Source organism: Peromyscus eremicus, chromosome X, assembly GCF_949786415.1.
Source record: "Peromyscus eremicus chromosome X, PerEre_H2_v1, whole genome shotgun sequence".
NCBI lineage: Eukaryota > Metazoa > Chordata > Mammalia > Rodentia > Cricetidae > Peromyscus > Peromyscus eremicus.
In genome coordinates, this window is record NC_081439.1 from 1,365,887 (window position 1) to 1,435,692 (window position 69,806).

The 69,806-nt window shown below is 45.5% G+C and overlaps 3 protein-coding genes across 10 annotated transcripts in view; all 3 read right to left on the bottom strand.

The window, feature by feature from the left end:
- Positions 1-13,206: 13,206 nt before the first annotated feature.
- On the bottom strand, positions 13,207-31,014 carry Usp11 (ubiquitin specific peptidase 11). The gene is made up of 21 exons (XM_059250667.1): positions 30,784-31,014; positions 22,770-22,879; positions 22,473-22,603; positions 22,192-22,309; positions 21,704-21,849; positions 21,505-21,566; positions 21,283-21,382; positions 20,727-20,900; positions 20,482-20,640; positions 19,946-20,170; positions 19,744-19,827; positions 19,556-19,650; positions 17,746-17,952; positions 15,722-15,771; positions 15,255-15,527; positions 15,100-15,170; positions 14,732-14,844; positions 14,287-14,436; positions 14,083-14,198; positions 13,804-13,892; positions 13,207-13,720 (listed from the first exon to the last, which is right to left on the bottom strand). Exons 1-21 carry the CDS (start codon positions 30,933-30,935, stop codon positions 13,586-13,588), a joined length of 2,760 nt encoding a protein of 919 aa, XP_059106650.1. The 5' UTR covers positions 30,936-31,014; the 3' UTR covers positions 13,207-13,585.
- A 4,865-nt stretch (positions 31,015-35,879) lies between these two features.
- Positions 35,880-46,949, bottom strand: Cdk16 (cyclin dependent kinase 16). 4 transcript variants are annotated; one of them, XM_059250331.1, is made up of 16 exons: positions 46,535-46,949; positions 41,035-41,242; positions 40,378-40,511; positions 40,167-40,292; positions 40,026-40,082; positions 39,820-39,934; positions 39,100-39,194; positions 38,941-39,003; positions 38,565-38,688; positions 38,226-38,346; positions 38,052-38,149; positions 37,857-37,962; positions 37,733-37,775; positions 37,489-37,579; positions 36,258-36,335; positions 35,880-36,174 (listed from the first exon to the last, which is right to left on the bottom strand). In XM_059250331.1, the coding sequence occupies exons 2-16, from the start codon at positions 41,234-41,236 to the stop codon at positions 36,137-36,139; spliced, it is 1,491 nt and encodes a 496-aa protein (XP_059106314.1). In that variant the 5' UTR covers positions 41,237-41,242; positions 46,535-46,949; the 3' UTR covers positions 35,880-36,136. The 4 variants fall into 4 exon arrangements, with proteins under 4 accessions (XP_059106314.1, XP_059106315.1, XP_059106313.1 ...); XM_059250332.1 differs by lacking the exon at positions 46,535-46,949 and adding an exon at positions 46,101-46,470; XM_059250330.1 differs by lacking the exon at positions 46,535-46,949 and adding an exon at positions 41,422-41,725 and having other exon boundaries at positions 37,733-37,766.
- Positions 46,950-51,608: 4,659 nt separating this feature from the next.
- The window catches only part of Uba1 (ubiquitin like modifier activating enzyme 1), a 21,888-nt gene continuing 3,690 nt past the window's right edge, over positions 51,609-69,806 (bottom strand). For all 5 annotated transcript variants that reach the window (XM_059250352.1, XM_059250351.1, XM_059250350.1 and 2 more), the window contains 25 exons: positions 64,993-65,109; positions 64,799-64,857; positions 64,544-64,712; positions 64,315-64,449; positions 63,261-63,367; positions 62,945-63,035; positions 62,706-62,838; positions 62,134-62,231; positions 61,709-61,855; positions 61,411-61,587; positions 61,195-61,299; positions 61,030-61,110; positions 60,638-60,793; positions 58,128-58,293; positions 57,802-57,998; positions 55,877-55,941; positions 55,453-55,648; positions 54,780-54,854; positions 54,471-54,660; positions 53,418-53,506; positions 53,088-53,180; positions 52,772-52,963; positions 52,300-52,401; positions 52,096-52,196; positions 51,609-51,935 (listed from right to left, as the gene is read on the bottom strand). In XM_059250352.1, coding sequence (XP_059106335.1) covers positions 51,800-51,935; positions 52,096-52,196; positions 52,300-52,401; positions 52,772-52,963; positions 53,088-53,180; positions 53,418-53,506; positions 54,471-54,660; positions 54,780-54,854; positions 55,453-55,648; positions 55,877-55,941; positions 57,802-57,998; positions 58,128-58,293; positions 60,638-60,793; positions 61,030-61,110; positions 61,195-61,299; positions 61,411-61,587; positions 61,709-61,855; positions 62,134-62,231; positions 62,706-62,838; positions 62,945-63,035; positions 63,261-63,367; positions 64,315-64,449; positions 64,544-64,712; positions 64,799-64,857; positions 64,993-65,109 — 3,177 coding nt within the window. In that variant the 3' untranslated portion in view covers positions 51,609-51,799. The remainder of the gene's footprint in view (positions 51,936-52,095; positions 52,197-52,299; positions 52,402-52,771; positions 52,964-53,087; positions 53,181-53,417; positions 53,507-54,470; positions 54,661-54,779; positions 54,855-55,452; positions 55,649-55,876; positions 55,942-57,801; positions 57,999-58,127; positions 58,294-60,637; positions 60,794-61,029; positions 61,111-61,194; positions 61,300-61,410; positions 61,588-61,708; positions 61,856-62,133; positions 62,232-62,705; positions 62,839-62,944; positions 63,036-63,260; positions 63,368-64,314; positions 64,450-64,543; positions 64,713-64,798; positions 64,858-64,992; positions 65,110-69,806) is intronic.

Here is a 69,806-nt window from a genome sequence, read left to right on the forward strand (position 1 = left end):
GCACAATCAACAGAGATTCCAATAGAGACTGCCAGCCATCACGTGTCCAGCTCTTACTGTTTCTTACTGCTCAATAATGCATCCATTGTTACTATATTCTTCCTAGAATGCTAAAATACACACAATACTAAGCAATCTGACAATGCATTTCTATGAAGTTTAGGTTACACTGCGGTTTCATTTGTGCTTTTGTAACCATGAAAACTCAGAGCAGCAAGATGTTTGTGTTGAGAGCATCATCATTCGACATGTTTCTTCTACAGCTGCAGACCAAGGCCAGAAAGGAAAATCAGGAATAGGCGGCAGGCCACATCTGAGTAGACTGTCCCCTTAAGCAAGATGATGTGGAAGACACTGCTGGAAAATGTTAACTGCAGGTGAAGGAGGCAGACTGTGTGACATTTGAGAATGAGGTCTATCATACATCAAGCACTATTTTGATAACATCACTGAGCTCTGGAAATTGGATCATTTCTTTATCTCTAATGCTGGCATCTAGTAATGCTCTAAATATTCAAAGCACTTTGGGAGGCTACGTTCTCAATAAAGATGAATAATAAAACTATTGACTCTTTGAAGTTGTACTCCAGGACTGACGGTATAGCTCACTGGTAGAGTACTTGCCTGGCATATGTGAAGCTCTGAGTTTGATCCTTAGTACTAAAAATAAAATAAAACAAAAAGTAGACAAACTAGGAGTGCTGTGTGCCTGTAATTCTAATACTGGGGAGGTGGAGGTAGGAAGATCAGGAGTTCAATGTCATCCTTAGTTGTATAGAAAATCTGATGCCAGCCTAGGCTATATGAAACACTGTCTCAAAAAAGTAAATAGGTTGGCATAGTAACCTTTAATCTTTAATCCCAGCACTCTGGAGTCAGATACAGGCAGATCTCTGGGCATTCTAGGACAGCCTAGTCTACACAATGAGACAAGGAACAAAATTTGTCAGGAAGGCAAGAATATTGAAAGTTCAAAGCTACTGAAGGCTATAGTTCAAAGCTAATCTGGAGAATTTAGCAAGACTCATCTCAAATAAAAAAACAAAAACAAAAACAAAACTAAAATGGCTGGGAATGCCACGCATGATGGCTTAAACCTGTAAACCCAGCACATGGGAGACTGAGGTACACAGAGTGCCACAAGTTCCAGGCCACCCTGAGCTACAGAATGAAGGCCTGTCTGAAAAAAGAAAAGGGAACTGGGAAATAGCTCAGTGGTAGAAGGTTTGCATAGTGTGTGAAAGGTTACAGGTTCAATCCCAGGGTCACAACTATTTATTTTCAAAAAATTAAAATTGGGACTGTCATGTAGCTAAGCTGGTAGAGGGCTTACCTAGTATAAAACTGCATGTGGTATCCCATACCTGTAATTCAAGCACTTGGAGGGTGGAGACATGAGGATAAGAAAGTCATCATTCAGCCGGGTGGTGGTCACACATGCCTTTAATCCCAGCACTCGGGAGGCAGAGCCAGACAGATCTCTGTGAGTTCAAGGCCAGCCTGGGCTACAGAGTGAGTTCCAGGGAAGGTGCAAAGCTACACAGAGAAACCCTGTCTCAAAAAAGAAAAGAAAGAAAAAAGAAAAAAAAGACAGGCCTAGGCTACATGAGACTTTCTCAAAAATAAATAAATAAATGTTATGCTTATAGCTGGGCTTGGTAGCACACACTTGTAATCCTGGCACTTTTGAGCATGAGGATCATGAGTTCAAGGCCAATCTGTCCCAGAAAGCCAAAAAAGGAGGAAGAGTCTGATGGGTGCCATATCAGGGACCATGTTGGTAGGCCAATGATGTACAGGCTGTAAAAGAACTCATCTAGACAGAAGTAGCATGTATTAGCTACATGTATAATGGGCAAGGCAGATAGAAACTATCGGCCGGGCAGTAGTGGCGCACGCCTTTAATCCCAGCACTTGGGAGGCAGAGGCAGACGGATCTCTGTGAGTTCGAGGCCAGCCTGGTCTACAGAGGGAGATCCAGGACAGACACCAAAACTACACAGAGAAACCCTGTCTCGAAAAACCAAAAACCAAAAAGAAAGAAAGAAAGAAAGAAAGAAAGAAAGAAAGAAAGAAAGAAAGAAAGAAAGAAAGAAAGAAAGAAACTATGTAGGGGCTGCTGCTTACCATGGGGGGGCTTATATAGGCAATATGGAGCATTATGTTGTGGAGCCCTGGAATAATTGCAGTTGGGTCTTACTGTGGTTAGCAACAGCCTAGCCTTGGGAAAGGGTGGTCTTGTCCTGAGAGTAAAGAATCAAAAAAGGGGCCGGGTGGTGGTGGCACATGCCTTTAATCCCAGCTCTCTGGGAGGCAGAGGCAGGAGGATCTCTGTGAGTTCGAGGCCAGCCTGGGCTACAGAGTGAGTTCCAGAACAGGCTCCAAAGCTACACAGAGAAACCCTGTCTTGAAAAACCAAAAAAAAAAAATAAATAAAAAAATAAAATAAAATAAAAAAGGGCTCAGCACAATCACTCATACTAAACTGATATCCATATTTTGCAACTGGAGCTTGTTATTAACTATTTCTGGTGAGATAATGGTCCTGTTCTGTTTGGAGGCAGCAGCGACCTTGCTCTGAGTCCAGCCGGCTGTTCAGAAAAAGCAGCCTTGTTGTGAGGTTACAACAGCTCAATGCAGCCATTCATCTCACATGGTATTCACACTGGGGAGGTAGTGCAATGATAGAGTGCTTCTCTAGCATGAGCAAAGCCCTGTGTTAAGTTCCCAGCAACACACACACACACACACACACACACACACACACACTGCACTTTCAAAACAGACTTAGAGCTGATTTCTTGAAGATATTTACAAAATTCTAACTTAAAAAAAATCAACAACTGTCACACATATGTAGAGGGCCTAGGTCGGTCCCATTCAGGCTTCCGGGCTGTTGGTCCAGAGTCTGTGAGCTCCTATGAGCCCAGGTTAGTTGTTTCTGTGGGTTCTCTTGTAATGACCTTGACCCCACCCCACCCCCTGGCTCATCCAATCCTTCCTCCCACTCTTCAACAGGATTCCTGCGGGCGGTGGTGGCTCACGCCTTTAATCCCAGCACTCCGGAGGCAGAGCCAGGCGGATCTCTGTGAGTTCGAGGCCAGCCTGGGCCACCAAGTGAGTTCCAGGAAAGGCACAAAGCTACACAGAGAAACCTTGTCTCGAAAAACAAAAAACAAAACAAAACAAAAAACAAAACAAAACAAAAAACAGGATTCCTGAGCTCAGCCCAGTGCTCAGCTGTGGATCTCTGCATCTCTTTCCATCAGTCAGCTGTGTAGCTTGATCTACCTGTGGTGGGAGCCGGGCCTGGCCCTAACGCTTTGGCTGGCTTCCAGGAACCTATTCTAATACTGGGTTTCCTTGTCCAGCCTTAATACAAGGGGAGGAACTTAGTCCTACCTCAACCTGATATATCATGCTTTGTTGATATCCATGGGAGGCCTGCACCTATCTGAACAGAAACAGAGGAGGAGTGGATTGGGGTTCAGGGAGGAGAGGGAGGGAGAGGGAATGAGAGGAGAGGAGGGAGGGTAAACTGCGATTGGGATGTAAAATAAATGAATAAATTTAATAATAAAAAATCAACAACAACCAGTGTGGTTACTCATACCTGTAATAACAACACTCTGAAGGCCAGCCTGGGCTACATGGTGAGTTCCGGGCCAGCACACCTGGATTCAATCCCAGCATTGCAAAAACTGGGCACAAAGTGGCAAAAGGATCAGAAGTTCAAGATTATTCTCCTCCACTACTTAATAAGTTTGAAGCCAGCCTGGGATACAAGAGACCCCAGCCTGGGATACAAGAGACCTTGTCAAAAAGTGAAAAAAAAAAAAGAAGTAAAGGAAGGAGTGAAGGGAAGGAGGAAGGAAGGGAAGAGGGAGAAAAGGAAGGGAGGGAGGGAAGGAGGGAGGATCACAGCATTGAGAAAAATTAAAACTGTCTATGCTTCCATCAAAAAGGTCCCTGAAATTAGCAACAGCTGTGGACTCTGCTCACACTCCCCATGTGTTCCCATCTCCCCTATGATGAGGGCATGAAATGTAATTAGCTACAAGTAATTTATGCACTGGACATATTTCCCTGTCATCTGTCTAATTCAGTAAATCCAACAAAAGTAATCCACTTGATAGTAGATGATATCCTCCTCCGATAATGTGGTCTCCTGGCTAATCACCAACAAGCTTTATTAAAACTGTATTTTAATGCCTAATTTGTAATATCTTTTTTTACTTAAAAATTTTATATACAATATATTTTGATCATATTCTTTCCCCTCCCCAACTCGTCCCAGATTCTCCCCACCTCCCTTTCTACTCAACTTCGTGTTTCCCTCCTTCTCAAAAACAAAACAAAGGTCAAAACAAACAAACCAATAAGACAAAAAAAAGTGCAAAACAAAAAAAAAGGCCCAAACTGGGGGCTCAAACTGCACACCTTTATTCCTAGCACTTGGGAAGCAGAGGCAGAAGGATCTCTGAGTCCAAGGCCAGCCTGGTCTACAGAGCGAATTCCAGGACAGTCAGGGCTACGAAGAGAAAACCTGGCTCAAAAATATAAAATAATGAAAAATGAACCAAAACATTGAGTCTGTTTTGTGTTGGCATGGGGTATGCCCTGGAGTGTGGTTGATATACCCAGTGAGATTCACTTACCTGTTCCCAGGAAGTGCCAATTGCAAATACCTTCTCAGTTAGGGGTGAGACTTTGTGTCTACTTTCCCTTCTCAGTGCTGGGATTTTGTGCGACTATGTGCTGTGCTGTCGCAGTCTTTGTAAATTCATATGTATATCAGTCCTACTGTGTCTGGGTGACATTGCTTTCTTGGAGTCATCCACCACCTCTGGCTCTTACAATCTTTCCACTCCTCTCTTTCAAAGATTTCTAAGCTTTGAGGGGAGGGGTTTGATAAAGACCATTTAGGACTCTCTCTCTCTGTGTACATTGTCCAGTTATGGGTCTTTGAGTTAATTACCATCTACTTCAAGAAGCTTCTCTGATGAGGGTCAAGTGATGCTCTGATGTATGAGGACAGCAATATGAGTCATTTTATTGCTATGTTCCTTTAGCAGTTTTTCCCTAGGCCCATTACCTACCTATCTAGTCTAGCAGGTTAAGGTACGGACGGACGGATGGGTTCCATCTCATGGAGCAGGCCTTAAATCCAATCAAAGAGTGGTGGTTACTCCCGTAACATTTGTATCACTATTGCACCAGTAGATCTTGCAGGCAGGTCACAGCTGTAGGTCAAAGGATTTGTAGCTGTGTGATACTGATGATTACTTTTCTTCTCCAGGTAGTATGCAAAGTACCTTCTAGCATCATGAATGCTAGTCAGTAGAGGTGATGCTACTAGTTGGGCACCAGCTTTATTTCTATATGTTCAATTACATGAGTATTGTCTTCAGCAATAGAGACTTAACTGTTAGGTTGTGGAGGGTAACTAATACCCTAGGCAATAGCCTGTGATGTTTGAGGGACCCTTTGGCCAATGACTCAACAAGATGTAACCTATTCCTTGCACTGGAGGTTTTATTTGGTGGTATAAGATGTCTCTTGAGCCATTGTCTCCCCCATTATATGGTGACTTATATAGACACTGCAATATCTTTATTATAAACTCTCTTCACTCACCAAACACACAAAATAATCTTTATCTTTTTTTTGTTTATGCTGTTTATTAAGACACAGTCTGCTATGCCCAGCTGGTCTCACTCATGAGATCCTCCTGCTCATGCCTCACAGTTTCAGAGATTACAGCATGTACTTATATTAGCTGGGGCTATTTTTTTTAAGATTTTATTATTTTTTTATTATGTATACAGCATATATGACAGCAAGCCAGAAGAGGGCACCAGATCTCATTACAGATGGTTGTGAGCCACCATGTGGTTGCTGGGAATTGAACTCAGGACCTCTGGAAGAGCAGTCAGTGCTCTTAACTGCTGAGCCATCTCTCCAGCCCAGCTGGGGCTATTTTGTTTGTTATTGTTGTTTGTTATTTGGGTGGGTTTTTTGAGACAGGGTGTCAAAAATGTCAAACTCACAATGTAACTGAAAATGACCTGATTTTAAGAAATAAATAAATTGTTATGGATGATGGCATAAGTTGTACACCTTTAATTCTAGAACTTGGGAGGCAGAGGCAGGCAGATCTCTTTGAATTCAAAGCCTGTCTAGTCTACAAATGTAGTTACAGGCCAGCCAGGGCTACACAGTTGAGACCCTGTCTCAAAAAAAACAACAACCAAAACAAAAATGAAAACTTGATAAAAATTTTAAAAGAACTCCTGATCTTCCTGCATTCATCCCTCAACCGTTGGGAGCACAGGTGTGCATCACCCGGCCTAGTGATTTAGCTATTTTTGTGAATAAAAATATTATATTCAAACACTAGCTGTTTCCACAATGGTACAATCTGAAACTTTTAGTGTCTCTGTTTTAAAAACTGAGAGGTGGCCAGTTGTGGTGGTGCATACTAGTAGCAAATGATGAAAAGGAAGGAGGATTGCCAGTTCAAAGTCAACCTGAGAACTCTTGAAAGGTGGCAGGGGGAGGTGCAGGCAGCCAGACTTGGTAAGGCAAGCTGTAATCCTAGCTACTCAGGAGACTGAGACAGGATGATTGAAAGTTCAAGGCAGACTATAGAGTAATTCAAGGTTAGCCTGGTCAACTTAGTGGGCCTCAAAATAAAACATTTTAAAATGATTGGGATAGAGCCCTAGAGAGTGTTTGCCTAGTATGCATGAGACCTTGGGTTCAATATATCAATTTTTCAAATTTTACTTTACATGTATGAGTATTTTCCTGTATGTATGTATGTTCACTGATTGTATATTTGATGCCTTTGGAATCCAGAAGGCTGACTTGGATTCCTTAGAACTGGAGTCACAGGTGGTTGTGAGTGACCATATGGGTATGAACCTGGATCATCTGCAAGAGTATTCAGTATTTATAACTTCTAAGCAATCTCTCCAGCTTCCAGTACATCAGCTTTTAAAAGTGAGAGTTGCTGGACATGGTGGCGCACGCCTTTAATCCCTGCACTCAGGAGGCAGAGGCAGGCAGTCTCCCTAGTTCTAGACTAGCCTGGTCTACAGAGTGAGTTCCAGGACAGCCAGGGCTACACAGAGAAACCCAGTCTCAATGAATGAATGAATGAATGAATGAATGAATGAATGAGAGGCAGGAGCTGGGATGTAGCTTAGTGAAACAGTTTATGCCTAGCATGCAGGAGGCCATAGGTTTCATCCCAACGCTAAGAGTGGGGTTGAGGAGGTGGGGAGAACAGAGGGGAGGGCTCTTTGGTTTCATTATGGGAGTCTCCAGAAATGCTCAGCACAGGCAATATGAATGACTACACTGTAGCAGCTAATGAACAAGTCCAGTCTCTTCTTCAGCAACAGAATAATAACCTCCATTGTCTTGATTGTGGGTTAAGACAAAGATACAAGAACAGCTAGCCGAAATTTGGAGGAGTGATGCTAGAGAAAACAGCTTTGTCTACTTTCCAACTTAATGCCAGCAGCACTAACTAGTAAGTCAGCCATCTCTACTACACTGCTACATCCATGCCTTGCCATACCATGATGAAGAACCATTCTCAAAGCAGAGTGGCATCAATCACATAGAGTAGGTTGGAAAGCAGTAAAGCTAATGAATGAGATGACCTAAAATAATTAAGTGACCTCTAGAAAGTTGCCCTACCAACATGGCTCACCCTTCAAGTAACAGGAATACATTTATTTTCTTTCATTTAAGTTTTTTAAAGCTTATACATATTATTAACAGAAGTTGAAAACATTTTCTTTTTCTATAAACACCAAACTTGCTCTAATGCACATTTTAGAAGACAGGAGTGGAAAGAATGTAGCTTTGGAAGGAACATCTTGTTAAAGATATCACTTACTTGCTAACTGCTCTTGGGCAAAATTCAGAATAGCTTCATCATCACATAACTGGACAAGATAACACCACATCCCTGAGTATTATCATGAAGAATCACGAGAAGCCGTCTGTAATTTCCGAACTCCTATAAACATCATTTTTTATGATATTAGTACAAATATTTTTAAAATAATTATTAAAGTATTTTGGTTGCCAGGGTAGATGCAAGCCAGATTTGATTTTCAAATACATATTTTAGCTGGGTACAGTAACATACTACTGGAACCCCAGCACGCTTTGACAAGCTAAGGAAAGAGGATCTCTGGCTTCAGGCCAGCCTGGGCTATAAGGAGAATTTGTCTCAAAAACAAAAAAGGATGAAGGTGAGCTGGGGCCATAATATTAGCTCAGTGATGGAGTACATGTATAGCAAGTACAATGCACTAGGTTTGATCCCTAGTACTGAAAACTATCCTTTTTTTTTTTTTTCTTCGAGACAGGGTTTCTCTGTGTAGCTTTGGAACATGTCCTGGATCTCACTCTGTAGACCAGGCTGGCCTTGAATTCACAGAGATCTGCCTGCCTCTGCCTCCCAAGTGCTAGGATTAAAGGTGTGTGCCACCACTGCCCGGCCCCAGTACTGAAAACTACCCTTCTGAACAGTTTGTAGCCAGCACTTGGGACAGTGAGGGAGGAAGATCACTGATGCAAGCTTGAGGCTAGCATGGGCTACACAGTGAGACCTTTTGAGAAAACTTACTTCAAAAACACAAAATAGCCGGGCAGTGGTGGCACACGCCTTTAATCCCAGCACTCGGGAGGCAGAGCCAGGCGGATCTCTGTGAGTTCGAGGCCAGCCTGGACTACCAAGTGAGTTCCAGGAAAGGCACAAAGCTAAACAGAGAAACCCTGTCTCGAAAAACCAAAAAAAAAAAAAAAACACAAAATAAGAATATTTAGCTGGGCAGTGGTGGCGCACGCCTTTAATCCCAGCACTTGGGAGGCAGAGCCAGAGCCAGGCCAATCTCTGTGAGTTCGAGGCCAGCCTGGACTACAGAGTGAGTCCCAGGATAGGCTCCAAAGCTACATAGAGAAACCCTGTCTCGAACTCCCCCCCCCCAGATAAAGAAAGAAAGAAAGAAAGAAAGAAAGAAAGAAAGAAAGAAAGAAAGAAAGAAAGAAAGAAAAAATAAAATAAAGATTTATCAGGTCACAAAAAAGCTATAAACATTTCACAAGTACATTATCTTTTTTCAACTTAAAGAAATTTAAGCCAGGCACAGTGATTGACACCTGTATTCCCAGCTTCAGAAGACTAAGTCAGTATGGAATACATATTGAGTATCAGGTCAGCCAGAGCTACATAGAAAGACTCTGTCTCAAAAAAAACTAAGAAAGAATTTTTAAAAGTGTGATAGTGCTAAAAAGTAGTAAACTGAGCCAGGCATCATAGCACACACCTTTAATCCCAGTACTTGGGATGCAGAGGCAGTCTAGGGGTAGGGGTGGAGGAGTAAACTGATGAACTGATAAATATAGGCAAGGTCTCACTGCATAGCTCTGGCTGTCCTGGAACTCACTATGTAGACCAGGTGGGCCTCAAACTCACAGAGATCCTCCTGCCTCTGCCTCTTGAATGCTGAGTTAAAAGCATGTGCCACAAACACCTAGACCTAATTTTCTCTCTCTCTCTCTCTCTCTCTCTCTCTCTCTCTCTCTCTCTCTCTCTCTCTCTCTCTCTCTGTGTGTGTGTGTGTGTGTGTGTGTGTGTGTGTGTGTGTGTGTGTGTGTGTACATACATGCAGGTGCCAGAAGCATTCAGATTTCCCTGGACATGGAGTCACTGATGATTGTGAGCTGCCTGAAATGGGTGCAGTGAATTGAACTCTAGTCCCCTGGAAGAGCAATACATGCTATTAACTGCTGAACTATCTCTCCAGCCCTGAGACAGGGTCTCTATATGTAGCCCTGGCTTTACTAGAACTCACTATACAGCCCAGAGTGGTCTTGAACTTGAGACAATGCTCCTGTCTCGGCCTTCTAAGTGCAGGAACTACAGGTCTGAAGCACAGCACTACGCCTGGCTCACAGAGAAGGATTCTAGGAGACAGCTCAGTGCTTGCATCATGTGGGTAGCAGCAGTGTTGATGTCACCAGTCAAACAGAACACACTAATAATTACAGTCACCACAGAGAGAACTCAGAAAGTTCTCACCTCAGTCCCAAACGAAGCACTTTTTGGACCCACTTAACAAATCTTAACAGTAATACCTGAAAAGATTACATTCTTGCTAAGAAAATATAATTCTCAAGACCTGCATATTCAATGTAATCCTTATGGGAATCCCAGTGTCATTCTTCACACATATAGATAAAACAATCTTAAAATTCATATAGAACCACAAAAGACTCTGAGTGGCCAAATAACCCTGAGGGGAGAAAAAAAAAAAAAACAAAGCTGAAAACGCTACACTGCCTTATCTCAAAATAGCTGTAAAGGCACAGCACATCAAAAGTGTACTGTGTAGAGTGTAGTATTGGCATAAAAATACTTACTGAGCAGTGAAGCAAGAGAGCCTGGGAAGAAGTCCTCATCCTTACAGACAAGTAAATTTTTGACAAAAGTGTCAAGAACAGGCAATGGGAAAGGACAGTCGCTTCAATAAATGATGCTGGGAAAGTGGATAGAGACATGAGGGAAAATGATACTCATTTCATACCATATACAAGAATCAACTCAAACCAGGCACAGTGCCACCCACACACTTGTAATCTCAGCATTTGGGAGGTGCAGGCAAGAGGAGCTAACATTCAACCTCAGCTACATAGTGAGCTCTAAGCCAGCCTGCACTACATTTGATCCTGTCTCAAAAAAAAAAAAAAAAATCAGACCAGACCAGACCAGGCACCGTTATCTCAATATTTGGGAGGTAAAGGCAAGAGGATATTAACCTATCATAGTGGTACACACCTTTAATTCCAGCACTCAGGAGGCAGAGGCAGGCAGATCTCTGTGACAAGGCCAGCCTGGTCTACTTAGTTCCAGGACAATCAAGGATATGTAGAGAGATGTTCCCTATATATCAAAAACAAAACAAACACCACCCCCAAACAACAACAAAACAACAACCAAACAGACCAAGGCTAGCCTGTAATGTGAGACCCTGTCTCCAAATAAACAAATAAAACATGTTTAGCTGATAAAGCTCAGCAGATAAACTCACCTGCACCAAGACTGAGTTCAATCCCTGGGACCCACATGGTTGGAGAGAATTGATTCTCAAACATTGTCCTCTGACCTCCACTTGTGCCATGCCCCCCCACACACACATACACACACACATACACACACACATGCACACACATACACACGCGCACGCGCACACACTGCACACAAAATAAAATAATATTAAAAAATCAACAGATTCAGAACTAATAAAGATATTAACTAGTAGAGAACATCACTGTATAATAATAATAATGATGTGATATAATATTCTTGACCTTTGATTGTGGCATAGAGCTAAAACTCTGGGGTTCCAGGTATGTGCTACCATGGCCAATGTTACATTTTATTCCTTTCTTTCCTTTTCCTCAGTGACAGTGTGGGAGGAGTCCACTGTTCATAAAAAGCCCTTTCAAGCATACTTGAGTTTATAGTAATGAGGTGGCCCTTGGCATGTCCCCAAATAGCTTCAGAATAGGGGCTCATTGCTATAGGAAATAACCTAGTGGTTAGAAAACTGGAACTTTAGGACTAGCATGGTGGTGCATGACCAGAACCCCAGCAGGAAGATCAGGAGTTCAAAGTCATTCTTAGCTACATAATAAGTTTGAGATTATATGAGATTATAATAAGTTTGGGATATATGAGATTCTCTCAACACCCCCTCACTCACCTCTAAAAAAGCAACCAAGACTTTCAGTCCCCACCACCCTAGGTAGGGGAGAGGGCTGGAGATTAAGTTAATCACCGATAGCCAGTGATTTAGGCAATTATGTCTATTTACCTATGTAAAGGAATTTCTGTAAGCACCCCTATATTAGGCTTAGAGAGCTTCTGGTCAGTAAGCATATGCATAAAGGGTCTGGAAGGTGCCCACTCCCCATATCTCACCCTCTACATGTCTTCCACTTAGCTGTTCCTGAGTTGTATGTCTCCTTTCTTTTACTTTTTTGCCAGGCCACCACAAACAGTGGGAATAGCTCTTTGGGTGCCACTAATCAGTATTCCCTCCCTCACTAGGGCTAGGTAGCTTAGTTATATCCAGATGTCACACATTTATCCTGTCTATTCCACCCACAGATGTTCCCAGAGGTGATGATTGGCTCCCCTGGGCAGCATCCTATGAGGGATGTTCAGTATTCACATTAATCTTTTGACTATTCAGTCATGTCCTTTGGCAAATAATCCCACTGTACTTTTCTCTGGGGAGATAGGAGGGCAAGTTCCTAGTGGGGGTTGTGGTCCTGGTGGGACAGGGGACCAATCCCAGAGATAATAGAAACAGCTGGCCGATCTGGCCCAGGTATACTACCTTCATATTTCTTCTAAGGACAGTCTTCTCAGAGGGTAGTATTAGAACCTGAGTGGTGGTCAGTGAGTATCTTTATGCCCCCAAACAATGTTTGCCCACAGCTATGCCTGTCACTTCCACATGTGTCCTCAGTATATTATCTGTAGTACATTTCAGATCCCTCAAAAGATCTTCAGTTCAAGAATCTAGACTAATATACAGATAAGCTGATAGAAAAAGCCATTCCTTTACTTCTGTACCTGTTTTCCCGAAACTAGAGATGACTCTTTAGCAAGAGTCTACTATGAGGGCAGGAGTTGATATTTGTAAAACACCTTGGAGCCAGATGTGGTAATGCATGCTTGTAATCCTAGTGTTCAGGAGGCAGACAGGAAGACTGCTTCAAGTTCAAGGCCAGCCTGGTCAATATAGCAAGTTCCAAGCTAGCCATATAATCCCTACAGCAAGTATTTTAAAAGCTTTTGAAAGGCAGCACCTATGGCACAGGTGATTGATAACCACTCAAAACTGCCAGGTGTTGTAGCCACGCCTTTAATCCCAGTACTCGGGAGGCAGAGGCAGGTCAATCTCTGAGTAGAAAGAAGGCCAGCCTGGTCTACCCAGGGAGTTCCAGGACAGCCAAAGCTACATTGACAGACCCTGTCTCAAAAACAACAAACCCACTCAGAACAACATCAACCACATACCACACCTGATCTTCAATAAGTACGCAGAACAAAGACCTATGTACGTAGGGAAGAAAACAGTAAGTACATAGAGAAAAAAAACAATAACACTGTTAAGCGTGGGACAGACTGGAGCTTTTATGTATATTTAACACAGCAGAAGGAATATGGTGTCAATAAGAAAATACACTCTGTGTTCATGTGAACCCCTTATCAGCTACTAAGAACACTTTGGGGTAAGGAAAAGATGGGAAGGGGCAGCATAAATAAGACTAAGAGGGGAAGTCACTGCTGTACGGGCACACACAGGAAGGGGCACACTGCAAGGGGCACAGGGCCTCTTCTTTCTGAGAGAGTAATACAGCGGTACAAGAAAACAGTAGCCACAGACTAAGCCTGCAATGCCTGGGGGCAATGAACACAGGTAAGGGTTGGGGGAGACATGAGGGAGTGGTGAAAGGGGCTTCCTTCTCTGTGGTAGTTCCAGCGCCCCTAGTTAACATCCATGATTTCAGGGTTGGGTGTAGAATCAGAGGCCCGAGAAGCCGGGGTGTCAGATGAAGCAGTCTGGGACTGGCGTCGACCCACATCTTGGCGTTGGTAGAACAAGACATAGGCTGCCTTGGACTGTGGGAAGAGGCCATGGGTCAGTTTGGAAGTCAGAAGGGGATAATAGGAAAGGGGGCCAAGTGGGGATACAGAAGCTATACCTCAATCTGATTCTCATTCACAGGTGAGACACTATTGTCATCAAAGTAGTGCCACTGGCCACTGTCCTTGTTGCAGGCAAATGTTGTATCTGAAATAAACAAAAAGCCATTCTTAACACCCTCCTGGCTCTCTGGGGTATCCACATCTACTTTTATGCTCATCCTGCCTTGATAATTTTGTCTCTGGCCAATATACCTAGTCACATATTGGGTACATCCTGACCCCTAGTGAAACCCCCTACCCCCAGGGCATTTCCCTGCCCAAAGGCTGGCACATACAGTGTCCATCACGCATGCCACCATAATGATTGGAAACTGCGATGAGATCATATTTGTACAGGTCTGGAGCAGACTCATTCTTTGGTTTGATGACAAACTCAGAAAAATCCAGGTCTCTGTGGGTGAGAAGACAGTAAATACTGGTGGGGTCCACCTGTACCTTCCCATTTCCCACACACAGCCTTTCTCTCAAAGGCTCCTGACCGGATAGGAAACTGCACCAGGGTGTCCAGCTTCTCCCGAGAAAATTTGGAAAACGAAAAACGCTTCAGGTGGATAATGAGAACTTCAGGCAACATCCAGAGGTCCAGCTTCTTGGTGGCCAGCTGGTGCTGCTTGCAGGAGGAACAGTACCTACAGATAGAACCCAAGTCAGGAATGGACAGACACTCTGAGCACCTGCCTTGTGTGTTCTTCATGCACACCATCTGGCCTACAGAGCTTCCTTCTCATTCCTTCCCTCTCCCTCTCAGACAGCTTCACTAAGAGACTGCAGGCATGTACCACTTGCTTTCATTTTGTAAAGGATGCTCTGACTTTCAGTATGCCTGGTACTCTCATTTGTTCTTGTTTGTGAGTATTTCTGTTAAACAAAGGCTCTGAGCTAGTACCACTCATGAAATCTCTCCTGACCATGCCAGGCCCTCACCAAGGGTTCTCCTTCTCAAGGGTTTCCACAGTGGTAAAGAGTTTGATGCACTCTTGCAGCTGCACTGGACTTTTCTTCAGCATGTAGCCCACGCAGTCATGCTTCACATAGCCCTGGGGAGGGGAGTTAGTGTCCAGAGGATCAGGCATGAGGAAGGTCAAGAAAAATAGGGCAGTGTGGAATCACAGACCAAGTGAGTCAGAACCTGAGGTCATGGCACTCCCAGAAGTGTGGAGGTGCCAAGACCAGGCCGGTCCTGGACCTGAATCTCTTGGCTCTGTTCCTAGCTGAAGTTAGGGGGGAGGATGCATAAAGGGTTGAGGTGAGCTGCAAAGGTCTCCTATCCCTAGGGTCCCATTTCCATTTACCTCAGCCTCCACTTCATCGTAGTAACGCTTCTTCATCTCTGGCTCCCAATCCATGGCAATGTATGGCTGAGCTAGGGGTTCAGAGGAAAAGGTTATGTTTCTGTTGCTAAAAGATCCTTCCTCCTGCTATCTGAAACCCCAGGCAAATGACATACTTTGAACTTCCTCAGGGGAGGTGGTCCGGTCACTGGTTCCATTGGAATTCACTGTCTGCAGAGTAAACAGTTGTTTTCGTCGTCGCCTTGGGGGCCACTGAGATGTGTGAAGGCTGTTGTCTAAGAGGAATGGGCATCTCCTGGTGACCCCAGAGCTGGGCCCAGCCTGCTCCTGCTCTGTTTCTTGGACACTACTGCTAGTGGAAGGCCCAGGCACTTCCTCTTTTTCTTCATCACTGCTGCTGTCTTCGTTGTCATCATCATCCTCATCACCTAGGATGAGAAGGACATCAGGGATGGAAATGTGGGTACTCCAGGGAACTGGGCTTCAACACATATCCTGAGGGACCCTGTATGGGTCATACATATCCCCCAAACCTACTGCTCCTCAGCCCTTTACCCCTACAAAGTAAGATACATTCATCCTTATTGGGCCTCTCTCCCTTCTCACCTCCTTGTGGCCTCACCTTTCTCATCCCCATCGTCCTCATCTGAGGTGGGTTTGGTCACGTAGCGCCTGTAACAGAGCAGAGAAGACTCCCAAGGCAGGGGCACAAGGATAGTAAGGCACCCCAAGGTTTTACTTGGGTATGGTAAAGAAGTCAGTGGTAAACTTACACATACACAGGTTTCTTTCTTCCCTTCCTAGGTCTTGAGAATGCTAAGCTAATGCTTCAACACTGAGCGACATTCCCAACCCTTATCTGAAAATTTTTTATTTTGAGGCATTTTTTTTTTTTTGGTTTTTTGAAACAAGGTTTCTCTGTGTAATAATAGCCTTGACTGTGCTGGAACTTGCTCTGAAGACCAGCCTGGCCTCAATCTCACAGAGAACTGCCTGCTTCTGCCTCCTGAGTGCTAGAATTAAAGGCATGCACCACCACCGCCTGGCAAGGATGAACTTTTGAATTAGAATGTAGGAGAAATTAATCCAGATAATGTAGCTTTGCTTGCCTTCCATGGTAAGGACTCTGGATTTTAGATACAAGAATAAACTACTAGTAAAAATACATCCAAGTCTAAGGAGCAAAGAGAACACTCCTCCACTGTTGGTGGGAATGCAAACTTGTACAACCACTGTGGAAATCAGTATGGCGGTTTCTCAGAAAATTGGGAATCTATCTACCTCAAGACCCAGCCATACTACTCTTGGGCATATACCCAAGGAATGCTCAATCATACCACAAAGATACATGCTCAACTATGTTCATAGCAGCACTATTCGTAATAGCCAGAACCTGGAAACAACCTAGATGCCCTTCAACTGAAGAATGGATTAAGAAAATGTGGTACATATTTCATGTGTTTCCGTTTGTTTGGCTATTTGTCTCTGTGCTTTATCCGACCTTGGTCTCAACAATTCTCTCTCATATAAACGCTCCTCATTCTCGCTAATTGGACTCCCAGAGATCCACCTGGGGCCTAGTCATGGATCTCTGCATCCAGATCCCTCAGTAGTTGGATGAGGTTTCTAGCACGTCCACCAGGTTGATCTCAGTCTGTGGGGAAGGCTTTGCCCTGGAGGAGATTGGAATGGGGGGCGGGCTGGGGGGAAGGTGAGGGGGGCGGGAGGGGGGAGAACAAGGGAATCTGTGGCTGATATGTAGAACTGAATTGTATTGCAAAATAAAAATTAAAAAAAAAAAAAAGAACCTGCCACGGCCATACAGTTTGTAAGCAAAAAAAAAAAAAAAAAAAAAAAGAAAATGTGGTACATATACACAATGGAGTACTACTCAGCAGAGAAAAACAATGACAGCATGAAATTTGCAGGTAAATGGAACTAGAAAAAATCATCCTGAGTGAGGTAACCCAAACCCAGAAGGACAAACGTGGTATGTACTCACTCATAAGTGGATACTAGATATAAAGCAAAGAACAATCAGACTACAACCCACAGAACCAGGGAGGCTACATAGCGGGGGGACCCTAGGATGACTGTGGCTTACAATAAGTTTTGGTTTTACTCAATTACTGGGCAAGCCTCAGAAACATTTCACTATTAGGATAAAAATTTGTACTGTATCAAGCTGATAATAGAAAAAATAAATAAATAAAAATGAAAATAAAATACATCCAAGTCTTTCTGTAGAGATAATTAGATAATTACATACAAAATGAAATTCTCTTTTTTTTTTTTTTGGTTTTTTGAAACAGGGTTTCTCTGTGTAGCTTTGTGTCTTTCCTGGAGCTCACTCTGTAGCCCAGGCTGGCCTTGAACTCACAGAGATCCTTCTGCCTCTGCCTCCCAAGTGCTGGGATTAAAGGCGTGTGCCACCACTGCCCAGCAAATTGTCTCTACTTTATCTTGTTCACCTCTGTATTCCCAGTACCAAAGAGAAGCCAGAGGTTTAGAAAAAGAAAAAGCCTTGGAAGTTCTTCTGCCATGTTCAATTTGAACTGTCATTTGGATGTGCCAAACTCAGAAACCAAGTCTGAGTGTTGACCTCACTCAAACCCACCTCCCCAACCCTAGAAAAGTGGTACTTACGAAAGCCGGTACATCAGGATGTTATATAGGCCCTCCCAGGAGAACCGGTCCCGGGGCACAGACACCAGGAGAGGGTGCCCAAAAAGTATCAGACCATAATAGGAGTTGTTGTAGTCTCGGGATGGGGTGCGCTCTCGCAGGTAAACAGGAACCACAATATCATCTCTTGAACCCTCAACAGGTTCAATCCGACCGGTCACCTCATATCTGTGTGTGTATGGTGGGGGTGGGGATGATTAGTTTATTTTTGACTAAGGAATCACAAGAAAGATTCCCTAACTTTGCCCTCCAATTGCTCCATTCATTCACCTCAGTCCAAAAAAGTGTAGGGTTTTCTTTTTTTCATTTATTATTAGTGTGTGTTTTTGAGTATGGGTATACACATGCCATGACACACATGGAGGTTGGACTACATTTTTCAGGAGTCAGTTCCCTCCCTCCACCACAGGTTCAGGTTGTCAAGCTTGTGCAAGTTTTTTTACCCACTGAGCCATCTTGCCTGCCTCCCCCAAATATTTTATCATTCTTATTTTATGTGTATGGGTATTCTGCCTGTATGTATGTCTGTGTATCAAATGTGTGCCTGGTGACTGCAGAGGCCAAACGAGGGCATTGGAGCCCCTGAGACTAGAGTTACAGATGGTTGTGAGCTTCCATGTGGGTACTGGAAATTGAACCTGGGTCCTCTGGAAGAGTAGCCAGTACTCTTTTTTTTTTTTTTAAATTTTTATTTTGCAATACAATTCAGTTCTACATATCAGCCACGGATTCCCTTGTTCTTCCCCCTCCCGCCCCCCTCACCTTCCCCCCAGCCCGCCCCCCTCACCTTCCCCCCAGCCCGCCCCCCATTCCCATCTTCTCCAGGGCAAAGCCTTCCCCGCAGACTGAGATCAACCTGGTAGACTCAGTCTAGGTAGGTCCAGTCCCCTCCTCCCAGGCCGAGCCAAGCGACCCTGCATAGGCCCCAGGTTTCAAACAGCCGACTCATGCAATGAGCACAGGACCCGGTCCTACTGCCTGGATGCCTCCCAAACAGATCAGGCCAATCAACTGTCTCACCCACTCAGAGGGCCTGATCCAGTTGGTGACCCCTCAGCCATTGGTTCATAGTTCATGTGTTTCCGTTCGTTTGTAGCCAGTACTCTTAATCAGAGTAATCTGTCTATCCTTTTCCCAAAATATTTTAAGGGGCCTAAAAATCTGTAAAATATTTGGTACTTTATGAACTACTAGATGACTTTCATAGTACTTTGTCTATGTGCTGTTTTAGAAAGAGCTTTGGTAACATGGAAATACTGAGGAGGTTAATAAAAAACAAGGATTAAAACACTTTTCCTGTGGAAAACACTTTGGTTTACAAAGAAAATTTCTATTCACAAAGCACTGTTTAGTTTTTAGTTGCCCAAAGTTTAAAAACTCTTGTGGAAAGCAAGGCATAGTTCAGTGGTAGGGCACTTGCCTAGCATGCAGGGAGCTTGGATTCTAATTCCAGCACCCACAAAATGGATACATTTCAAAAGGAGCATATTGCTGGACATAGCGGTATATACCTTTAATCCCAGTACCTGGGAGGCAGAGGTGGGTGGATCTTTTAAATCTGAGGACAGTCTGAGCTACATTTTCCAGGTCAGCTAGGGCTACACAGGGAGACAATCTCTCTGCCCCTGTCTCTCTATACTTTTATTTATTTATGAGTATAAATATTGGACTAAGAGTACTTGCCTAACATGCTTCTGGGTTCCATCCCCAGCAAGGCAAAACAAAAGGAGGGAGCTCCCTCTATTTAACCCCTCTTAGTCTTGTCACTCACACAAAGATATCATCACGATCCAAGATGCCACTCAGAGGATCCTCCAGCTGGTACAGCTTATAGAATCGGTGACTGAAGACATCAGCTACTATCATCTGGGAACAGGACAGGGGCATGGGAACCGTCAGTGTGCAAGGCCCTTCTTCCTTTAAATCCTATCTACCCAGCCTCCCTCTGCAAAGTCTTACCTTGTCTGGTGCAACACTTGTGTGTGTGGACAGAGCCACACACAGATCTGAAATATTGCCTTTCTTGGGGACCACAACCCGGTGCTGAGGGAGAAATAACATCCACAGAAGATGAAAAGAGCTTATGGTAGGTTAATGCAAAAAACCTTGAGGAAAGTAATCAAATTCTGACATGTCCCTCATTGTGTTCCCATACCCTTACCTGTTCTGGCTTGCGGCGGGGATCCATGGGGACAAAGAAGACCTCCAAGACCCTCCTGGAGCAGACAGGCAGTGGCACACTGAGGTAGCAGAAGGGGTCAAAGGTCACAGAGACATTGCCACAATCAGGGCACACCAGAGTGGACTTGAAGAGGCCATGGAAAGTATCCACAATCACAGAATCATTTCGTCGTTTATGGTTTTGCCAGGCTTCCTGAGCCACTTCCTGTTGACAAGTGTCATGGTGGGTTAGGAGCAGAGGGAAAGGTTGGGGGTGGATTCATAGGGGTTTTAGGGAAAGAGTGACAGCTAGGTCTATCTGGAACCTATGTTTACTGTCAGATCTGGGATTTATGAAGGACAGGAGCCTGATTAGGGTTAACTCTGAGGTAGGTATGGGAGCAGACATGGTGCTATGACTAAGGTTGGGGTGAAGGTCAAGGTAGGGGAACTGAGGAAACGGTAAGATGTTAGGTAGATCAGGGAAACCAGAGAACTCCTAAGGCCATGGCCATGTAGCTCTAATGGGTAGCCTACCAAATCTGGTCGCCCAGCACCATTGCACAGCTCAACATATTCTTTCTTTTTGACTCGATTGAGGTCCTCATGTAACCCATCCAGGAGGAATGACAGTAGTTCCTGTGAGTCATGCTGTTGGTAGCCCAGAAACTGGGATGCAAAATGGCCAACCTTGTTCTGAGGAGACAGTCAAATGGTAGAGTGAGCAGGAGTTAGGAGAAACAAGAGAAAGGAAGGTGGGAGACCAGGGGGTTGAGTCACACCTTGAACACATTCGGCACAATGGAGCGGTGGTAGCCAGACCAAGTCTGCTTTACCAGATCTGCATAGGCCTCAGCAAGCTCACCCTTCATGCCCAGAGGGTTCCGGAAGTTGAGCTCCTCCAGGTAGCGGTTGTTGAGAAAGTACTCCGTAAGCTGTGGCACATTGCTGAGGCACTGTGGTAGTAGGGCCCAGTGAAAGAGGTAGAGGAGAGGTGAGGTGGCCCAAGTGAGAACAGAAAAAGGAAGGAGAGGGAAATGGGAGAGAGAAGGGGAAGGGTTGGCGGTGTGAATGCAGTAAAAGTATCAGGGAAAGATGTCAGTATCTCTGGAGGAGGGAAATGGTAGTGCCAAAGGAAAGAAGGGAGAATGGGGAGCAAGTAGAGGGAGAAGGCGTTGATACTTCAAGAGAAAATGTGGGCACATCAGATCAGATTCATGGAGCCTTGGCTTTCAACCTGACCCCTTGTACTATAATCAGCATTCCCCCACCATCCCCTAGCTCTGTCCCCAGTACCTAACCCCTGTAGCTGTGCCAGACATGATCTCATGGCCCAACCTGTAGGGCCGAGTTCATGAAGCACGTGTTGCCCAGATTGGTAAGGCCACAGATGCCCGGCTGGCCCTGGAATTCTTCATCCTCTTCTGGCACGTTGTTCCTGGGGTTGGATGAGAAACCCTATGAGCTAAAGGGCCTACTACAGGTGGGTGCTCTGTACTCATAGGTTTTATCTGCCTACTGTGGGGTGCCCCAACTCTGCATGACACCCCGAGGGCTCACATGCCACACAGCTGTGCGCTGGGCCAAGTGCCATCTTTGTTTCGGGTCTCCATGATGACCAACTGGGTTAGAGGTAGAGAAAGGAAAAAGAGAAGTATTAATGGAAGGCCTAAAGGGCACCCTGCCCTTCCCTGATCTGACTACTGCCAGATATCTGTCCACTAGGCTACCTGTACAGAGAAAACTTCCCCATTGTTACCTGCCCAGTTTCAAGGGAGGCATCAAGTAGTGTGATCTGTGTGTTGCACAATCGATCCAAAGAGCCCTCTGAGTTCTTGATCCAGAGGCGTGTGTCTTCCTGAGGCTCCACCAGAAACTGCTCCCGAGCTGTTTGCAAGACTAGGTCTGTGGAGGGTCATGGAACATGACTATATATTCTGGGGCCCCAGAATACTGATCCATTTGATAGCTTTAGCTCATTTTCAGACTTAACACACTCAGAACTTGAGACCCTCCCAGTAAATAAACACTCTTTTCCACCCCACTCAAGCAACTGGAATATAGCTCATCCTCTCTGGACTCCAGTAGACACCCAGTGCCTATGCTCAACTTGTCCACCACCACTTTAGTCTTCCAGTTTGACTGCTGCCTTCTCAGGATGCTTTAACTTGATCCCCACACATCCTCAAGTCACTGTGTGACTCACAATTAGAAACAGCAATTTGTTCCAGAGGCCCTGAGACTTACCCAGAGAATCAGTGTGGCTGAACTGAATGGTAAGAGCTGTTTCCATATCACTGTGCTGGACAAGCAGCAGCTCTATTGGGTATAATTCCACCTTTCGGACTCCAGGAAGTTCTATGACCTGTGAAGGCAGAGGGGTACCAACACCCATAAACTCACCCAACTGACAGGGGAATACAGGTACACACAACTCTGGACCTACCCTGAGCCTACATGGTCTTCCTCCTCCCCAACTTCCCATAAAAAACTAACATACAACCCTAGCATCTGCCCCACCCATATACCTTGCGCTCAATAGGAGGCTGGCCATCTTCTAAGCCATACCAGCTGACCAGGTAATTCCAAGCAGTTGCTGGGAGCAGCACATAATCATCTCCTTCTAGCAGTCCCTCCCTGAGGTGCCAGCTTATCTGATCTAAAGGGGGTAAGGGGTGTGGACAAAGCAAAGCATGGATTAAGAAAGGAACTCTGGCCACTCCATCAATGACTAAGCATAGAGAATGTGTGTATGGTCACTTGTGGGGACAGAAAGGATCATAACTCCAGCACAAGGTTGATGGGGAGAGGCAGAAGCTTGGTACCTTCGAAGAGCCCAGCATTGTTGATACAGCCAGGAAAGGTGTTAGCATCCTGGTTCCCTTCTTTCACATACACCTCCCACTGTTTATACCAGTGTCGCTCCACAAGGAACCTGGAACCCAGACAGACAAGGGTGTCATATGATTATTTACGAGCTAGCTATACAACTTCTCATCACTTGCAGAATTAACTATCAATCCACTATAATTCAAGAAGAAAATTTTCAGCAACATGTAACAATAAGTGAAAAGCAAAATTTATTCAGTGAAATGCATATTTGGACATTAGATTACTCGTTTTTTTTCATTCATTAACCTCTGTTTTTTTAAATGAAGTCTTGTAACACCCAGACAGGCCTGAAATATACTATATATGTAGCCCAAGCTGGCCTCAAGCTCTCCAGATCTTTCTGCTTCAGTTTCCCAAATGCTGGGAGTAAAAGGTGTGTACCTACCCCCATTTTCAGCTATGCTATGAATTTGGTTTGGGGTCTCTTTTGAGACAAGGTTTCACTACACAGTACTGGCTGGCAGTGAACTTGTTGCTTCAGCTTCCATGCTAGGATTACAGAAATATATCACACTTGGCTTTGAATTTCTGTGTGTTTTTGGTTTTTGACTCTACATTACCCTCTCCACTCCCCAGACCATGCCATATCATTCGTTCCAGGAAAACACACATTCCCACCTAGGAGCTCATGCCACAAATCTATCATTCAACCTACCAACATGTACATCATCATTCCTCCTTCCAGCTTTACTGGCCTCTACAGTCAGTTTATGAGGTTCTCTTATGAAGTAGAGTGAATTTAGTTAATAATATTTTCAATGCAAAGGGAGGCATGGTTCAACTTTAAAAACAAGATTTTATTTTTAATTATGTGTATCCCTACGTGTCTGTGGGTGGACATGTGCACATGAGTGTAAGTGCTCACAGAGGCCAAAGGCAATTGTGAGCTGCCTTGATATTAGTGTTGGGAATTGAAGTTGGGTCTTCTTCAAGAGCAGTACACCCTTTTAACCACTGAACCATCTCTCTAGCCTCTCAACTTCTTAAAAAGTAGATTTTAAATGTAAATTTAACATTAAAATCACTCTGTAGCAAAACTTTAGTTTGTTTAGGATTGGGAATATAGTTTAATCGTAGACCACTTGCCTAGCATACAAGAGGTCTTAAATTGAATTCTCTCTCTCTCTCTCTCTCTCTCTCTCTCTCTCTCTCTCTCTCTCTCTCTCTCTCACACACACACACACACACACACACACACACACACACACCCCTAGCCAGGTAAGCACTTGGAAGGAAAACTGCTTTGAATGTGGGCTAGGCTAGAGTAAGACTTAATCACATAAAAACAGGGGAAATAAATGTAGACACCACTCTGGGACAGATATCCTCAGAACAAAGTAGTACTGACTCAGGGCAGGATGGGATCAAAGCAAGGCCACTGATGACTGTTACCTGGTTAGAAAGAGTTAACTCTACCATAAACCCCAATTACAGGGCACTGCATCATTGAAACACTGCTTAACTGCCTGCACAGAACACTCCTGCTTCAATGAAAGCCACCTCTTACATAATAAACTCTCTGCTTGTGCCTTTTTCCATCTTAGTAAATTCTTTCATTACTCCTATCACCAGCCTATCACCACCACCCCGCACAACAATTTTAAAAAAGTTACAGGTGATAAATATAACATTGCTCTATCAAATTTATTTAAATAAGTTGAAGTACACATAAAGGCTTACTAGTAAGTTCTTTACTGCCCATTATCCTGTGGTCAACACACCAAAAGATAATTAAGATTTGGGTCTTTTATATAAAATTACTATAGTCATCTTTTGTTGCCAAATTATTACCAATTCTTAGTGGTTTTTTTTTTTTTTTTTTTTTTTGAGACAGGGTTTCTCGTGCAGTTTTGGTGCCTGTCCTGGATCTCGCTCTGTAGACCAAGCTGGCCTCGAACTCACAGAGATCTGCCTGGCTCTGCCTCCCAAGTGCTGGGATGAAGGCATGCGGCATCATTGCCTGGCTTTAGTGCTTTCTTTTTCATACTTTTAATTATGTACGTGTGTTTGAGTATGTGCACATTTCAGGGGCTCTTGGAGGTAAGAAGAGGACATCAAATTCCCTAGAGCTAGAGTTACAGGTGTTTGTAGGCCACCTATATGAGTGCTGGGAACCAAACTCAGGACCTCTGGAAGCAGTATGTACTCTTAATTGCTGAGCCATTTCTCCTGCCCCCTTTTTACATTCTATTTTTTTAAAATAATTTATTTAAATTTATTTTATGTACATTGGTGTGGAGGTGTCAGGTCCCCTGGAACTGGAGTTACAGACAGTTGTGAGCTGTCATGTGAGTGCTGGGAATTGAACCCGGGTCCTCTGGAAGAGCAGCCAATGCTCTTAACCACTGAGCCATCTCTCCAGCCCCTACATTCTATTTTTTGTTTTGAGACAAAGTCTTACTTTGTAGCCCTGGCTGTCCTGGAACTCACTATATAGAGTAGGCTGGCCTAGTACTCAGAGATTGCCTGTCTCTGTCTCCAGAATGCTGGGATTAAAGGCAAGCGCCATCAATGTCTGACTGCATACTCTTAATTCATCTCTTTTGTTGAGACAGGGTCCTATGTAGCCCAGGCTGACCTTGAACTATGTAAGGAGGATGACCATAAGCACCTAATAATCTTTACTACTATATTCTTATAAAACTAACTATACTTCTTGTCTTGCTTATAATGTTTTGTTTGAGACTGAGTTTCACATTTTTTTTTTTTTTTTTGGTTTTTCGAGACAAGGTTTCTCTGTGTAGCTTTGCGCCTTTCCTGGAACTCGCTTTGGAGACCAGGCTGGCCTCAAACTCTCAGAGATCCGCCTGCCTCTGCCTCCCGAGTGCTGGGATTAAAGGCATGCGCCACCACCGCCCGCCTGAGTTTCACATTGTAGCTCCACAGTTGGACTAGAACTCATTATGTTGCCCTGGATAGCCTCAAACTCATGGCCCTCCTGCTTTAGCTTCCCAAGTGCTAGAATTTCAAACGCTGTTTTACCATGCCCATCTTGTTTTCTAAATACTCTTCCCAGACTGGCCTCAAACTTGAGGCAATCTTCCTTCTTCAGCCTCCTGAATGCTGAAATCACACAAATGAGCCACCATGACCATCTCTCTCTCTTAAGTACTGCTTATCTGTCTTTCCAAACTTGGCAAAAATGTTCTTTTATGCCTAAATTATCTCTGGGAGATAACACAAAGTTGTTTTCCCCCCCATAAAAGAATATATATATATATATTCATTCAATTTTTTTTTTTTGGTTTTTTGAGACAGGGTTTCTCTGTAGCTTTGGAGCCTGTCCTGGAATAGCTCTGTAGACCAGGCTGGCCTCGAACTCACAGAGATCCGCCTGCCTCTGCCTCCCGAGTGCTGGGATTAAAGGCATGAGCCACCACGGCCTGGCTCATTCAATTTTTTTGAGACAGACTTCACTGTATGACCTGGAACTCACTTTGTAGACCTGGCCTGCCTTTGCTTCCAGAGTGTTGGCATTAAAGCATGTGCTATACCACCGGGAAGTTTCAATTTGAAATTTTTGTAAATTTTTATTTTTTCCAACTTTTTTTTAAAACAACTTCACATGTAGCCTACATTGACCTTGACTTGCTGATCCCCGTCTCTACCTCCCTAGTGCTGGGATTAAAGAACCTACAAGTATGTGTTAGCATTCCAAGTTCTTCCTATTTAAAATATTTTTGAAAATGACACATCAAAAAAATGAACTTTGGAGGCTAGCAAAGAACTATCACAAGTCTGTGGCCAGTCTGAGCTACAGTGTGAGACTTCAAAATAAAAGTTTATCTTCCTAAGTACAGTTGATCATGTAGGATTAGCCATATTACTGTAAATATCTTTCCTCAACCTTTCTTAATGTCCTCTTCATATACTGTGCACCTCTCTAAACCTAGCTATCCTTCTTCCTTTACTTAGGAACTCCAGCTGGGCCTGGCAGAGATGGCACATACCCTTGATCCCAGCACTCAGGAAGTAGAAGCAGGCAGATCTCTGAGGTCAAGATCAGTCTGGTCTACAGAGCGTGTTTCAGGACAGCCAGGGCACAGAGAAACCCTGTCTCGAAAGAAAACAAACAAACAAATAAAGAACTCCACAGTTGCTTACTCTGTTAGGAAGCTGTCTGTACCCTGTACAAATCTGCCCAAGGTTTCTTAACTATCCTTGATTTAAATGTGTAGATAATTCATTGTCACAAGAACTAAAATTTTCTAAGGAAGTTACCTTTTTAAAGTTTTGAATGTGGTCTCAAAACATAAGCCCTTTAGGGCTGGGTCAAGTGTTTGCTGTGTTTGGATGCTCAGTATCTACATACAAACTGAGCAAAAAATCTGGCATATTGGTAATCTCAGTACTTTCGGGGGAGTGGAGACAGAATATAAGAGGTTTGCTGGCTAGTCTAGCTGAAACAGACCTCCAGGTTCAATCAGAAGCCCTGTATCAAAAAATAAGGGGGAGGGTGGGTAAGATGGAGGTGCTTGCCACCAAGCTGGCTGACTTGAATTTGGTCCCCCAGGATCTACACAGTAGAAGGAGGGAACTGACTCCTGCAACTAGTTCTCTAGCCTCCTCCAGTACATTGAGTCACATGGTGTGCCCCAGCCCCCAAATAAATGCATCTAAGAAGTTTAATCATTAAAGACAATCTACTTTAATCATTAAAGACTACTCCCACCCAAGGGTGGGAGGTGCAGATAATACTGACGCAGATGCACAACTTGGAGCTAGTCCTTTTGTTCAAATGCTTTATAAACACATATTTCCTAACTATGGCAGCAAACCCATATAGAACTTTGAGATACTTTGCTCTTACCTAATTTAGATAAGCATCAAAAAGTGGAGCTTGGCAAAAATGCTTTATAACTATTCCAACAGGAGAAACAAATTGGCTTTAATATTCAACCAACACTGGTGTGGTAATTTTTTTAATGAAGTGAAATTAACATAAAATTAACCCATTTTAAAGTGAACAATTCATTAACATTTAGTACATTCACAGCATTGTATACCCACCACTTCTATTTAGTTCCAAACATCTTCCTCATCCCAAAGAAGATCCACTACTGGCAGAGTAATTTAAAGACTATTGGCAAAGAAGACAGGATTTCATGTCTTATCTACCAATGGAAAGGAACCAAAGCTTTGAGGACTTTTTGGACAACTCCAAATGAGCTACAAAAACAGTCTACTTACTGTTTATTTTCAGGATGGATTGAGGCTATTCCTTGCTGGAGAACTATGATATAATGGCAGAAAAATATCATTATATACTCCAGTTTTGGAATTGCAATTTATCTCCCCAATAATGTGTACACATTTCACTGGCACTGTTATTTAGGAACTCTGTAAAGTGGGAAAACCTGGAAAAGGCCCTAAAATGTAAAGAACAGCAACAGTCTAATATGGGTGGCCCTAAGAGGGAGGAACTGATGGGCTGGTAATGAGAGATTAGAGAAAAAAAAAGTTAGATGGAAGTAGAGTACTAGCCTCTAAAAGCCTTGCAGGTCACTCAGGATTTTACCATTTATACTGCATGAGAAAGGAAGTTGTTGGACATCCTGGGGAACAGATGGATATGATATATACATATATTTAAATATATATATTTTAAAATTACTGCTTAACGGAAGAATGGCATCTTAACATTTGAAAAACCTGGAAGACAGAGCTATAACCAACAGATCAAGGTTAATGTCTCAAATTACATCATACAGATACCATTTACTATGTCATATAAGGGCTCACAGTATGCATCCAGTCTATTCATAAACACAGTCTCTGTCTCTCTCTCTCTATCTATCTATATATATACACACACACATACATACATATATGTATGTAAATATGAATGGTGGAAAAGCTTTTCATGATAATGAAACATGTGAAAAGAGCCCTTTAATTCAAAATTGAGGATAACAGTTTCTCATGAAGCAGGGAGGGGAATTTCCATATGAGAGGAGCACAGGATTTTTTAAGGTAATGTTCTGAATCTTCACATGGGTGATGAATCTACACATAAAACTGCAATTTTTTTCTAATAAACCCACTGAAAATGGGGGGTGGGAAGCCAGGCATGGTGGTGCATGCATATAATCTCAGCCAGATTTCTGAGTTCAAGGCCAGCCTGGTATACATAGTGAGTTCCCTGACAGCCAGGGCTACATAATAGAGGCCCTGTCTCCAAAAAAAGAAGGGGCAAAATAATACAAAGACTTCTCTGTATGCCCTTAGATTCCCTAAATCTAACACACTTTACCCATTTGCTCTATTCTTATTTTTTCCATATCAATTTTGGGTTATTTTTATTTATCTTAAAATAGACAAAAAATGTGTGCATTTGTGGTATACAGCATGATATTTTGACATATACATTGCAAACACTAAAACAAAGCTACTTAACATATCAATTATGTCACTTTTTGGGGGGTAAGAACATGTAAAATCTATTAAGCAATTTCCAAGTATAGAACAGATTACTATTAACTATTATTACCATTTTGTACAATGGATCTCTTGAATTTGTTCCTCTTGTCTAACTTTGCATTCTATGACCAATATTTCCATAATCTATTCCATGTGCATTTTTACATATGCTAGTTTTTCAATCATTTGATAAGTTGCTTATACTATGGTTCCTTGTACCTAAATTTTCAATATGTATTTTTCACCAAACAAGAGATATTCTTTCATAAACACATTACAATTATCACAAACAAGAAATTATCAGTAGTAATATTTTATCTACTGGCCTTAGTCAAATTTCATCGATTTTTCCAGTGAAATTTAGAGTGAAAGAGAAATAAATTATGAGAAAGAACCCTGATTTTTAAAAATAATTTATTTTTCCTTGTTCTAGGATCCAGCTGAGGATCACATGTTGCATTTAGTTGTGACTTGTTAAACTGCATTAATTCCTTCAATCTGGAACAGTTCTTCACCATCTGTCTTTCACCACCTTGCCATTTTTGAAGCATACAAACCATTTCTTTCAGGAGGATGTCCATCACTTTATGTAAAATGTTATACTATAATCTTTGTAGGTCTTACGAATTTCACAATTTAAAAGACGAGACGCAACTCGGAGAAATAAGAACCCGGAAGCAGTAAATTTTGAGGCACTGATTAGCATTTTTTTTAAATCAGTAAAGACAATTTGTCAAAGCTGTGGATTCTTTTTAAATAACCATTTTCTACTGATTACAAAATATTATCAAATAGAAAAAATTCTCAAAGAACCTTCCTTTGTAATCATCTGCACTTTCTGCTGTCCTAGGAAGGAGGCCTTGGCTATAATAAATTTAAAAAACAAACAAAAACTATCGCGTCACAATCTTTGCTCTTTCCCAGGCGCCATTTTCTGCCCTAGGCACCGCCCCTCCTCCACAGTTTGCCCCACCTCAGACCTTAGCCTCGTTCCCAGGAGCCAGGCACCCTCCCCATACCACCACTCCCTCCGCCCCTCGGCCCACAGCTATAGGCTATGGAGTTGCTCTTCAGCTGACGCCACCAAGCTCGTCTGGTTCACAGGCGCTCCAAGTACTCGTAGGCCGTTCCTCGCAACCGACGCAACGTTTCGTAACACACGCCACGCCCCCGCGTTAAGTACGGAGCCAGCCTCTTTTCCAGGCTCCAGGTTCCGAGACGCAGTCCCCTCTCACCCCTCCCCGAAAGATGCAGTCCTCTACCTCCAAGGCCATTTCCCTCACGCCCCACCTCTGTCACAAACAAACCCCACTTTGTCCTCAGGCGGCTGACTGCCCCACTCAGGTCCCGCCTCTTCCCCAAACGTTCATTCACTAGTACCTCCACGCCCCCCATCTCCCGCTGGCCCACCAAGCCCCTTCCCCGCCTCGCACTGCTTCTTCCTCAGAATTTGGCTTCTAAGAACCCCGCGGATATTAACGCCCCCACAGTTCCCTTGGCCAAGGCTTCATTGAAGCCCAGCCTCACCAGCTTTCGCCAGCTCGCAGTGGACGCTCTCGCCCATTCTCGACTTGGCGCCACTGTTCGTCCAGGCCTGGCATTGCCTCGCGCTGTCTGTCTCTCTCCTCAGAGGAGGCCGGGATGGCAGCTGCAGCTGGGTCCGCTGCGACCGCCGCCATCACCGTCCGCCCTCCTCCAACTGCCGACGCAACTGAAGCTAGGAAGAGGACCCTCAACTGGCACTTCCGGATTCTGTCCCGGAAACGGAAGCAGAGCCCCCCAACAACCAGGGGGCTACTGCCATCTTGGAAACGTCACAATTAGACGGAAATTGAGTGGTGGGCTGTGATCTGTGCAACTAATACCAGGGGTTAACCCTCCAGTTTGGAACTAAGACACTAGTGCCTTGTGGAATTCTAACACTAGGTCAAAAGGTCTTATGGAAGGTGGAGGCCAAAGGTTTTCAAGATGAGCAAATATGTGCGTTTAGGGTCTCATAAAGAGTGCTTATGGCAAGTCTTCCTGACCTTTGCTCTATTGAGGACTGTGGCCCCCACTGTGAAAGCTTTTTTGTTAGCCTAACTAGAATTACCTTTCATTGCACTACTCTTCTCATCCATCAAAACCAAATGTAGGGGCTGGAGAGATGTTACAGTGGTTAAGGGCTCGTGTTGCTCTTGCAAAGATGGGGATTCAATTCCCAGTATCCACATGGTGGCTCACAACCATGCAAACACCAGTTCCAGGGGATCAGCAGGAATGCAAAAGGTGTAGATACATGCATATAGGGAAAACGAAAACATCATACACATAAAGTAAAATGGTTTTTTGGTTTTGTTTTTTTCGAAATAGGGTTTTTCTGTGTATCCCTGGCTGTCCTGGAACTTGCTCTCTAGACCAGGGTGGCCTCAAACAGAGATCCTCTTGCCTCCGGAATGCTGAGATCAAAGGCCTGTGCCACCACTGCCCGCTCTATTTTTTTTTTTTAAATAAAATACAAAAAGTTTACTACCTCCTGAGAGCCTCACAGCTGGAAGGCTTGCCTTCCTGAACTAGGGTGTGTGTGTGTGTGTGTGTGTGTGTGTGTGTGTGAGATCTGTCTTTCCCCAGAATTGTCCCCAACTCTATGAAGCCCAGGCTAGCATTTGATTTGCCTTGATCCAACTGTCTCAGCCTCCAAAGTGTAGATTACAGGCATGCACTTCAACACTCAGCTTCCTGAACTAGAGTTACTCACCAGACAAATCTGAAGTCAGCTCTAAACCATGTGTTTGTTGGAGGCATAACAAATAGCCAGTATGCCCAATTTAAGTGACTTGTTGGACTTAAATAAATGCTTCAGGTGGCAGGTACTGTATTTTTTGGCCCATGATTAACAATGGGGAAAGCTGAGAGCCAGAAATGCCAAATCATTTGTCCCCAGCTAGGATGTGTTGTAGCAGTGCAGACCTAGTTGCAGAGCTGTGACCTTAAACACCAGGCAGATCCTCAAACCGTGGTCACAGGCTATCAGCTCAAGAAACCCTCTTGGGGGTTTCACTAAGTCAACACTATTTCTGCAGTATCTTCACTCTCATAATCATGCATGTATAATGGAATTACCCAGAGGGTACTTTGGAATAAGCAAAAATTCTTTAGGTGTCCTCAAATCTTTATATAAAGGAATCTGAAGCCAAACATTTGAGAACCATTGAACGGGCCAGGGTTTCTTTTGTTGTGTTTCTGATATAGGGTCTCAATTCTGAATATGCTCAGGTTGGCCTTGAACTCATGGTGATCCTCCTGCCTTAGCCTTTCGAATGCTAGGAGTACAGGGTTACAGGTGTGCCAGGCTCTAGGCCAGACTTTAACTTCAGCACTATTTTAATTTCTTCATTGTGGCAGCACTGTAGGATATTAACCTGTGCCCTGACCTCTTCTTCTAGAAAGTGGTGGCAACCCTCAAGACAACAAAAGCTGTGTACCTCGAAGACATTACCAGATATCCTCTAGTGGGGAGGTTGTCTCTGGTGTAGAAACATCCTACTAAGCTGTTTACAATTTTCTATTAGGGCTCTCAGCCCTACAGGTTGGTGATGACTTTCTCTGTACTTCACCTACTTTTCTATTGGCCATCCTCACCTGCTGACAACCCACAAACTCCCCAAGATCATGACTTTGAGGCTAGTTTAGTGATTGCCTTCATTATTAACAAATAGTACACACAGGCAAGAACAAACTTTTAAGACTTGCCTTTCCATACCTACATAAACACATGTGCATACATGTCTCCTTGCACAGTTCAACCCTCCTCATTCTCACAAGATCTAATTTACCTCAGTTTCAGTTAGCTTCTGTAGGGAGTTTGATAGTGGTGGTGGGGTGTCTGTTAGTATGATTCTATCCTCTAATCCAACCTGACACAGATGAGGTCACTTCATTACATGAGCCCTGAAGGAAAAAGAATGAACTCCTTTAACTTGCTCCCCACCCCCAAAGAACATGAAGTATTAAAATGGAGTTTGGCACAAGTAGATAGCTGATCTTTAAACCCATCTGAATCTGACTTTTATTGCCTCTCTGCAATCTGTTCCTCCCCATCCCTGGAGCTGGTTTCTTCACCTTCCAGGGGCCAATCTCTTCCCATACCTAAGAATGGGCATAGGATGTCTGCTGAGGAATTTGTGGATATCCCATCCATTACAAAACTGACAGAAATGGGAATGTCCCCCCCACCTTTTTTTTTTTGAGACAGGGTTTCCCTGTGTAGCCCAAGCTGGCCTTGAACTTAAGAGATCTGCCTGCTTCTGCCTCCCTAAAGGTGTACACTACTACCACTGGACTGTACTTTTTCAACTCTGGGACTGGACAGCCATTGTGGCACATTGTAGTTTCAAACTGAGATTTGTAAGTGCTTACAAGAACAGTGATTAAGAGGTTCATTAGGTCACCACTGCTGTGCTTCCATAAACAGCCACTGAGGCTTGCTAATACTTGCACTTGCCTGGGCCTGCCCACCCCTTTTGCTTACAAGTCTCTTGGCTCTTCCCAAGATGGTGGGATGGAAGTATTCATGGACAGAGGAAATTAAGGCCCTATTCTCACTTGAAGCTAAGTCTTGGCTATGCCACTGTTTGTGTGCTGTGTGTACAAAGATGTGGAAGCCAGAAGTCAACAAAGGGTGTCATCCTCAATTCCTCTCCACTTTATTTTGTGAGTCAGGGTCTGCTACCTGGAGTTCACCAGTTCTTTAGACTGGCTGGCCAGCAAGCTCCAGGGATTCTGCTGTCTCTACTCCCCAGTATTGAGATTACAAATACCCATTACACCCAGGTTTTTTTGTTTTTCGAGACAGGGTTTCTCTGTATAACAGTCCTGGCTGTCCTGGAACTTGCTTTGTAGACCAGGCTGGCCTCGAACTCACCGAGATCCACCTGACTCTGCCTCCCAAGTACTGAGATTAAAGACATGCACCACCACTACCTGGCTATATCTAGCTTTTTAATCATGAGTGCTGGGGAGCTGAATTCAGGCTTGCAAGCTTGCATAATAGCAAGCATGTTACTAACTGAACCATCTCCAAAGCTCAAGCTGTTGCAAACTTCACCATACAGATGATTTCCAGAATTTCCAGAAACCAAGCCAGTAGTCCAAACTTCTGGCTCTATGACTTCACTCTTGAACTTTTCTAAGTCTATTCAAAGATTCCTTTTATATAAGCAATGGTCAAAAATCTACTCTTTCATTCTCTAATTGGCCTCTTCATAGTGTCAGCCAGACATATAGATATACTGGATCTTTCTGCCTTATACCATTCTGGATATACTGGGCCTTCCAAATTTCTTCCAACTTATATATACTTTCTGCCTCCATTCTGTCAGGCTTGTCCACACTGCTGGATAAATCTAACTCCTTTCTGCTCAGTTATTGATTCCCAGTAACACTGTGTATTCCCAGTAGGTCTGCCCTACTGCTTCAACTCATCCCACCAGTCTATGTGCAATTCTGTCAAGTTTTTTTTCATAGTTCCACCACACTTCCAGGCAACTCCTTCCCAATGATTTTAGTTGATGGGACCAGGTATGGATTCACCAATGTCCCAGTAATCATCCTAGCTTAAGCCCCGTTGCCTTTATGATGATTTACAACCAGACTTTTCATTTTAGACTTTTTTTTTTAATATTTCATACAGCGATTATGGTGCATTCAGGAACCCAATCCCCCCAAACCCCACTAGAAGGGCACCCTCCCTTGCCCTCCCACCCCATTTAAGGGTCCCAAGGCATAGGGTGGAGGAAGGGGAGCAAACCATCCATCCAGGAGACTGTCCTTGCCCTGCCTTACCCTCCCATGGATTGGGATATAACAACTGGGCACAAGCTCCCACATGTCCCCTGCTTGTGCACATATACATACTATATATGGCTCCTCACAAAGCTGGTCAATTCCTGGCAGAGCCCCTACTCAACAGCACCGAGTGGGACAGGGCATGAGGGCTAGGCAGAGCTGGGCTGGGGAGACCCTGAGAAGGAAGGAGGCCCCGGCTACAGGACTGAAGGAGGGAAAAAAATAGAACCCCAAATGTCCATCTCCCAGTCTCTGGTAGTTCTCAGGTCCCCCTATAGCTGGGGACACTAGATGGGGAGGAAGGTGGCTGAGGCATGCTTTCCCATAGCCAATCCCAGGGTCTAGTGATGGTCAGGATCTGAATAGGGTCTGGGTCCCTGCCTCTGAAAGGCTGGGAGTGGGACTTCATTGCACAAAATACTGTAGGAGGGCCAACACTCAGCGAGTAGGGCCCAGCCAGTCTGTATACAGAGATATTGCATTAAAAAGTGAGAACCTCATTAAAAATAATAAAAAAAAACATTAAAAGAAACTAACAAAAAAGAAGGCCCATACAGAGGCAGGTGGGACAGGTGGGAAATCAGGCAGAGGATGCCTCAGACCCAAGGCATCACCACCTTCTATTCAAAGTCAATCAAGGGCCCTGGCCTGGGCAAACTCCAAACCTCTGGCTGGCCATGGGGTAGTGGTCCTGGGGGAGAGCATGATGAAGAGGGGAAGGCCTAGCCTTAGTGTGGGAGACTGACATGCCATTCTGTCCGCCGGCAACTACCAAGACAGAGACACATCAAGCAAAGTAGTGGTGAGAGCTTTGTTAGCACCCAGCAGACAGGCCAATGGTTGACTTGACAGGCCAGTGGATGGGTTGACAGGCCAGGCCAGTAGTTGGGTGTTTAGGCAGGTGGCAGGGGACAAGTTGGTAGCAAAGTGTGGCTCAGGCAGGTAGGCAGGCAACAAGCAGGGAGGACTGCAGATGGGGGCTGCCCTGTGAGGGGTGTGGCAATCCCTCCAGCTGCTGCCTGCTGGGGCCTTGGTCTGTGGCTTAGAACTTGGCTTAGAACTCCGTATCCACCACACGGAAAGCTGGCCTGCCTGCAGGGGAAAGTAGAGTGAATGGCTGTTAGTGGATAAGCAGACAGGTGGGTGAAGCAAGAGGAGGGGAGGGCCACACATACCTGAGTCAGGCATGGAAGAAGACCGAATACTGGCCTCCTTTTGTAGCTGTACCTCCTTTAGTGCAAATATGGAAGTAGCTGTGGATAAAGAGACATGTAAGTGGGGGATGACCTGTGAGTCTACCCAGAACAAAACTCACATGGCCTCACTGAGTGAATTAGAACAAGTTGCTCCTTCTTTGAGAAGCTTGACTTTCTTCTATCAAACTGCCTGTAACTAAAGATGGGACATGGACTACTACTGGAACACTGCATGAGATAAAAAATGTATTAAGTTTATCAGGTATAATAATGTTAATATAAATACTACCTACAAATCTGCATGCAATGTGGTGGTTTGGGATTTAATAATGGGTAGATATGAAAGGTCAGCAATTTTTTTGTGTAATGAACCTTTGTTTTACTTTTGAGACATGGTCTTTATAACCCTGGCTCTGCTGGAACTCACTATGTAGACCTGGCTGGCCTTGAATTGACAGAAATCCACATTCCTCTTTCTTCTGTGTGCTGAGATTTTTAAGCCAGGCATAGTGGCTCATGACTGTAATCTCAATTACTAGGAGTCTGAGACAGGAGGATTGTCACAAGTTCCAGGCTAGCCTAGGCAACAATAGTGAAGAGGATAAGAGTATCCCCCAAAATAAAAACAGCAGCCCACCAAAATGAGGTTTTTAAAAATCTTTATAGAAAACCAGGTGTGGCAACATGCACCTACTAATTTTAGCACTTGGGAGGTGGTGGCAAGACGAGTTCAAGGTCATCCTAAGCTACATAGCAAGCCTAAGGTCTACCTGATTCACGTGAATATCTGTCTCAAACCACACCGCAAGCCAGGGCTACCTAGCACAACCTTGCCTCAAAAGAATCCCCCAGCTAGCTCTATTATTACAGGAAGGGGCCGGGAATGCCAAATACAGTATAAGGAAGCTTTAGGGGAACCTCCCCCATCGGTTTTGAACTGTCTGAAAGTCATATGGGTGCTTAGTTTGTAAAACCTGTGGTGTACACTTTTTTTGGATATTGCATCTGTATGTACTATATGAGAATTTTCATAAAAATTGAAAGGAATCCAAGATGAAAACAAAATTTCTTCCTAATAGATATAACCTGCCACATGTGCATGAGGATGTTCCCTCCTTAGTGATGGCACAAACCAGCACCCTACATCCCAGTGGTTCTGCTCTCCACAGCCCCAACTTGAGCCACCCACTCATTCCCCAACTACACTCACTGTCAGGAAGTTTGTGGATCCGCTCCCCCAGGCTGAAGAAGAATGGATGTTTCATGGCATCCTCAGCAGAAATCCGATTGCGACCCTCAAACTGAGTTGGACAGAAGAGACTGTATTGGTATATTGTTACTTTCAACATAGGTCTCTTGACCTGCCCTCCTCAGAGCCTGCCCTTGGGGAAGGTCCCATTTCCTACACTTGGAACCCCATCCCTGTTAAGGTTGGCCTCCAAAGATGGTCTCACCTGTAGCAGCTTGTTGAGGAGGTCAGCTCCGTCGCTATCAAGTCTAACACAATGATAAGGAGATGCACTTTACATTGAGTTCAGACATTCTGGCCCCTAATGCCCACCTACCCATCAGCCTCACCGGGGTGCATGGCTCAGAAGGGCCTCAGCTCGGTACTTAGGGTAGTTGTATGTTCTAAACTCTTCATTGGATAGGATGCCTGGCCATGTCTCCTCAGTTGGGGTTCCTAGTATAGAAGACAAGCAAGTTACCCCAAACATCTCAGGTCTTTCCTGCATGTCCCCACAGCTCCTTAGGCACAAACTTCCTCCTCACCCAAAATTCGGAAGATGAAATGCAGCTGTTCTTCCACTGTGGAACCTGGGAAGAGGGGCCGGCCTGTGGCCATCTCATAGAAGATGCAGCCCACACCCCTGGGCAAGAAAGGCACCATGAGTAGGGGAAGTTGGCTGGGGAGTCATTCCCTTCCACACTTCCACCTCTCCTCACCACATGTCAATTTGGGTAGAGTAGTCTGTGGATCCGAGAAGGATATCAGGGGGCCGGTACCACAATGTCACCACTTCATTGGAGTATGTTTTAGTAGGGATTGACTTGGCACGTGCCAGGCCTGGGAGGCAAAAAAAAAAAAAAAAAAAAAAAAGAGCAGCTGGAATGAGGAGGCTGTGGGCAAAGCTTGGAATAGAGTATAACTGGGACTAAGAATGCCTGCCATAATCAAAGTCTGGAGAGGCTGAAGGGGAATGAAGCTGGGTGGTCATAGGGAAGTGAGTTGCTTGGAGATTAAGGCTGAGGAGTCAGAGGGAAGAAAGGGGAAGCTGATGGTACCAAAGTCTGCCAGTTTGAGCTCTCCCCTCTCGTTGATGAGTAGGTTCTGGGGCTTGAGGTCTCGGTGTAGCACCTTCTGCCTGTGGCAGTAGGCCAGGCCACGGAGCAACTGGAACAGGAACAGCTGCAGACCCAGGAATGGTAGGCAGAAGTCAAAAGATATCCACTAGCCCATTACTTGGCAGCAGGCAGGAACTGCTCCCTCCCAAACAGAAACTGAGCCCAATGTCTTATCACAGAAAAGATGACAGGCTCCCAATGCCCTCCAAGAGCTCCCAGTAAAAACATCATACAGGAAGACTGTTCCTGGGAGATTTGTACAGGAGTGGGTGAGTGGGGGGGCCCCTCCTAATCCTGCTTTCTGTCCCACACCCACTTTCACATTGTGCATGTTGATGACATTCCCACAGTCATCCAGGTACTGCTTCAGGTCCTTGTCCTGAGGACAAAAGAGGTAGTACAGGAACAAGAGTCACATACTATGGCTCCTGGCCATTTTCCCACCTCCCTGGGGTCTACTGCTATCCAACCTTACCAAGTATTCAAAGACAAGGGTGAGGGACTTCTCTGTGTGGATAATGTCATGTAGTGTGACGATGTTGGCATGCTTGAGGTCCTTGAGCAGGGATACTGTAGAAAGCATGAACAGAATAGAGCAACAGTGAGAGCCCCATCCTCAAAATAAAGATAAGGACCAGACAGATATGAGCTTAGATGTTTCCTTCTTTCCCTGTGCAGTTTAGGGTAATGCCTCAGAGCACCTAGCTCTGATTTACAATATGCTAAGAAGTAGGTGTGTCTCAATGGTCCATATGCAGAAAATAAGGCTTAGACAAGAGTACCAAGCAAGAGTGTGGGACTACAGCCCCAACTTCATGTGACACTATATTTTCACAATCTGCTTTTGCTTTCTGGGAAGGGGTCTTGTCCAAACCTAAGCACACAGGCTGGAATTTATACTCACTTTTTGTGTAATTCAAATCTATTCCAAGTGATTTTCTAAATACTTTAAGGAGTGCTCGAAGAATGAAAGCAAACACCATAATTTGTAATTAATTCACCTTCCTTGATCCATTTAGATCCCTAATTACCTTGATTATTACCTGGGTATATAGATGGTGGGCACTCTCATGAAGGCCATAATGTTGCAAAGGTAAGGAGAGAAGGTCCGAAAAACCCCAGTCTTTGAATCCTTACTCACCACAGAGAGTGTGTGTGTCATGGAGTCAAGAAAGTCTAAGGATGGGGTCTGTACCTTCCCGGATAGCAGTGCAGGGTGCCCCTTCTTCATGTTCCAGTCTGATCTCCTTGAGTGCCACAAGGTTGTCTGTGAGCTTGCTTTTGCCTTTGTAGACAGTGGCATAGGTACCCTGGAGTGTGAGGAAGTACGACAGCAGAGGTGTAACGAGGTTGCATGGAGTTCATACTGACCTCACCACAGTCCTCTTTTGATTGTCTCACCTCACCCAGCTTGTCCAGCTTGATGTAGGTCTCCAGTTTTCCAAAGCCAATCTCAGACTGTGGAGTAAAGGAAGTACGCTGAAGCAGGCTGGAGCAGGGCACTGGGAGAGTGGGATAGGTGGTAGACAAAAAGATGCTTACCAGGCTAACACGGCGGAGGCGCCGGCTAAGAGGCTTGTCAAAGATGGGGCTATTGAGGGTCAGCTTTTCAAGGTAGCCCTCGGGCAGCCGGATGTCAGCTGGTAGTGACAGGCGTTTGTTGATGTCCTAGCAGCCAAGATGAAAGAGAAGCATGATCATAAGCTCCACCTCCTTCTCCAACTCTCCCATCAGTGGGACAGGAATCAAGTACCTCAGTGGAGATCTTCCGTGGTGGGTGGTTGCGCATGCGTACTCTCACTGGAGACTGCACCTCATCTGAGGATGTGGCTGAAGCCTGGTCACTCTCCCCATCAGACCCCATCTTCATGTCCTCGTGCACAATTTCTGGTGGTGGGGAGAGGGAAATGCCAGGCCATTGGAGTCAAGAACACTCCCTCCTGCCCCCAAAACAATACATTCCTTCATCATATCCATGTGTATACATTGCCCCTAGAGCAGACTAGGAAATCCAGGTGGGCCCGGGACAGATATGGAAGGGGCATGGTCATCTAGTACAGTATACTCCATCAGAGATGAGCTGAGATGGTAGATGCCCATGGGTCAGAAGGCTAGTGGTGACAGGTATTGAGAGCCCTGAGAAGGCAGACCCAATGAGACTGAGAGGGCCACCACAGAGTGCAGGAAAAAGGCAGAGAACCTTGGGGCAGCTGCAATAGGCAAGGTATCATTCCTCCCGCCCGGGGCCTGGATAGAAAATCAAGGAAGGAGGTACAGAAAGTGTTAGAAATGGATGACAGGGAAGGGGGAGAAAATGAAAAAAGGAAGGAAAACAAGAGTCTAAGGAATGCACTGGGAGGTAGTATCTGGGAGCTGGGGCAGGGAGAGAGAATGATCAAAGTGGACTCACCTGGTGCAGAGCTGAGTGGGCCCCGTCCAGAGCGAAGCTCCCCAGGGGCAACACGGGTAGGGGCCTCTCCAAGGTCACTGCCACCACCACCACCACTCTCATCCAGGCCTATCTGCTCAGGGGCACCATTGGTCTTGTCTATGCCTCGGCCCCCTCGGAGTGTCATTGACAGCTGCCGTTTGATCTTCTTCATCCGATCCATGGCAACCTGAACAGGGGACATGAACAGAAATGGGGACCACATTAGCACCTGCTTGATCAGCATGGGTCCCTGAAAGACCACAACAACCTAGAACATGTCAGTGCCCACTCAACCACTACAGATACTTGGAAATTTAGCATGGATAGGGCCCTTTGTTATTGTTAGCCCATCCCTAAGTAGTCTACCTGGGTACTAAGACTTGGGTGGCTGGCTGAGGACAAGGGTCCACTCAGTAGATTGTTGGTCTCTAGGGCAATAGTCTCACTGTGGGAGCATAGGACTCCACAGCAGCTATCTTCAGGTGCAGCAGTAGTGACAGACGCAACCACAGTTGGGACAAGGGGTTCAGTTAAAACCAAAGGACTAGTGACAAGGTCCTGGGTGCGCCCATAGAATGGCATGTTTCGATGGCACCAGCCCCACATTGCCCCCAACTGCCAGGCAGAATGCTCCCTGTGGCCCACAGGGACCCTCTCACTTCCCCCAGCAACCACTGTCATGGTGACTAATGGGTCACCCCACTTCTCTATCCAAATAGGGGGAGGGCTGCAAAGGCCCAACCACTGGATGCAGTTGTGGGGGGGGTATGTCTCAACACACAGCAGCTATCCTCAGAGCTGCTAGAAAGGTTCGATAGGGTTAGAATCCACAGGGTCCAAATCCAGGTTTTTAAAAAGCTAGGTCATATTTCTTTTCTCCTTAGAGAATATATCACATCTTCCTTATCATCCCAAATAAACACAGCAGTCCTCACTGTGGCCCATATGTCGAATATAATTCATTCACCCCCATTACTTCTCTGGTCTCACCTTGATCATTCCTAGTTGCTGTTCTGCACCACACCCAACAGTTTATACCTCAGGATCTATACACTGGTTGTTTTGAAGACTGTAAAATATTTCACTCCCCATCCTCTGCAGCCCATTGTTCAAATATCGCATTTTTCATGAGGCTTCCATGAATTACCTTATTTAAAGTCTCAGTCTTAAGCTCCCACACCTTGCCAACGTGTCCCCTAGTTCTCACTACCACCTCAGAAATAATACCATCTACTTATTGGTTTCTTTTCTTTTTTTTCTTTCTTTTTTTTTTTTTTTTTTTTTTTACTGTCTTCTCACCGCTGTAACTAGAAGATGTGCTCCACCAGGGTAATTTCTGTATGTTGAGGCCATAGCTATAGCCTAAGAACCTGGAATAGTGACTGACACTGAGTAGAAGCTCAAAAAGTACATACAGAAGCAGTGAATAAAGGGGCTGAGAGCCTAGGACCAACCTTTATTGAGGTGAGTCCCAGACACAGACTACCCCAAAGAAGACACCCAGGGATGCTAGAATTGACAGGAAGATGACCTAGATGGGCTGATGGAGGGGATGGGGGTACCAAAAGGATTAGGTCAGCATTCTTCTGCTTATTCCTGGGCTCTGGGCCAGCAAGGAGGGGAAAGACCTGGCTCAGGAACCATCTGTACTCACAGCATGTCTTGAGATGGCCCAGGGCCCAAGGGAAGTAGAGCTAGATAGGAGGTTGAGGATAAGGCGAGGGATGGATTCAAGTAAAGAAATGGTTCATCTGTTACCTTGAAACAAAGTGCTTACTCCAGCAGTTCCTACTCTCACTTCTGCCTGCTACCTCTAGAAGGGAGGCAGAGTCAGCCTAGCAGAAGAAACCTCAGATAGATAAGGGTAAGATCCACCCACAAAGAATCCAGAATAATACCATAAAACTCTGACCTTGGAGGCTGAACACTGGATCTAAGGTCTAGAAAGTGGCCAGCTCTCAGACTTCCTTTTGTCCCCATATGACATTCATACTCAGTTATTTTGTATGTGGTGACAGGAATAAGGGAAGGGGCTAAGAAAATGAGGGATGGGAAGGGAGCTATGAATTAATTTATGACCACAAACTGGAACCCTCAATGACTGGACATTTTCCAGAACTCATCTTTTGGGGGATTTTAAGACAGGATATTATACAACACTTTGAGGGGGACAGACCCTTAGAATCAGATACACTTAAGTATTTATGAGCAGCAAAACTTAAATACCATAATTTCAGTTTCTGAGCTTACAGACTTCAGAATAAGCGAAGGAGCAAGAATCGGGAAATAGAATTCCACAACTGCTGGGCGGTGGTGGCACACACCTTTAATCCCAGCACTCGGGAGGCAGAGGCAGGAGGATCTTTGTGAGTTCGAGGCCAGCCTGGTCTACAGAGCGAGCTCCAGGAAAGGCGCAAAGCTACACAGAGAAACCCTGTCTCGAAAAACCAAAAAAGAATTCCAAAACTATATGGTATTTGTCCTTCTTGGCACTTCCCCCACAAAAAGACACACTGACCTGTCCCCAGGCAACTCTCATACCAGGGCACTCACACCAATTCCAACCACTGAGCAATACAGTTGTCATACTCTAATACGCCAACACATTCTATTCTACCCTGACCTCTATTAAGCACACACTAGATCCTCAAGAAGGCTCTCACTACATCTTTTTTTTTTTTTTGAGACAGGGTTTCTCTGTGTAGCTTTGGAGCCTGTCCTGGAACTCACTCTGTAAGCAAGGCTGGCCTCAAACTCAAGAGATCCGCCTGCCTCTGTCTCCCAGTGCTGGGATTAAAGGCGTGCCCTCACTACACCTAACTCCCATTAACATTCATGATTTCTCTTTTTACCTCTAACTCCCTTTAGCACTCAAAACTGTTAGTATGTATTTGCCCTCTTTAAGCAACTCCTGTCGCCACCATATTCTGAGTCCCTTCCTAGCCTCGACACTTCTTAGCCTCTCTGTAGCACTGCCCTACCCCAGTAACATAGTGTCCCCTCTGGATTCTGATCCTTATTAACATGCACTCAAGGTGCTCTACAGCTGACCTAAATCAGCATTCTCTGGACCTTCACACTGCTCTGAGTCACATTAGTACATAGTGAACCTTGTACAATCCCTGACCAGTTTTTTTTTTTTTAAACACTCAGGCCCCTTCACAGTTGTGAGCATCATGTGCACGCTGGGATCTGAACTCTGGTAGTCTGGAAAAGCAGTATATGCTCTTAATAGCTGAACCATCTCTCTAGCCCTTACCTTTACAGTTGTGACCATCACTAACATACATTCTGTCCTGTACTTCCACTATACTGTTCTTTCCCTCAGCACAAACTTAATTTTCACTCTGTCTTGACCCCTACTAGCACACATCAGGCTTCACCCAGTCCTGACTCCCTATTAGCACACCTTGAATCCTTACTTAGCCCTACTATTCTCCAGGGACAAACACACTATTCTATATCAGACTGACCCTCATTTATAGCTCCTCTATTTAACCCTGACCCCCATTAACATACACTTGAGTTCTTCATGGCTCCAATTCACTTTGGCACACTTTACACATCACCTATTCCTATCCCCTCTGCTTCAACCCCCACCCCCTACTATTAATATTAACCCTTTGGTTCACAATTGATTTCCTTCATAGCTCTATTTCTTCCACTACACACTAGATTCCCACCCCCCCCCCCAAATCTGCCCCTGTAGCACTCCCTGATTCAACACACTTCAATGGCCCATGAACAGGAAGAACACAGTATTCACAGTGTTCTGATGTTCATCAGCATATTTTACTTTATGCTCTCATCCCCCAATAGCATACATTAAGTGTCTGTGTAGTTCTAAACCCATAGTAGCAGCCTCTAGAGCAGCGATTCTCAACCTTCCTAATGCTGTGACCCTTTAATAGAGTTCTTCATGTTGTGACCCCCAATCTCAAATTATTTTTGTTGCTACTTCATAGCTATAATTTTGCTACTGTCGTGGCTCATAATACAAATATCTGATATGCAGGATATCTAATATGTGACCCCCATAGGGGTAGTGACCTAGAGGTTGATAACCACTGCTCTAGAACTTCATATATAGTACTACCCCATACTTTCTGGAAATTCACATTCTCTGTCGTCACATTTCACTGTGAACCTTGGTGTGCTGAGCGCCATATACTTCATATACTGGCACTCTCCCATACACATGTATGCACACTTATGGTACCCAATAGTACAGGCCTGCCTTCCACCACCCCGCCCCATTACACACACCCTCAGGTCCTTCAACAGTTCTGCCTGCAATGGCATATACTGGGTTCCACACTACCTAGATCTTTATTACAACATCTATATACCCTTTCTACCATGACCCTCCGTCATCAGCACACACTCAACATTTGAGTCCAACTACCTCCATGAACACACCCGGATTCCAGAAAAGATGCCACCCCTAATCCCTTGGACAAACACAATATTAACATTATCCTGACCTTCATCATCACATACTGGGCCGCAGAACCCTAACTCTATTGGCCACCTTCTGGTACTTCTACCACCATTTCTCCATTTACACTGGGCTTCTCTGCAGCCCTAATCTCCATTAGCATGTTTTTGGACTGCCCCCTCTCCTCCCCCCCGCCCCCGTTATACATCCTCGCGTCCCTCATGGCCCTGCAACCCACTTCCACAAGCACTCACTGGGCCTGAACTCTTACACAGTCGTAAGGCTTTTTACTATCCCCTTAGCAACCTTGAATCTTTCACCACTACTTTATCATTCCATTTCCGTAACTCTAGTCCTTTTATCACCCCTCTCCCCCTTAGGATCCACAGCATTTCCCATCCTCAGCTCCCGGACAGGGGCCCAGGGCGGGGCCAAGGTCAGGGAGGCCCCAAATGACCCCCCGGTGCATTCTGGGAAACTCGAGGGGGAGGGGGCATCTGACAGCCAAGCAGCCCAGAACCCCCTAACTCTGGTCCTAGCACGCCTAGGATCGGGTTGGTTCTCTAGGAAGAGTAGCCCCCACCCTAAGTATCGAGGACACGCTCACCGGAGGGGGCGCGCGAGTAACCTCAGAGCCGCGGGGCCGGCGCGGCGGCGCCTGGGGCGGCGGCCTGGAATAAGGCCGCGCGACCTCCTTTTCCTCCAGTTCGCCGCAGGCGACCGTCCCAGTAGTCTTCGGCCATGGCTGCTGGGCCCGGGCCGCCGCCGGCTGAGGAGGAAGAGGCGGCGGCGGCGGCGGCGGCTGAGGCGGAGGCGGCGTCCCGCTCAGCCGGCCATGAGCTTGGCCGCTGCGGGCGATGCCCCCGTGCTCGCAAGCGCCCGCTGGAATCCGGGTGTTCACGGCGGCTCGCGACTCAAAGCGGACTGCTCGCGGAGACGCAGCGGATCCCAGGGCCCCACAGCCAGCGGCCCAACAGCCGCGCGCGCCGCGCTTCGCGCATGCGCACGCACGCGCTGGCAAGGAGGAAGGAGGAGACTCACCTCGGGCTGAGTGTACCAAAAGACCTGTCTGCAGCGGGAGGGGGTGCGGCCATTGCGTGCCCACCGGGGAATGTGGCGTTGGCCCCGGAACGGCGCCAGGGGGATGTAGAGGTGGGTTAGTAGTCAGTTTTGATCTTGCCAGAATTTTAATAGCATCGAGGTGAACAGCAGCCAGTAGCCTGGCGTACCAGTCACCTACTGCTTCCCCTACAGTCTCACTTGGTACGTCCCCATGGTGGCAAACGAGACTTTTGCAAGGAGGAAAAGAACAGGTGAGCCAAGCAGTTCTAGTCCTTTGTGATGCCTCGGGAAACAAGAATTTAAAGGCTCGAGATGACTTTCTAGGCGAGGTGTCCTGGATTATCATTGGCCTTTCCCACCTTAGATAGGACAATCTAGCCCCGCCCTGCAACCCTCCCTCCACCTCTAGCTGGTTTCCCACTGTGAAACGTAGTAGCCCCGCCCTTTAAAATTTGTCGCTCAGCCAATCGGACTTGCTCCCTGTGGTGAGGCCAAGCAAGAATGAAGGGCGTGGCAAAGCTGAAGAGGCGTGATCTCGCTTTCCCCTCGCTTGCCTCCTCTGCAGGGTTTTTATTGGTTTTCGGGCTCGCCTTTTTGTTCTGAGCGCCTCTCAGAAGTTCTCTGAATATCCCATAATATAATTGGTCCAAAGAGCACTCAATCAGTTGGGTCCCTCCCTTAACCATTCCCAGGTTTTCCTGTAGTTTCTTGGTGTGGTAGAACCTAGGCTGAGAGGAAAGGTAGACCTTTAAGAGGGGCATGTTTGGAACTTTGGCTTGGGTGAAGCTTCTTCGCTTACATGCTCCCCTAATTTTTTTTTTTTTGACACCTTTCAATTACCCGTTCTTGCCCGCCACACAGTCTTTTTTTTGTTTTGTTTTTTGGGTTTTTTTGTTTGTTTTGTATTTCGAGACAGGGTTTTTCTGTATAGTTTTGGTGCCTGTCCTGGATCTCGCTCTGTTGATCAGGCTAGCCTCGAACTCACAGAGATCCGCCTGGCTCTGCCTCCTGAGTGCTGAGCTTAAAGGCGTGCACCACCACCGCCCGACCTGCCACACAGTCTTATTTACTTAGTAGGTTCTGTTACACGGCCAACATTGGCACATACTTAACCTCTTATTCCTCTCCCTAGAAAATGATATCCCAAACATTTCTGCAGGCCTTATGAGACTTCCTTACACTGGACGGCAGGAACTTCCTTGCCTCTTCTGGGCTTCCCTTGGTCAGTCTTCCTGCCTTCCCTCCTCCCTCCCTTTCCAGTTAGGATTTTCAAGCAAGGTTCATTATTGGCAAGGACTTCTTCAGCCATTAAAGTCCTCATTGCTAGGATAGACATCAGGTCTGTCACTTAACTGACAATCTCCTACCCTTCCTCTCACAACAGAATTTCAATTCTAGTTGTTCTTGAATATAGCAGGCACAGTTGAACCTCTGGGACTTCATACTTAACTTGCTGTTCCCTTTGCCTGCAATGAATTTGCCTCATAACCACACTCATTTCATCCTGTTGCAGTCCCATTATTCCAGATCCCCACTTGGCTGTATGCCTTTTGAAAGTGCGGTTTTTAATTTTTAGATGTTTATTTACTTGCAGTATTAAAGTCCATTCCCAACATTGTATGTGCTCCACTGCTGAGCTAATACACAGTCTTGGTCAACACTTTGTTGTTTTGTTTTCAGACAGGGTCTTTTGTAGCTCAAGCTGGCCTTGAATTCACTATATAGTCAAGAATGACCTTGAAGTCTGGATTCTTCCTGTCTCTACCATCCAAGTGCTGGGATTACAGGCATATGCCACCACACTTGGTTTTCTTAGCACTCTGCCAACTTCTCCAGCCCATTTGCACCATAATGCCCAGCTCATTGATCAACTTTTAAACAATTAAAATATAAATTGATGGGACTGGGGCTGGAGAAATGGCTCAATGGTTACAAGCACTTGCTGCTCATCCAGAAGACCTGAGTTTGGTTACCAACACCAGCATCAAGTGGCTCACAACTACCTGTATCTCCAGCTCCAGGGGATGTCCTTCTTGTAAAATACATAATTACAAGGAGTGAATAAACACCAATGGACACAAATGTCTCATTCTACATTTTTCCCTTGCTTTTCTCATCAGAGTGTGATTCCCTATGCTTATCATTTTAAACAATACGAAACTAGCCAGATGGTGATGGCACTCAGGAGGCAGAGGCAGGTGGATCTCCTTAAGTTCAAGGCCAGCCTGGTCTACAGAGTTAGTTTTAGGACAGTCAAGGCTATACAAAGAAACCCTGCCTCAAAAAAAATCAAACAAACAAAAATATGAAACTAAGAAGGACCTCAGTCCATCATTTTGCATAGTGAGGATGCCCTTTTAGCCTCCTCAAGCATCCACATAGCATACTCTAAAACACATACATACCTGGGACACATTAAAAAAAAAACTTTCAAAAATTTATAGGCCAGGCATGGATGTGCACCCCTTTAATCCCAGCACTTTTGAGAGGCAGAGGCAGGTGGATCTCTGCGAGTTTGAGGCTACATATCTAGTTCTAGGACAGCCAGGGCTACATAGAAATCCTGTCTCAAAAGAAGAAACATAAGGCTGAGAGGATGGCTAGCTTAATTGCTTGAGTTCCATCCCTGGGACCCACATGATGGAGAGACCTCCACATGTGCACTATACCATGCCCCCCCAATTAAATAAATGGAATAGTTTTAAAAATGTGTCTGTGGCACACAAGTGAAGGTCGGAGGAAACTTGGAGTTGGCTCTCTTCCACCATGTGGGTATTGGTGATTGAACTCAGGTTGTCAGGCTTGGTGTTTACCTGCTGAGCCATCTTACCAACTCAGCTTGGTTTGAAACAGGATTTCACTTAGGCCAGGCTGGCCCAAACCCTTGATTCTCTTCCAACTATCTCCCCAGTCCTGCAATTATAGGTGTGTACTACCACACCCAGCTTTATGCAGAACTGGAGATTGAACTCAGTCTGATGCATGCTAGGCAAGCAATAGCTACAGCCCTAGTCCATGTTAGATTAGCTTTTTAAAAATGATTTGTGTATGGATGTTTTGCCTGCAGGTATGTCTGTGTACCATGTGTATAACTGGTGTCCAGACCAGTAGAGGGCATTCGGATCCCATCCCTTAGAACCATAGTAATAGTTGTGAGCAGGTATGTTGGTGCTGGAAGCCAAATCCAGGTCCTCTAGAACAGCAGCCAGTGCTATTAACTGCTGAGTATCTCTCCAGCCCTTCAACTTGAACTTATAGTTAGTTGTGTTTATTATTGAAGTTTCATAAGCCTTAGGACAGAGATGTTTTATCTGCTAATGTATGTCTCAAATACATATAATAGTGCCTGGCACAGTCAGTACTAAACAAATGGTTGAGTAATTGAATGGCAATAGTTCCAGCACAAGAGGCACTATCTCTTGGGTCTGCTAGGTACAGGGGGCCCAATAGTGACCCAATGCTGGCTTGCTGAGCCCTGTTCCCTATCAGTCTAGTTTTGTAATGGTATACACACACAGCAGTAAAATGGTATGCATGGTAGTAATCCAAGATACAACCAGGATTAGTGGAGTAACTGGCTGTTCTAATTTTTTGGTCTCATGTAGCCCAGGCTGGTCTTGAACTTCTGATTCACTTCCAGAGTGCTGGGATTACAGGCATGGACCATAGTTTCAGAAGCTGGTATTGATGGACAAAGATGTCAGATACAAGGGAATCCAGAGCAGTGATGGTAAAGAGACTACAATGTCCAGAGAATCAGCTATAATGAAAGAGGTAGAGAATGAAGTATGCAGAATGCCCATGAAGGAATTGAGATGGCAGAAAACCAATGTAAAGAGTAGTACATGCAGTGCTTGCCTGGAATGGTGTGAAACAACTGGCAGATGGCCTGGGGTCTTCTGGAGAAGTAACAGCAGTAAAGTGCTGACAGTGGGAAAACTCTGCTCACTCTAAACAGCCAGTACCACCACGAGACACCAGAGGTAAAGACCTTTGTCATCCAAAGTGGTACGATTGGCGACTAAAAAGGTACTATATGAAAGGATAAGGTCACTCTAATACATCAGGCCAAGAAAAAAAAAAGTATGGACAAAGACATGGGCAAGATCATACACTGTGCCTAGGGCCAGGAGCTGACTCAGGAGGTAAGATGTGGAGACAGGCTGTGATGGGAATCAGGCCAACTTTGGGGACAGGATGAACTATTCCACTTAAATGGAGAGGGGTCCTGCTTTTAAATAGGACAGAGAAACTGGTTTTCGGCTAGGTTGGAGACAGAAATCAATGAAGGAAAACATCTACCATGGAGATGGCTAGTCAGGTTGGCGTTTTCAACTGTTTGGAACCCTCAGCCAAGACAAGGAAGGAGCACAGCACCTCTGGGCTTGATGGGGGTGTTGATGAGACTCCTCTACTACCCTGCACTAACCAATTACTCCTTGGCCCCACAGTCAGCTCTTCTCTGGAAGGTAGGAAGCCTGGGAACCTCCAAGGGGCACATATGGGTAGACTGAAGCAGAAAAAAGCACATTCTTCTCAAGATGTCCTTAGCCAAGTATGTCCATAAAAACTGCAGTGTGCCTTATCACATTGGTGTTCCTTAGACTGGCTGTTCAGGGCTCCTCAGAATGGACTTGAAATACCTGTACAGGCATTCCTGGCACTGTGGGGAACTTTGACTGTAAAGGATAGCCCATAATCTGGGTGCTTCAAACTGGGGAAGGGATTTGTCCAAAGGATGAAATGCCCAAAGTACACTAACTTAGCCCTTGCTTAGCCCTGTTAAGTGTGTTCATAGTGGATGGAGGCAGTTAGGACATGGAGAAGACAGGGTTTGAACCCAGCTCAAATCACTCAAATCAGACGGACCCGGGTACCTGTTTATATAACTTCACTGGTACCTCTTATCTACATAGAGTAGATAAGAGATATCAACTCCCATTATTCTCTGCCCAGGAAGCTTGTACCTGGAGTAGCCCACTGGGCTACTATCTGAGCCAGACAATTCCAGGATGCTCCTTCCTTCCCTGGAGACAGCCAGGATGGCTATATCTGGGTTATTATCATTTTATTGGGATTTAGATTCCAAACAAGGTACAAAGCAGTGGTGAGAGGGTCTTGGGTTGCTGGGTAATAAGGGAATACCAGGCTTGGCTAGATGGACCACTGCCAGAGGCCAAATGGGAACCAGGACTGGAAGGGATCTGGGGAAGGAGGACTGGGGCTTGGGGGAATGCACAGAGATCAACGAATAGTATATCGTACATAGGGGACCTCGACGTCCTCGCCACTTTCGTCGTTGCAGCACAACTCAAGCACCAGTGCCCGCACATGGCGGCCCAGCTTTCTCTTTGACACACGGCTCACAATCTCTGTCATCCTAGGGAAAGGGGTGAGGGTTAAGAGCTAGGAAGACAAAGCAAGAGAGGAAGGGAGGCAGGTAGGGCATGAAAGGTGATGGGTAAGAGTGGAAGAGCTCCAAGCTGAGGCTCCCCACCCAAGGCAAGGAACACAGGGCCTTTCCCAGCCTGCCTACTCACGGCTGATCCAACCGTTCCTTGAGCTTAGCAGCTGGCATGAAGAAAGAATAGAGCATGGACACACCCTGGGACAGCATGGTGATCTCTAATTTGTGCTCTGTCTGGAGGGCAGAAGGAGGAAATAGTGTTATGATTGTGGGAAGGTCAAAAAATCATCTATACATCCCATCCTCCAGGTGGGATGAAAGGGAGAAAGGGCCTTACCTTAAAGTAATCAAGGAACTGTTTGAGGGTCATCTCCTCACCATTAGGCTGCAGCCCCTGTACTTCAAAGCGATCCCACAATGTCCATTCTTGATTATAGTACTGCAATGCAAGAAAATGCCCTCATTCATGCAAACCCAGTAAGTCAGATTAGAACCTTTTGTTCAAAGCCTCATGGCTCCCATGTTACTCTGAGTAAGCACTGTACCTTCAATTGAATGACAAGGTCCTATGCCACAAGAAGAGAATCTTATTCTCATCTTCTACCACTTATCTTCTCAATCACTCTGAGCTATTGACTTTTATTCCTTCAACATACCAGGCATACTTTACACCTTAGTACTCTTGCAAAAAACATGCAGGTGTATTTCTATAGGAACTCTGACCTAGTGACCTGGTCTAATGCAAACCAAAGCCAGTTTTATTGAGATACACTCCACTGCAAGTCCCATCTTCTGATATGGGTACCTACCTGGTGACGAGGTGCAGCAAGAGGTTCAGAAAACCCAAAGAAGGGCAGGGCCAAGTTCAGGAAACCATTTTTGTAGGAGTCAAGCTGTTGGTGCCCCTGAACTACCTTGTACAGCTCCAGACACACAAGGCCAACAACAGCTGCTGTGGTGGTGGCAATGGCTGGGATGATCTTCCCTGCTATCAGCTTGCTCTGGGAAACAGACCAAGGAAGATGTTAGTTCTAAGTTGTAAGAGGTTGAAGGGCTAAAGACAGGCATGGATGTAAGGAACTCAAGCCTGGAAATGGTAGAACATCAGGTCTAGAGTCCCCTTACCTTGTGCCGGTCTGCAGGGGAAATATCATAGTTTTCAGCCCGAAGATTGGATGCAGCCACAATGAAATCCATGTGGAAGTTGCTGTCATCATCCTGAGCAAGAGGAGTAGATCAGATGAAAAGTTTTCCTGGCCTCCTGGGATATAAGTATCCTCCAATGCAAATTACCTGCTGGGTCTCTCCCAGATCAGAAGGAAAGCTATGTGGCAGCCCATGATCTGATCACCATAAAGGCCTGGACTGGCTCCATATTCCTAGATCCCCATTCTTTACAACCTTGTCTGTGCTTAGCTCACCCCAACTGTCCTATCCAGGGCCCCTTCCAAGCACCTTCTCAAAATCAATGGGATACATCTTAAATCCCGGTAACTTGTCTGGGCTGGGCAATGTGGCTTTGAGCTCCTCAAGGCGGCTGTCATCTGTACAAAGAGAAAAACACAACCCTTTAGATGCATGGAGTGAGGCTGAAAGCCTAAGTAGGTCAAAAGGAATTCAGTTACATACAGAATTTGGAGAGATATCCTAGAATGAAGGGGCAAAGGGAAAGCCAGAAAGCCAGAGCAGAACAGAGCAAACCTGAAAAGTGCAGAAGAAGAGGCTATCCAGATCTGGAGAGACACCAGGAATAGAAATAAAGACCATAGGAGAAAGCGGAGGTGAGGTGGAGTAATCAGATAAAAGGGGTTGTCAGTCTTGGGTAGATACTATATATGGAGACACAGAAGACATGGTGGGGGTATGGAGAAGTATACAAGCATGAATATATAGGAAGGATCTGAGAGGAAGGTGGAGAATATATGAAAAGAAGCAAGATGGAGGATGAGATAGGGAGGAGGAAACATATGAGAAGAAAGTCAGAGGGAGCCTGCGGAGGAGGTGGAATAAAAGGCTAAAGGAAATACACAGAAAACAGGAAACAGCGGATATTTCAGAAAGATGGAGAAGAGGGAAGGTCAACATGGGGGGTGGGGGGCAGTATACAGAGTTATGAATATATTACAGATATCCAAAAGGGAAGGCAGGGGGACTAAATTAGGATGGACAACATTAGGGTGAAGACATACAGAGCAACAGGGTGGGAGGGATGCATGGATGGGGAGACATGGGACATCTGGAAGAGACAAAGTGTGGGCAAGAGTCAGAAGAGGAGATCCCTGCTGGAGATCATACCCCCTAGATGAACTGTATCAAGGAGAGGCAGAGAAAAGAATAAAAACCAAGGCAAATACACACCAAGCAAGAACCAAGTTTGTTTTCCTGGGTGCTGGAGTGGGAACTCCCCAACAGATTGTCTTCCTTTCAGGGGGAGGGAGGTGCAAAGGAAGGTACTAGAAAAGGACTAATGGGGCAGTGACTTCTGACCAAATGGCCAAACACCCTTACCAACAGAGGCATTGGCGCTCTGCAACTCCTGGTCAGAAACATGGATCTTGACACCAGACTTGGGGGTGAACTCTGGAACTTGTACTGACTGCAGGAGTGAGGCCACGGCAGCTCGGTCTTGAGAGCCAGTCAACCCATAGGTCTGGGCAAAGAGGTTGGCAGCAGCCATCACATAATCCAGATGCAGTGTCTAGGGGAAGGCAGGGCACAGTAGGGTTAACACATCTGACCTTGGATAGGAAGCCACCACCTCCTTCCCACCTACCCATCCTCTACCTGATTCCAGGTAAACCCAACAAGGAGACTTACATTGTTAACATCAAAAGTAAGTGGATGTGGACAACGTTTGGGTCCAGACCAGAATGGGGCCCCTGAGCTGGTGAGCTAAAACAAAGAAAGAGAGTTTCAAGAAGCAAGATCTTGAAATGAAGGCCTCTTTGACAATCCTGACTTGTCACCCTGGCTCTGGATGCGCCCCACCTCACTATCCTTGGCTGGGTCCTTGAAGGGGGCTAGAGTTAATCATCTAAGACTCACACTGCAAGGTCCTGGCTGAGAAAACCACTATCAATTCTTAGATACTTTCTTCACAAACACCTTTTATTAATAAATACCAGTGAGACAGATCACAACTATTATTCCTTCAAGCTAAAGAAGGGAACAGAGAGAAGTGACATGCCCAAGTTCAGAGTGCGCTGGGATTTGAATAAATGGTGACACCTGAATCTCTGCTTCATGGTCCACTACAGCCCTAATAAATCAGCCTCGGCCTACACCACAGTGAAGGGGAACAGCAAGAGAACCAATTATTTTGCTCCAAGAACTAAGGGAAGAAACAAAAAGGTCATTCTTCTGATATCTCTTGCCTCAGACACCAGCCACATCTGGACTAGTAACTGGGAGAAGTCACTTGTAGAGTCTGCAGCAAACTCTGCTCACAAGGAAATGCATGCTGCCAAATGGACACATGAGTGAGCATTACCTGGTCTGGAGGAAAGTTGTGCAGCAGTTGTCGGATGTTGTTACAGTACTGGGTGTGCCAGTGGTGGCAGGCCCAGGCCACGCAGTCACCCCAAGTCTGTGGTCGCTGCAGCACCAGGCTGCGCTGCACAGCCTCCAGCACCTCCAATGGCTGGGTACCCGCCAGCCGCAAGGTCCGTTCCACAAACTTGGGGTCTCTATTAGGGAGTGGAGGGGGCCGAGGGGCAAGATTACACAGTCGCCCCTGAAGTAGGCTCTAGGGCAATCCCACTTTCTCCACAGAAAGCTCATCTTGATCCCCCACAGCATGAGAATTGAACATTTAGAGTCCTTTGAAAAGTGTGCCTAGTGCTGAGGGTGACAGCTGAAAAAGCATAGAATGTCTTTGGTGGCAGGCAGGAGAGTGGGGTGTGCAAGTTACTCACGTGAGGTACTGATTAACATTTTCTGCTGGCTGCTTGAAAAGGCCTTCAAATTCATCCCGGGCCCACTGCAGACAGAACAAATGGATTTTATGGAATGATGGACAAAATAGGTTTCCACAGGTAAGTGACAGTCATCATGGGTGACCCATGTAAAAATACACAGCTACTTGGGAAAGAGAAGCTCCCAACTTTCCCCACTTCTTCATTTCTGGCCTCTCAATTTAAGTCAGTGAACTTGATCTGAGAAATAACTATCCTAATGTATGTGTAAAAAAATGCATCAAGAACTGTGCACGTGTACTATGCCTTGATGAAAAATGTGTACTGGTTAAGTGTATTTTACAACTTAAAAACAACATTACTGCAAGTTCAACGCTGGGCACAATTGCATGAGACCTTGACTCAACAAAAAAGGGTAGAGAAGTGTTTGACTAAGTCCTAGGTTTGGTCTGCAGCACCAAAATACAAACAAGCAAGCAAGCAAGCAAGCAAAAAAAAAAAAAAAATAGATTCAATCCAACAATGATTCCTATCTATTCTCTAGGGACTTAGCAGAAAATAAGACATTGGCTTTATCCTCTTCCCTAGGTACACTTAAAATGGTGCCAGTTAAACAGACCAGTGACAGAAAGGAAGAATATAAGGCACAAAGAAATGAAGTTCAAGGTCACACATGCCCTAGTGAGACTGGTGGCACACAAAATTGACACAACCACTTTGAAACAGTAGGGTCAGAAGGGGAAGTGGTAGATAGGTTTGGTCTCTTCCTACCCCTCTATTCCTACCCTTCCTCAATATGTTGGTCTCTAACACTGCACCTAGAAGTCTGATAGCACTATAGCTATCCTTGTGGCCTGGGTGCTCATCATGTAGATACGGTCACTTCATAACATTTTAGCTTCATGATATGCAGCACTGTTCCATATGTGTATCATATGTAGAATGTCATTGTGACATACCAGCATTAAACTCATTTTGTACAACAGATGGGGAAATCTGAATATCATGTGCTAGAGACAAATAACTCGAAGAGAGTGAAGGAAATGACTATTTTGTTTAGCATGAAAACAGTGCTTTGGAGCCAGACATGGTGGCACATGCTTATAATTCCAGTACTTGGGAAGTGGAAGCAGAAGGATCAGTTCAAGGTTATCATCAGCTACACAGCAAGTTTGAAGCCAACCTGGAATACATGAGATGATGTCTCAAAAGAAACAAAAAGGAAAATGTTTTGGTTAGATAGTAGTTCTTTTTTGTTTGTTTTTGTTTTTTGAGACAGGGTTTCTCTGTGTAGTCCTGGTTTGTCCTGGAACTTGCTCTGTAGACCAGGCTGGCCTCAAACTCAAGAGTTACAGTTGTGAGCTGTTGTGTAAGTACTGGGAACTGAACCTGGGTCCTCTGTAAAAGTAGCAAGTGCTCTTAACCACTAAGCCATCTCTCCAGCCCCAACTTTTGTTAAGAGTGTGACATCTAATGAAGTCAAAAATTCACCTGCCTCTGCCACCTCAGTGCTGAGATTAAAGGTATATGCTAATACGCTCATATCAAGTCAAGAAAGTATGGCAAGATATTGTTAAACCTAGGTGAGGAACGATATTTCAGTATTCATCATTCTTTGTTTTGTTTTCTGAGATAAGGTCTTGCTTTATAGTCCAAGGTTGCCTTGACCTCACAGCAATCCTCTTGCTTTAGCCTCTCAAGTACTGGTGAGCCACCATACCTAGCAACAGCATTGGTTTTTACCTGTCTCTGTACTGGGAAAAAAAGTCAAAAGTAGGAATTACAAGAAGAATAAGTCATTTCAGAAGTGCCAACTGCCAGGTGGAAAGAAGATGGTAGAAGAAAACATGTCTTATACTTAAGCCATGATAACCAAAAGCCAAGGGCCTGGTAGACATTCCTCCCTTCTCCTGAGCACCACTTACCTGCAGAGTGTGTTCAATGGCATTGGGAAAGTTTTTCAGGGTGCAGATGGGGATAGATTTCTCTGGTGGATCCTGGCTAGAGCTGTATGATTCTGTCAGGAAGGGGATCACCACCTGTACGTTGCCCTTCGTGCCCAGCGTGCCAGACTCCAGCAGTGGCTTTCGATAGTACACACAGCGGCGATCCATGTACATGCCTGTATGATCAGTTGGGGACAATGATGTGAGAGCCAGGGGAAAAGGAAAGGCACACTGGGAAAGAACAGGGAGGGCCCCAGACTCTCTCTCTTTTTGCCCTTGCCTTCTTCACCAGCCTTCAAACTTACGGGCATCTACATTGTCCAGGGCATTGGCCACACCATCCAAGTTTTGGAAAAAATCATCATCATAGATGCGCTCCGTGTCAGCACCTACACGGTTCTGGTGGCTTGTCACCTGGATGTAAGGATTCATCTGGCGCACAGCTGCAGCGGCTGTGTCAGACTTTAACTTCTGTGAAGTCAGGAGAACGGGGGACTCAGTTATTGGTGGATTCACTCAGCAAAATAAAGAGCTATCCCCCTGAACATTCATCTAATGTTAGAAGAACCAGCCCAAGTTCAGGAGGCTCCCTGGTTCAACAGGATATCCAACGACAATGCCACATGGCCAGGGCTGAGACAGATGTGGCAGTGAGATGGAAAAGGAAGCAGAAGCAGGCATTGTAGACAATGAACTAGCCACCTGTTTGTTTTGCTTACCTAATACCTACTATTCTTTTAGGAACAGTACTGCAGGTTGGAGATTTCCCCAAACATAACCAGATGTTAGGCAATAAATAAGCAGAAGTGTTGTTATGAAGCCAAAATCAGGTCACATCCCACCTCTGCTTAGAACCTTTCCCTGGCTCTCATCTCCACTTAGGTAAACTGAATTGGTTCCCAGGACCTCTCAGAGTAGACATTCACCATAGCTTTGCAGAAATGAGGCCTTCCTTAAGGAACCAATGAAATCTGTAAACTAACCTCTCCAGCAAGCCCAACTTGCTCCTTTACACTTTGCAAAGTACCAACATTGACTCCATGATCTCACTTTTATATTGTATCTTTATTGTTTTGTTGTTGTTTTGAAACAGCATTTATGGAGCCATGGTCATGAAACTCACTTTGTAGACCAGACTGGCCTCTGACTCAAGAGATCCACCTGCCTCTGGAGTGCATGGGTGGGGCCGGCTGTACCTATATTGTATTAATTATGTATCTGTTCTTTACTATTTACCTTCCTCGACTAGCACCTTTATTCTTGTTTGTTTATTGAGACAGGGTTTCTTTGTGTAGACCTGGCTGTCCTGGAATTTACTTTGTGGCCCAGGATGGCCTTTAACTCAAGAGATCTGCCTGCTTCTGAGATGAAATGTATAAGCCACCATGTACTGCCTTTTTTTTTTTTTCTGGAGCTGAGGACCGAACCCAGGGCCTCTAGCAAGCGCTCTCTCTACCACTGAGCTAAATCCCCAACCCTGCCTTATTTTATTCTTTAATGTACCTCAAGTATCTACAACAGTAATTCCTAAAGTAACTATTCAGCAAATAAATTAATGAACAGGAATACTGAGCAGTGAAACTGGCCTTAGGGAAGGCCTCACAGACTTCTGGTACCTAGTTTCAAACTGCAGAGAAGAGTTACCTGGCTGACTACAATGCAATCCTTCGGAAGGCCTACTTCCAAAAGTGGTCCTTGGCTGGAGTCTAGGACCTTGGATTTTAGGAAAAGTTACCATCATTCCCTCAACTAATAATAATGGCTCAGTGTACCTGAACTGTTTGTGTGAACAGTGTGGCTTATGTTAAATACTGTCTTTCCCTCTAGAGTAAAAAATTCTGATACATAAACAGATCACAGTAAAAGCCCTAGGTACAGATGAGCAGGCTTCCCTGGGTAGAAACTTTTCAGGACTATTGTTATATTTGTTACAAGGGAAATGAAGTCCATTTTCTGCAACTCCACTGGGAGACAACTCTTAGATACTTGCTGCTGAATTCATTCCATGAGCCTTTCTTCCCTTGTTGATTATACAGTGTGCCTTTTCTGCAGTAAATCAGCTACTAGTTCTCCTAGGCAGTCACTGAGTTTGGGGATATTTTTGGGAACTCCCAACACATTGTCCCAAAGCAGCATTGATAAGGGCTGGAGTGATGGTTCAGTGGTTAAGAGCACTTGTTGGTCTTCCAAAGGACTTAGTTTTGGTTTACAGTATTCACATCTGATGGCTCACAACCTCTTATAACCCTAGAATTCCAGTTCTAGAGGATCCAACACACTCTTCTAGTCTCTTCAGGCACTAGGCACGCACACACGCACACGCGCACACACACAGTAGACATACATAATACATGCAGGCACTCACACGTACATATAAAACAAATAAATATATCTTTGTTGCTGTTTTTTAAGACAGGGTCTCACTGTGTAGCCCCAGCTGTCTGGAACTCAAGAGATCTGCCAGCCTCTGCCTCCTGAGTGCTGGGAATAAAGGCATACCACACCACACCTGGCAATAATAAATAAATCTTTTTAAAAAATTAAGGAAAAAGTAAAAGGAAATGAAAGGGCAGGGGCTAGACTAAATTCCCAGTACTGAAAGAAAAAAGAAACTGACTTGATTGTTGCTCAGAGGAGATAAAAATGACTGATTCAAGGTAGGGCTACTTAATGTTTGCTGAATGAATGACAGAAAGAGAGGGCAAGAAGGGCAAATGGAAGATAAGTAGATCTTTACTAGAAATACCAGGGATAAGAAAAAGGCAGGAGGAAAGTGAAATGTCAAAGTTCCATCTCCTACTCCCGTCTATCTCACCGTGACGTCCCAGGGTCGGAAAAGAAACTGTCGGTTCAGATTTGATTTCTCAATGGTGTCCATGTCTGTGACAACGACCTCTCCACCTTCTCCACAGCCTAGCCCAATCATGGCAAAGTTCTTCAGCAATTCACAGCCAATGGCCCCTGCACCCACCTAAGAAACAGCCAAGAAGAGACACAGAGGCAAGTCAGGGTAAACCAAGTGGATACAAAGCCATTGGTTATTCCTCATGCCTGCCGGAGGCAAAGGGATTGAGCAAAAAGGTGCCATATGTTTAGTCCCAGGGTTGTAAAAAGACTCCCCTCCTTCAGATGCAGAGGGAAACCCCAGAGGGGGTGGCCAGAGACCAAGGGAGGTGAACATGCTAGGTGTCCAATGAGGTCACTCACCAGGAAGTACTTTTGCTTGCCCAGCTTCTCTTGAAGGTCTGAGCCAAATACAGCTACCTGCCCATCATAACGGTTCTGACGCTGAGGAACATGAAGTGAAGAGGGTCAGAGAGAAGCTCAAAGAGATACCCCCAATAATGCCTTCTTTCCAGCCCATTCACATACTGGGAGGCACTTATCCTCTGTAAGAGCCTCTTTGTCCTCTGGCAGACATTCAAGAGCATCAAAGTACAACCATTGCATGATGGGCATAAACTTCCCAGAGCAGGCCTAGTGGAGGAGAAGGAAAGAGGAGGTGGCTGGTGTTAATCAGACCCTAACACAAACGTACAGCAAGTAATGGAGGCAAGGAAAAACCTAGTCCATCCCCACCCTGCTCACCTTCATGACTTCCTGGGCAGCAAGACCCCCAATGAAAGCATTTATGGGTGCCAGGTCCCCAGCAGCAACATAAGCTAGCTTCCGTATAAGGTCTTCATCCAAGCTGTCCTGCTGCACTGCAGGTGGGGACCGAGCATTCACAGCCTGAGCTAGGGCCACCAGTTCTGTTGCATCTTCCTGGTAGGGCAAAGGAAACGAGTAAGAAATTCTCAGACTACTGTCAGGGGATGGACAGGGCATGGTGGGCCTTTAGCACCAAGGATTTCTATCCTGGATGGCTGCTGGCCCAACTACCCACCTCATTTCGTGGTCGAGGTGGTCGGTTGTGCTGAGCACAGAATTGGTGCAGAGCTTGGAAGCCAATGTGCAGTTGGGCAGGGCGAGAATACTTTGCAAAGTCAGTCATCACAAAGTCAGGCTCTGCCAGTGATGCTGGCAAGGATTTCTAAAGATGAGAAGAAAGGAACAGAGAATCTGGAATGGTCTAGAACATTTGGTTTTCAACCTGTGGGTCATGACCCCCTTGGCAAACCTCTATCTCCAAAAACATTTGTTACGATTTATAACAGTAGCAAAATTAACAGTTTTGAAGTAGCAATGGAATAATTTATGGTTGGGGGTCACCACAACATGAGGAACTGTATTAAAGGGTTGCAGCATTAGGAAGGTTGAGAACCACTGGTCTAGAACCACCCACCAAGGACCACTATACCCAATACTCACAAAGCTAATCTTTTTAGGTACTTTGACCTGACTGACGATGCCTCCACGGATGTAGTCAGAGAAGTTGGAGGTGTCACAGATACTAAAGGTATAAGGACCTAGAGTGGATAGGGAGGCTGTCAGTCCTATATACCCTCCTTCAGGTCCACAAAACTCAGAGACAAGAAAAAAAAAAACCATGCCTGACCCTGTGCAGACCCCAGGTACTATCTTTCAACCCCTGGCCCCATTTGGAGATCAGAAACTATCTCCTCTGCCCTAGAGCCAGTTCAGACCCCATGAGACCCTGTTATCCCTGTTCCCAAGTCTACACTGGTAGGCTTACCCAAACCAGCTTAGACATGAGCAGATCTTCTGGTCTGCCCTGTTCAAAGTACAGGAGGCTCCTTCACCTCAACAATTCAAACATAGTTGGTCCTTCTCCCACATGCCCATCAGCTCTGATAGGACCCCAGATTCTCTGACCTACCTCAGGCACTTAGGCTATGGCTCTCCTTACTCTGAACTCAGGGTCTCCTCCCTTTGGATCTCCTAACCAGCTCCTCTAATATGCTCCCATGGCCCCAGCTCACCCAGCACTTTGATTTCTATGGGCTGACATCCATTGAGCTGGATCATGCCCTGTACTTCTGAGAATGAGACAAAGTCACCACTCTCAAATCCATGTCGGGCCTCGTCAAGGCAGGTAACCACACCGGGATTGTCCTGGTTAAAAAGGAGTGAGCCTCAGAGGCAAGTCAAGGAATAAGAGCAGACACAGGACTGTCATTGCCTATCTGTCTGCCAGGATCCCTGGGGCTGGCCCCCTTACCTTGGTGACCATTGAAACCATAGCACTGAGTGGCTGCTCCCCATTGGAATCTGTGAGAACCATTTCCTCTCCAAAGTCACAGAAAAGTTGCCTGTAGAGAGTGAAAAGGGGACTGATACCTGAGGCCTACACAAGTCCCCAGGCATCTTTCAAGGTGCACTAGATATCTGCTGAGGAAACTTGGCACATCACAGTGGGGATATAACCACTAATGTCACACAGGGAGAGGTGAACACACAGAATATAAAACTTGAGTGGCAGAAGAGGAATGAGGGTCTTGGCCTAGGAAAGAGAAGCATAGGGAAGTGGCACTTACCCAAATAAGCCTCGTGTATCTGCCACCACTAGCTTGATGCCATGGCTATGACAGAACTCACCCACTCGCAGCTGGTCTTCCAGGGGGCTGTTGGTAAGGACCACCACCTGTGGAGAAGTAGAGCTCGGGGTCAAGAGCCCAGAACTAGGGGAAGGGGAGAAGAAAGAACACTGGCAGAAGACTGGTGGGAAGGTTTAGGCAGTTCTGAAGGCAGAGTTGTCCGGGTCCTCCTGCTCCTCCAGGCCTCTCGTAAAGACCTTTTGGGGATCAGACTCAGTGAGAGGAAAACACAGCAAGGAGCAAACAAAGGCTTAGTGCATGTTGGGAAAGGTAGTAGTACGGGGCACAGAGTGCAGAACAGCTGACTCACTTGTTTGCTAACTGCCTACAACCCTGCCATGCCCTGTGAGACACAGGGAGGGCAAAACTGTCTCCAGCCAAAGTCTGAGCTCACTCATACCATACCTATCTGTCAGTGGCTCCCAAGATGCTGCCCACTCCACCACAATTTTTGAAACTGCTCTCCACCTTCTCCAGGAACATCTATCCCTGCCCACCAGGATGAGCTCCTACAACTGTGTCAGATTATTGTTGCTGTAGTACCTTGGCCCTTGGGGACCTTAGCCCCATGGGACAGACTTTCAGCTCTCACAGCTTAGACTTTTTAAACTAGTAAATGCCCATGCCACCTTCCCTGTGTCCAAGTTGCTATTCTTCATGCTTAACCCTCGTAGGAACCCCATGAAATCAGTACTGCTGCCATTCCTATCCTGAAAATGGAAAGAGCAAGGTCCAGGATCTAAGTGACCTGCCTAAAATTACACTAGAAGAGCTAGACACAGCAGGACAGTTCATAACTACTAGTTGTATAATTGGTGTGTCCACATTTTTCCCTCAAAAGGCAGGCTCAGGGTCTCTTCTTGCCTGCATTCTCTCTGCTCTCCAGCATGATGCCTGATACCCCAGACTGCTCACTAGATAGTGAATAGTACCGAAAAATACCAAAGACGAGTTCCAAGAAAATCAAGCAGGAGGCTGAGCAGTGGCTAAGTACCTGGAAGCCACTAAGGAAGTCCTCAACAAGAGGCCCAGTGTAGGCAGTGACAGGCACATAGCTGTTGAGTTCAGCAAGTCGGGGCTGAGATACCTCAGCCCGATTTTTACCGATGTCCTCCTCTCGAAGGTAAAACTGTAAGGGGGCAGGGGGTGACAGAAAGATAAGAAGTGAGATGGCTGTGGCACACAGAGGCTGGTGCAGGGGAAAGAATGTTGGGAAGAGGTACCTGGGAGGAGAGATCAGCCCACTGGGTAGTGCCTTGGTCATGTAGGGTAACAGCCTTGACCCCACCAAGGATGATGTTCTTAGCGATTTCCACACCTAAGCCCCGCAAGCCTGAGACAAGGACGCTGGATGTCTGGAGCCTCTTCATCGCCTCATGGCCCAAAACATACCTGTCAAGTTAGAAGAGACTCCAGGTCACCTGATCCAACTATTTCAGTGCCCTTTCCCGTTTCAGGCAGACTTTGGCCCAACTTACAGCTGCCGGGAGTAAAGGCCCTCGTCTATGTCTGCTTCACTGCCGTTCTTCGCCATTCCCTGGGGATGGAGAGCATGAACAGGATCAAGACAACATGCACGAGTGGGCTGTGGGGTGCAGGCAAATGGAAAACGATATGGAAGACTCCCTGTCCCACCATCATGCCAGCCAGTCTCCATGGGGAAGATACTCACGTTGGTTGGCACTGAGGGCACTTCGGACAGCACAGACTGGGCAGGGGAGCAGTTAGAACCCGGCTTTGGATCAGGCCCGGACACGCGACGTTTCTTGGACAGCGGCGAGCTGGACATCTAAAAGAAAAAAGACAGGCCAAAGGTGGGCCCAGGATAGACAGGGATATTTTTCTGGTATTTTTTGTTTGTTTGTTTGAAAAGCCCTCATTGGCCTTGTACTATTTTTTTCGCTTATTACTGGTTAATAGTGGGAGAAGACTTAAATATTAGTAAATCTACTTTAGAAAAGAAACTGGCATGCTCAGGTTTACACCGCTGTCAGACTCAAGATTTGAACGAGGTAGTTTGGCTTGCAAATCCACACAGCTGGCTGCTAAGTCATTTTGTCTCTCCCTAACCCAGCATAAGGGAAAGGCTCCAATCCTGTGGAGTAAGAGGAAGACCATTCTGGGAAGATCAGAGGACAGATGTGGACTCAAGAAATACTGAGGTTTTAAGACCCCTTATAGGTATCACATGGAGCTGTTCCCTCACTTTGTAAAATGGATGATGATATGGCTCCATGGTGTTGCTGAGATGAAAAAAGATACAACCACAGGCCCTAGGGGGGCTCAGGGCAGAGCTTAAAGCCCTACCCTTCTCCCAGTTTTAGGGATAGAAAACCCAGGCAAATAAAACAGGCTGCAGGAAGAGAGAAAATGTACACTTCTAAAGTCTCTTCTGCATGTGAAGTCCTTCAATAGATTAGCAGCAATGATAAATGAATATTTACTAGGAGTCCTCTCTGTGTCAGAAGCCACACTAAGCACTTTATGATCCTTGTCGCTGTCTGTCCTCAGGGCAACCCTGTGGGAAATGCACTCCTATTTACCCCAGCTCACAAGCAAGGAAAAACTTCATTCAGGGATGTTTGGTGACTCGTCCAAAGTTCCTACTCGGAGTGGCTGAACTGGGATCAGACCAGATCCAGTGACTCTGAAGTCCAAGCCACTTCTCAGAGTTAGCAAGTTTCATGCTCTCAACTGTCCTGTCCCTGCAAGGCAGGGTTTAATGTCCCTGTTGAACAAATGAGAAAACCTGAGCTCATATGATCAAGTGACGCTAGATCCCAAAGGGGAGGAAAAAACCCAACAATATAGCCTGCTATTAGAAGTGAAGCCTAATGGTGGTGGATTCAGATGCTTGTAAATAGAAGACAGAACCCAGAATCATTTCTCAAGCCCAATGGCTCTTCAAAGCACCAAGCCTTTGCTTATACCCTGTCTTCTATTCACACAACTGCTCTTACTCTAAAGCCTTTTCTGACCCTCAATACCACCAACTGCCACCAACATACCTAAGATTCCATCTTGGCACTGTCATATTCTAATATGAACAATGACAAGAGCTCTCTACTATCTATCCCATCAGTCACAAGAGTAAAGGGCTTTGTCTAACTCTAACAATGCCTGTGAACTACATAACCCTACGTTCCTACCATAAATAGAAAGTGAAAGCTTAGCGAACTCCACTCACTTGCCCTGGATGTCACTTGCCCAGTGTCATGCAGCTGGTAGCAGTTTGTGCGACTTTCTTAGGTAAGTAGTGTCAGTATTTGGCTCTGGGTCCAGCCCAGACTGCTCAGAGATGGGAGGTAAAGATAGGGAGAAGAGGGGAGATAGGTGGCTGCCCTAGGGCCAAAATCTGCCAGTGAAATTGCTGGGAATGCTTAGATCCACCTTGGGTATGAAGAGGCTTGATGAGTTAGGAGGTAGCCAAAGGCAACTCCTATTTTCCATTTACTGGCAGTGACTTGGCACAGAGATCTCATTTCCTCTAAGCCCATTTTCTCCAAAAGCTGGGAGACAAAGAATTGTCCTCTTGATGAGGCTAAAAAAATCTATCTGTGGTTTCAAAACTCAGGGACCTGAGGATAATAAGCTCCACCCCAGGCACCCAGAGGGGCCTCCACTACTTAGTTATCTCCCTTGCCTTGTCATTGGTTGGTTTGTCCAGGGCATATTCTTTCTTAGCTGTCTACATAAGACAAGATCCAGGGCCAGAGAGCTCTTTATCAGACCTTTTACCTCTCCATCCCTAGTGCTGGCAGCAAGTCTAAGCAGGGTTGGGATGACTGTTCAAAAGTGGACTTTGAAGCCAGGTGTGGCAGTACATGCCTGCAACCCCAGTGCTTATGAGGCAGAGGCAGGAAGACTAAGTTTGAGGCCAGCCTAAGCTGCATAGTGTGTCAAAAAAGAAAATAAAAGGGGAGATTTCAATTGCCAGGTGTTGGAGAACACCTGTATCAAGGCAAGCAGGAAGAATATAGGGCAGAGACCCCTAGATAAGAGCTAAAGATTCCCCCATCCAAAACAAAACAAAACAAAACAAAACAAAAAACCCCCACAAAAACAAAAAAACTTCAAATCCACATCCTCTCTCCCTCAACATGAGCTCAACCTTCTCTGTTGGAATATATCTTCAATAACTTGCCTGGCAAAGTTGAAATTAAAGCATTTCAAAACTTACCTGGGGTCTCCAAACTGATGACTGAAGCCTGAGCATATTCTACTCCCAAAGGCTAAGCAGGGGAACCCTGGGGTAGGCTTAGGAGGCACAGAGCCAGCTGATTAACTGGAAGAAGTTACAGTACTGGGGAGGATGCTGAGGCCTGTCAAGCTTCCTCGGAGGTGTTAACTGAGAAGTCCTTGAGAGTGTGAGAAAGGCATCAGGAAGTGATTGAATTCAAGGAGCTCTGAAGGAGATATGAAAGGAGACCCAAAAGAGACCTCAGCAGGACTTACAAGTGCTGGTGACATTGGGCAAAGTCTTTTTTTTTAAGATTTATTTATTATGTATATAGTGTTCTATCTACATATCAGATCTCATTATAGGTGTTTGTGAGCCACCATGTGGGTGCTGGGAATTTGACTCAGGACCTTTGGAAGAGCAGCCAGTGCTCTTAACCTCTAAGCCATCTCTCTAGCCCCCAGGCAAAGTCTTAAGAAAGACTTACATCTTGGGTCTCTAGAAAGAGGTGGGAGAATGCAGAACCTGAGACTACTGCAGGAAGATGCTGGGGCTGAGAGAGTCTCAGATTCTAGTGATAGAACCCTTCACCAAAAATAATGGAAATTCACAGAGAAAGGTCTCTGATGCTGACACTAGCGTGCCAGGAAGCTTTGAAATTAAGTGCCAAGAGGCTAGGAGAGGTCTCTGAGGGCACCCTCTTGAAGAGGGATTTCTAATGGAGCAACAAAGGACTTGTGTGGTTCTAACAGGCACCACAGCTGTCCTGATAGGATGGAAAAGGGAAGACGAGTTTCAGATAGCTCAAGCCTTAAAAGGTTATGAAGTGCTGAGCATGGTGGTGCACACTTTTAATCCCAGCGCTAGTGAGGCAGAGGCAGGATGGTCTCTAAGAGTTTGAGGGCAGCCTGGTCTATATATCTATGTATTTCAGGCCAGCCAAAGCTACATAGTAAGACCCTGTCTCAAAATAATAATTATAAAAATAAAGGTTACCAAGCAAATGCTGGCTAGATCTCCATGTGGAGTTAGGTTTCTCTAACCAATTCTATGACTCCACAGCTCATTAAAGAGATATTTAAGTTTTCTACTCTGGTGGAGGATAAGTGGGCCTATTGGAGAAAGAGGTATCTGACAGTGATAGTGGGGTTCAGTGAGGCCAAAAGCAAAAGCTGAGACCCTCTGAATGAAGATGCTAGGAACCTTTAAAAGGACGAGGGCAAACTGCAAATTCTGAGGCCTGCTGTTAGATTAAGGGATCTATAAAAAGAGAAGCTACAACTCTGGTCTGTTTTTGAAGGCAGAAGATGGGTCTAGGATGAGACTGTCAGGCAGATGGGGCTACAAATCAACAGGGTCTGAAAGAGTAGATGGTGGCAGGAGATTACTAATGGAGAACTGTGTCCAAGCAGGTCCTCCCTAGTGTCTAGTCCCCTGAGAGGCTCTAGAGGAAAGATACTGGAGGTTAAGGATGGCTGATGGGGAAAAAAGATGAGGCATATTGAGGACAGCCTAAGAACAATGAGAGCGTGAAAAAGGGGGAATCCCTGAAAGCAGGGAAAATCTCTAAGGGCAGATTCTAAGAACCAAAGGAGCCTCTAAAGGCAAATACTAAAAAGTCTGTGACTAAGAATGCCAGGTGTCCACGACGGAGGATGCTATCTATGAACAGGAGGTGTTTGTTGGGAGACCTCAAATGTAGGAATGAGTCTCCCACAGGAAGGCCAGGCAGATAGCTTTTCACCGGGTCTAATCCAGATGGCAGCTCTAAGGACAGATAGTATCCTGGGGCGGGAGGGGGGGGGGGGGAGATTCTGGATGAAAATGCTAGACAAGGCTCTTTCGGAAATGAAGGCCATGCGGACCCTTCCTGAAGGGCTAGGAGTCTGAAGGGAGATTTCGGGGCAGGTCTTCAATAGCACACAAGTATGGACGGCTTTTTACAAGCAGCAGTTTTGAATTTCTGTGCCTTTATGAGAGACCGTGGAGAGTTCTGATAGGAAACGCAAGGCTCAGGACGCGATCAAGATATCTTGTTATAGATTCTGAGCCAGAAGTCTCCAGAAGCAGAGATAGGGGGTCTGATGTCAAGGTCAGATCTCAGAGTCCAAGGGAACAGGGTGGTCCCAGACAGAAATGATCTACCCCGCCCCAGGCTTTGCATCGCCCCCCCCCCCACACACCGCTTGTCTAGTGATTCCTGATATCCACGACACCGCAGCGCACCCAGACATCGGGCTGGCAGAGAGCCAGCAGGGACCCTCCCATACCTCCCAGAGCCCTTGCTTCGAGCCAGGTGCAGAGAA

What these genes read in the sequence shown, in the direction of transcription:
- Usp11 (XM_059250667.1), bottom strand. Translation starts at nt 30,935, where the DNA reads ATGGCGGCGGTCGCAGCGGACCCAGCTGCAGCTGCCATCCCGGCCTCC. An exon ending in CAGCCACACTGATTCTCTGG is followed by an intron (nt 21,850 to 22,191) that starts GTAAGTCTCAGG and finishes GACCCTCCACAG; the next exon opens with ACCTAGTCTTGCAAACAGCT. An exon ending in TTGTGCCGAATGTGTTCAAG is followed by an intron (nt 20,641 to 20,726) that starts GTGTGACTCAAC and finishes CTGTCTCCTCAG; the next exon opens with AACAAGGTTGGCCATTTTGC.
- Cdk16 (XM_059250329.1), bottom strand. Translation starts at nt 41,661, where the DNA reads ATGTGGGGCTGGTGCCATCGAAACATGCCATTCTATGGGCGCACCCAG. An exon ending in CCCTTGTCTTTGAATACTTG is followed by an intron (nt 39,004 to 39,099) that starts GTAAGGTTGGAT and finishes TTTTGTCCTCAG; the next exon opens with GACAAGGACCTGAAGCAGTA. An exon ending in CTTCTGAGCCATGCACCCCG is followed by an intron (nt 37,776 to 37,856) that starts GTGAGGCTGATG and finishes TCATTGTGTTAG; the next exon opens with ACTTGATAGCGACGGAGCTG.